The sequence below is a fragment of the Lactuca virosa genome, chromosome 7, assembly GCF_052849685.1.
Source record: "Lactuca virosa cultivar CGN04683 chromosome 7, Lactuca_virosa_CGN04683_v6, whole genome shotgun sequence".
In the NCBI taxonomy this organism is placed as follows: Eukaryota; Viridiplantae; Streptophyta; class Magnoliopsida; order Asterales; family Asteraceae; genus Lactuca; species Lactuca virosa.
The window spans coordinates 133902393-133974481 of NC_136432.1; positions in this window are offsets into that span (position 1 = coordinate 133902393).

Genomic DNA, 72089 nt, shown 5'->3' on the forward strand with positions numbered 1-72089 from the left:
GATTTGGGAAGATCATAAATGTCTAGACTAGACATCTTTTTGGGAGATATTCAAGATAGTTGATTTAAAGTCCTTAATATGACACCCAATATGAAATATTAAGGCTAGGACCCAACAAACTATTTTATAACTTAGAACAGGGATGCCGTAATCCAAGCTATAAAATATTTGAAGGTAGGTGAATGACGATTCACCAATTTCCACCATGAAAAACGAAATAATTTATTAGGTTTTAATTGGATTTGAAAGTCCTAGATCTTTGAGATTCATTGAACTGTTCAAAGGCATGTTTCAATCTCGAGTGTGCCCTTCAGGTTTTGTGACTGGGATGCCGAGGATCACAAAACAAGGTGTGAATAACCATGCAAATATACTTGGTACCATTAACATTTACCCCTTAATCAGTGTGCCGGTTAACCACACACGCTCCACCGATACTATGATAAATATTAAGTTACCCTTTGCCTACCTTGTTAAGTCCAGGTTAGTGTGCCGGTTAACCACACACGCTCCACTAACGACCTAAGCAAAGTGCAAAGTGTAATTTCATGGGTTAGCACCAAATTCACATTTTCCTAAGTAACTAAGATTGGGTATTAATAAGAGTTTAGTTACTTAGTATTTATCATTAATACTTTTAATGAAAGGAGAATTATAGTCCTTGTCCTACCCGTTCGGCTAACGACCCTCCACCAGTCAAGGAAGCGGTGGGTGAGAGTGGACACCTATTAAACTGCCATTTTATAGGCAGTAACCTTATACCCCCCTTATAGACCGGCTTCGTGAATGAGGCCTACTAACGGTAAGACTGACTTTACTCTTATACATATATATAAATATTATTAACTTATAATATTATAAAGTATAAGGGTTGAATTTTAACTTTTAAAATTCTAAGGGCTAACTTGGAATTAAAGTATTCATAAGTGAAAACTTTTCAAATTCCAAAACTTGAGGGCAAGTTTTGAAACTATTCAAAACTAATTAATTCCATTACTTATGAGTTTAAAGTAGTTTTAATTAAAAAAAAAACTTTTCAAGTTCCATAACTTGAGGACAAGTTATGGAAGACTTTAAACTAATTAATAAAAAAAATAATTTTTTTTATTGTAACTTATGGAACTAATTAAGGTTACACTTTTTTTTTTTAATTTAATGAAGAGACTCTTGAACCTCCATAACTTGAGGACAAGTTATGGAGTCATAAAACCATTTAATCAGAACTAGACTCTTCATTTTGTAACCTTTGCCAACTTTTATGAGTTTTATGATTCTTACATGTGACTTTTCATATAACTTGAGGACAAGTTACAAAAACACACTTTGGAATCAACTCTTAGATTAAAATGGATTGAAAACAACTATTTCACACAACTTTTCTATTAATCTAAAAACCTCATAAGAATAAGATAATTCAAATCATCAATCTTCAAGAAATTAGCATGAACATACAAACTAATACAAATCTTGAAATTATGACAATTATCTTAGAAATTGGATTAGCATGAACATTACCACATCAAAAACAAGTTTATAAGTCCAAAAACATCTTAGGGTAATGTTCCTAGTCCAATTCCAGCCAAAACAATCGAATATATGCATCCAACTCGATTTTTCAGCTACTTTTGCAAGTATAACAAGAAAACAAGCCTAGGCTCTGATACCACTGTTGGGTTATGAGCATTCTAACACTCCTAACTGTACATGCAACCCTAAATACCTTGGATCTATGTTTTCTCTATTATACATACAATTATGAACATCCAAGGTATTATCCTAATCTAGCATACAAAATAATAAATATAACAAGATAGAATACATACCTCTTTGATGTAGAATGTCTTCATGAAGCTTGAGTGCCTAGTGCCCCAAGTGTGACACCTCAAATGGTTCACACAACACCAAATACACTTGGAATAACTTGAGAGAAACTTGAACACTCCTTGAAATCGTCTAGCCCTCACACTCACACATTAGTGCACGATTTCTTGAGCCATGGAATTCTTTTATATGGTGGCTATTAGGGTTACACCATGTAACTCATAACTTTACCCATTCCTTATGCTCCATGGATTTTAACCTCCATGGAGTATCCATGGGTCACCCCATGGACTTAGTCCAACATAAGGAATCTTGGATCACAAGCCCACATATATAAGAATGAGTGATTTACACAATCAACCCATATATTTAATTAGTCTCATTTTGATCACTTAATTAATTCCAAATTAATTCTTGATCAATACTAATTAAATAACCTTATTAATATATTAGAACTTATAATATATTAACCAACCTTAAGTGTTATTTCTCTCATTATAGTCTATCCAAATGCATGATGCCATGCAACCCAAATGGACCATGCCGGGTCGGGTCAAGTCTTACCAATTATAGTTATGGACTTAGACATTAATCCAACAGGTTCTTATAAAGTAGGTATGTAGGAAATTATTTTCTTGCTTTCTATCTGTCAATCATATTTTGCTTCCTCTGCGTGATTGGAAGAGATCCGAACTGGAATGCAACATATGCAACTCTATTTCTACGCATCTCCTTATCTATGAAATTCTTTCTATCTGTTAGCCATATGCTGTCCCATCTGCGTGATCGGAAGATCCGACCCGGGACACAACATATGCACCCCTATTATCTCTATAACCCTCTATCTCTGTTAGTCATATGTTGTCCCCTCTGTGTGATTGAAAGGGATCCGACCTAGGACACAACATATGCACCTATCTCTAAATCTGTCTTCCTCCTTAATAATTGTTTACTCACCTAAAGTAAGGAGTTCTTTGGAAGTTCTTGATAACCAGGGTATATCGGGAAGTGGGGAACACGTTCTAGTGCGACTAAAATTGAACCATTTAGAGGTTGTCTGTAGATCTCGCTGCTTAATTCAAGTGGACAATAATACCCGTGGTCGTCGTCAGCTAAATGGTATATTTGGAAAAGTTTGTCAATATTCTTCGTGTTTAAGTGGACCACAATACCGACAATTGACCAGATCTATTCATTAAAGTGAAGGTACTGATAAACAAGTTAAGACTGTCTCAACTTTGATCCCAAATTTTTTGTTTTTGTTAAATTTGTTCATAGTTTTCCTCTATGCACAAATTTAAGGGGAGAATTAAAAAATTGCAAAAATCAAACAAAAATCAGAAAATTTAAAAATCAAACAAAAATCAGAAAATTAAAAATCCAAAAATAGTATTATTTATGTTTTGTTTCTTGTTCAAGAAAATCAAAAATCCAAAAATATTTTTGTTTCTGTTTTATTCTTTTTTCAGAAAATATAAAAAAAATCCAAAAATATTGTGTGCTAAGTTTTGTTTTAGTTTTGTTTTGTCTTAAAAAGTGAATTCAGGTGTAGATGAGACTCATGGAGATAGTATCGAGATTTTCTGAGCCAAAGCTTCATCCATGATCATCGAAGAATTCTCATTCGAAGGAGCAAGAAATGAAGACTATTCTTTCAACTTTCAATCTTTCAACCCCAGAAGCAAGGTGAAGCTGCACTTGAAGATTATGTGACAGATTGCATTGAAGCCTCCTCAATCAATTTACTGCTATCTATGAACCTGCTGAAGTGATCCAGAAGATCATTTCTATCTGATATTCTCTCTGAAGATTCTCAAGCTGAAAGCGCTGTCTTTCAAGAATCAATACATCATGCCTCCTCACCCAATGTGTGTTCAGAGCCAAATTCTGAAGAAAAGCGCAACTGCTCAAGATCAAGTCATTCATTGAAGATTCATCAAGTTCATCTTGAAGTTGTGAAGAATTTGAAAATTAACGCTGAAGCCAAGCTCCAAATGAAGATTGACAAGAAAAGCCAGCTACTTTTTAAGGGGAGCTTGTTGGGTCAATTAGAAAAGAAAGCTATAAACCAATGGGGAGATTGTTGGGTCAAAATTTGGTTTATACTTTTCTTTTCTAGGAAAATGTATTTTTATGTCTAGGACCGTAAACAACTTGGTGTTTATGGCTGTATATGTGTTTACGGTTGTGTTTACGGCCGTGAACAGGTTTATGGCTGTGAACCTATTCACGGCCCATGTCTCATATATATAGGGTGAGGAGTGCATGTATGAGCAGGGGATGAGTGTACGGCTAGAAAATGAGAGCATATTGTAGAGAGAGAAAGTTAGAGAGAAGAAGAGTGTGTGTGAGAGAATCTTATGTGTTGGAGCATCAATATTATTGAATACATCATACATTCATCTTCTTCTTCTTCTCCTTCTTCTCTATTTTGATCTAGCATCATCCAATTGATTGGAATTCTGCACCATCAATTGGATCTGATTGATACACAAGCAGATTTGGGACTTACAAATGGGAACCCTTGGAATTCCAAATCGGCGACCACGTGATGTTAAAGGTCTCATCCTGGAAAGTAATGATGCGCTTTGGGATGCATGGAAAATTAAGACGAGGTACATTGGGCCAATCGAGATCCTCACCAGGATCAGTCCAGTGGTCTATAAACTTCGGTTACCACAAGAAATCAGCGACATACATCCCACATTCCACGCGTCCGACCTTAAGAAGCATCTGCCCGATGAAACTCTTGTAATCCCACTCGACGAAACCAAGGTAAACGAGAGTCTACACCCATAAAGGAACATGTAGGAAACCTAGACAAGGAAATCAAGAAGATGAAACAAATCCGAGTACCCGTGTTGTAAAACTCGCCGAGTTGGGCGATTTCTCCTCCGAGTACTCGCTACTCGGCCCCTTACCGAGGCGAGTTACAGAATCCCGAGTACTCCCCGATCGAACTCTTACTAAACTCAGCAGTGTTGTAAGAATCGTTCAACTCGGTGATTAATATATATAATATACTTAATTATTTATTATTTAACACACATACATGTGATTACTACTACATATATATGGTATACTTTCAGTAATTATTCACGAAGTGAGACCATTATGTGTTTTTCAGTTTTTGTGTATTCACATGTATCTAATTTTGTTATATATTTCAATAAAATTATGATTTTGACATATATAATTTCCTTAAAATTATTTCTTCATGAATTACCAAATCCGAGTACTCCCCGACTACTCCCGAGTACTCCTGAGTACTCGCTACTCGGTAGTCGGCCGAACAGGTACCGAGTAACGAGTTCTACAACCTTGTCGAGTACCAATAGTGAAATCCACTGGAACGCCAAGTGAGGACTTGAACTCACTTGGTAATGTGGGAATCAAATGAAAATGGAATACCCACAACCTTTCCCTAGAATTACAAGAAACCATCAAGATAAAAAATTCAGGACGAAATTCCCTATAACGGGGGGATAATGTGACAATTGGAGAATTTCGGATCAACAAAAGTATAGCTATGTGTAATGTAAAAACCCTAGTACAACTTTGTTGTAATAAAACATTCGAATAATCAATATTAATTTGCATAAAGAATGTTTTAAGTTGAATCAAGGAGTTCGAAGCCTTAAATATGCACTAGAAGTGTTTAGGCTGGACCGAGATGCCCTAAAACCTAGAAGCCTTGAAACCGAGAACTTCCCTTCCCTCGGACCGAAACCTCACACCTAGGGTTCTCGGTTGGAACCGAGAACCTAGTTCTCGGCCTCATTGGACCAAGATCTCGGTGACACAAATGAGACCGAAAACCCTAGCCTCGGTTCTAGGATCTCGGTTGGGTGAGAGACTCGAGATTTTGACCTTGTGACTTGACCTCCCAACTTTACACCCTTTTATCCATCATATCCCCATGCAAAGCACACAATTAACCCCAAGAAACTTTACACTCTTTTATCCAACATATCTCCACACCATACATGCCATTATTCCCCATACAACCATGCATCCACTTTACCACCTTTTATCCAACACATGCTATTACCCCTCAAACAACCAAGACATCCCCCCTTAAATTTCGTCCAACCTCTTCCCCCCTCTCATTTCACCATCTTCATCTTCTTCATTCTCTCAAATTCTCTCAAGAACACTCCATTTTTCTTAAGGTTAATTCTCCACAAATTGGTTCTTCAAATTTTGGTAAGCTTTCCTCCATAGATCTAGTGTTTTTACACACATTAATACTAGTTTTGTTGCATTTACACACATTTATATGTGTTATTATCCATAGGGTAATACCATCTTCAAGTGTTATTCAACCATCTTCAAGTGTTCTAAGCTTGAGGATCTTCATCTTCATCCCTTTAACCAACCACAAACACACTCAAGGTGAGTTCATACCCCTGATTTTCGTTTTGATTCAAGTTTTAGGGGGTGAATACAAGTAAACAAATCATATTTGGATGATCTAAAGGTTTTACAAAGTAAAAATACAAATTATGTCACTAAAACATATCGAAGCTTAAAAATCAGCTTATTACAGAAAAGTTGTGGTCTGTTCACCGACTGTTTTGCCCTGAATAAACTTCGTTTATTTCAAAACTGTTCAGTATGCAAATAGTTCAATTATATACCTTTTTAAGGAATACTCGCATGCATTCATACGATTTTTCTACAGTTTATGGTGATTTTTACAAAACTGTCTATCATTTCAGAACATTTTCGAACCAGTCTATTAAAATGAATGTTTTCACTCTGGTTAGGAACCACTTAAGGTCAGGGAAAAATATTATGGACAAATTAGACTCTTTTTCTCAGCTCTTAGAGTTTACGGATCCAAATTTAGACTTATGATGATTTTTCTATAATTTTTTTAAAAACATGGACAAAAGAGTCAAAAATTAGAATTTGTGTTTATCATACTAAATCTTTTATACTTGTGTTTAGATGTAAGTTTATATGTTATAATCTTTTAAAAACATCTAGACATTATAACTTACATGTGTTTATATATTGATTATATAAATGGACTTGACAAAAACATTCATAATAAACTATAATTGGTATAGTTTGGGAGTCAAAAAACCACACTTTCATTTCAGAAGAACCATATAACTATTCAAAGGTATAATTTTTTCATTTTAGAAACGAAGTCATAGTTCACGTAAATCTCTTGATGCTCTTGTGAGACATCCACTTCACCGTACCTACCTAGTGTACACTTTAAGTCCTACATTATAACCAGAGTCTCATGGAGGGAGAGCGAGATAGTTGTGTATAGATTTATACGAGATTGACAACCCCACACCTCAGTTGTTCGCTACAGCTAGACCGGCAAGTCTAGGGTGACAAATGTCTACCAATTCCGACGCCTGAAGAACGTCGTTCAGGCATATCAGTCATATTAAGCATGGTTATAATAAATCACATAGGGATTAACAATACTCCTCGGTTTACGGGAAGCTTACAATTAATCAGTTTTATAAAAAGATAAAACTACATACTATCTTTCAGTACAACATTACCTACATTTCTGGTCTTAGGGTTTAAGACTACAGTTCATATATAAGAAAATATTGGATTTTCTGGAAACATACATTATCATTTTACAAGGAAAAGATAAAAAGAAAATACATACATTTTTAGTCTTGGGTATAAGACTTACAACTCGTTTTTTTTAAAGAAAATATCAGATTTTCTGGAAGTATACAAAACCATTTTACGCAAAACAGTTACAAACACTTTTCATACAAAATGCTTATGAACTAACCAACTTAATTATTGACACTTTTCAAAATCACTTGTATTCTCAGGAAATCGGTAAACATGTATTCAAACCATTTTGAGGGTCGGCGTCGCTGTTTCATGCTTTCTACTTTTCAGTTATTTGTATTCAATTGTCGAGCAAACAAAGTTTTGTAAACAATGTAATACTTGAAATCTCAATTTATGAATGTTTGTGTTTCTATGTTTCATATATATTCAACTGTTATGATACTGTACAATGACGTCATCCGCCCCCAGACGTTTCCGCCGTTCCGGTTCGGGGGTGTGACATTGCATTTCTACAAAGCATCAAGCAATAAATGAAGTCTATAAATAGAGTTCATGTTTTCATTACAATGTGTGGATTTGAGAGTGAAATATTTTTGCAAAACAAGCTTCATATTCATATTTTTTTCATGTAATCTCGCTAAAACATTTGTAAAAATGTTTGAAACCCAATTTCTTTGTATATGATAGTTTCATTTTCTGTCTTATTTTTACACATTTCATATTTCATAGAATCCGGGATCCGACAGGATGGGATCTTGGAATCATTTATCTCAAGTCAGATGACGTATGTGAAACTTGTTTACTTATTAAGATGACAACGACGCCATTCACATGTCACTGTGAAAGAGGCAATAATTTATTGTACCTAATCCACACTAATGTTAATGGACCATTCAAATCCGCCACAAGACATGGTGAGTGATACTTCGTGACTTTCACTAACGTTTTTAGCAGAAACCTCTAAAGTGCTCAAAGAATTTCAAAACGAAGTATAGAACCAACTGGGCAGAAAGATCAAGATGCCCCAATCCGGTAGGACTGGAGAATATTTAAGTATTGAATTCTACGACCAGCTTAAGAATTGTGGAATAGTTTAATAATTATCTTTTCCTAGAACACTACAGTTGAATAGTATGGCTAAGAGAAGAAATCGAACACTATTATATATGGTTTGATCTATGATGAGTCATGCTACACTTCCTTTATCTTTTTGGGGGTATGTCTTAGAGATAGCTACCCACATCTTAAACCCCGTACCAACTAAGAAGGTTGCTAAAACACCCTATGAGATGTGAAGTGGGATACGTCCCTCTCTAGCACATATAAAACTTTGGGAATGTGAGGATTTTTTTCGTTGCGAGGAGAACAATAAGCTGGAGCCCATGTCATAGAAGTGTTACTTCATTGGTTATCAACAAAAGTATTTTGCATACTTGTTTTACAAGCCTTCAAAAAACAAATTGTTTGTTTTACAAGCCTTCACAAGGTTTTGGTACATATAAAGAACGCCGAAATCCGAGTTATAACGAAGAAGTTATGACCTGTCGAAGTTTCGCGACAAAACTGGCACGACACCGGGAATCATAAAAAGTGAGTTTATGCTAGAGTACTTTTTAGCCTTAGGATTCTAAATTAAAGTTGTAGAGTACGTCTCCAACTTCGCGTGGATATAAAGAAAGTTAAAAACGGAGCTCATATGCAAAAGTTATGGCCTTCCGACGTGAGCACTAATTCTGACGATGTGAGGAGTCAAAACGCCACATTTCGAACCTAGAAGACGCATGGCAAGTCTACGGAGTGATAAGTAAAAAGCTCATGACGTGAGAAAGGATTTCTGACGATGTGAGGAGTCAAAATGCCACATTTCGAAGCTAGGAACACATGGCGGGTCTACGAAGTGAGCAGGATTGAGCTCACGACGTGAGCATGCTTGGCTCACGACGTGAGAGACCAAAAATCACCCTATAAATAGCATGCGAGGCTTTCTGGAAATGGTTGCTAATTCTCTCACTCTTTCACTCTCTATACCCTCTCTAGCCCTCTTAAAACACCCCGAAGCCTCGGGAACACCCCCAATATCCGAAGAAATCCCGGAGCCCCGAAGTCTCCAAGAAAAAGAGTTTTCCGAGTCGAAACTCTGCTCGTGTGAAACCCGGTTTTTTGAAGAAACATCCCGGTTTCATCGAAAAAGATTGTTTTAAGGGATGAAGTGTTGTCCAACCACCGTCTTATCAAGTGAGTGTGTAGTCACTTGCATCTTACACATAGATATGAAGTATTTTATATAAAATACATGTTATGTGAATATATATTGTTTGTTTATTTGAACTGGATGTTGAATGAATGATTTATACAGGTTTTAAATGATATAAACTGTATATGTATTTTATATCTACAAAAATGTTGGGTAAAACATGGGTAGATGAAATAGTTGGTATGTGATGAAAGATGAGTTGGATAAATGAGATGATCAATGATATAGATCATGAGATGAGGGTGAGTGGTAAAATATGAGAGAAGCACTTACCCAAACGTTGGCCCCCTTCATTCAATAGAGTATGAATGACAACCATGGGCTATTCTAGACGGTCCGTGGAACACTAGCAGGCTCGCAACCTGCAGGTGTTGTGAACTATATGTTCATCAGATGTACTCTAAAAACCCATTGACATGTATTGCAGGTGGATTCCCGTGAATAATATTGTCGATAAATGAGAGCCATGGACTTAGCACATGTTGTATAAACCCTGGCAGCTATGGACTTAGTGCCTATTGTATAAACCCTGCTAGCTATGGATTTAGTGCCTGTTGTATAAACCCTGGCAACGATGTGACTTCGTTCCTATTTGACATAAATTGCTGAGGAACCCCCGAAGCAGTGTTGTCACCCCGATGAAAATCCTTAGGATAGATCTCTTATGATAAGTGTTTTAGGGACGTAAAGTGAGGATAACGGGAACGGGTAATCAGGGTTATTGTTCGTCGATGAAATTAATAAATTTATTGTTGGTTGATGAAATTAATAAATTTATTATTTGTGGGTTGAAAACCCTATATGCTCACCAGGCTCCCAAGCCTAACCCACTCAGTTTTCTATATTACAAGTAGAGAAACAAGGGCATAGTTGGACGATGATGAGAGATTTTGGATTATAGTCCAAGTAGATGTAAATAACTGTTGTAAGGCTTATAATATATTGTTTATGCTTTTGGTCTGTATCGGAACATGACATCCCGAGGTTTTGTTATATAATGAAAATATATTTCCTTAAGAAATACTTTGACGAATTTTTATTATATTTTGTTTTGGAAACAAATTCCGCAACATCTTTTGGAAGATTACTCTGATTTTATTTTAAAAGTATAAACTAAATCGGTCTTTTTGGTCGAGAAATTTGGGGATGTCACATACTGTAACACCAGTCAAATTTAGGTCAAAAATAAATTGATCAATAATCTTAATTGGGATGAACAAAGTGGTAGAGATTGTAACAAGGTTTCCAAAAATATAAAGAACACTGAAGTCCGAGTTATAACGAAGAAGTTATGACCAATCGAAAATCCGTGACAAAACCGGCAAAACATTGTTCAATGTAAAAAGTGAATTTTCGATATAAGGCTTTTTAGCCTTACCAATCTAAATAAAATTTGTAGAATATGTTAAACCGAGAACGTTCATAAAAAGAACGTAAAAATCTGACTTCGTATGAGGAAGTTATGATTTTTCTAAGTTTCGGTTTAGCAATAGACAGTTAAAAATTCGAAATATAAATCGATCGATATTTAGCCGACACAACTTAAACGAGAATCGAAGGTCTCATCAAAAGTAGTACAACGGTAAAAAGACAGACGAAAACGGACGTCGGATGAAGAAGTTATGAATTTTTAACGGATTTCATGTCCCGGTCTGTTAAAAATAGTAATATTAAAAATAAATTCAAAATTAGCTGACGAAGTCTAAATGAAAGTCGTAGAGTATAATTTTACCTACGCGTACATATCATGAACGCCAAAAACAGAGCCCGTATGCGAAAGTTATGAATTTCACAAGTTTTTGGCACGAAAATCAAGAAATGTTGAAAACCGGGAATTTTCGCATGGACCCTCTTCGGCCAAGTCACCCTCGCATGCGAGGCTTCCCCGTGTCCTCCACGTGTGACCTTCTGATTGGACCGCAGATGCGCGTGTCACCTGCTGATTGGTCCGAAGTCGTCATAGGCGCCTCCTGATTGGACCGAGGATCGGTTCACTCCTGATCCGACACCACAGAGGAGGCTTCCGAGACCGCCTCCAGCTTCGTTTCTCCTTCTGACACGTGGTTGCTGAGTCCTCCTCCCCTTTACATGCGAAGCTGCCGCGTGTCCTGCTGACTCACCTTCGCCTCGCCACCTGTCCGATGACACATCTCCTCGGCCGAACCCTCGCACCCCTATATAAAGGGTGCGAGACTTCTCGGATTTGAGAGGTTTTTCACCCCAAAATTCACCCTTTTTCACCTTTTCACCCCCTAAACTTTCTCACAACCCCCCAAGGCCCCGGTATCATGTCTAAAACCCGAAGCAAGCCCCGGAGCCCTGGGAATTCTCGAGAAGATAACCTCTTTCCAGTCGAAGTGTTGCCCGCATAATGCCGGTTTTTACTAAAAAACTCGCGGTTTCTTCTAGAAAGATCATTTAGAGAAACGAAACGATGCCCGAATCACCACTTATCAAAGTGAGTTCATACCCCTATAATTTACCTTTTTAATGGTTTTTAAATGCTTTTTAGGGGGGGAATACAAGTTGAACACAATATAAATTGTGTTAATAATTATATGTGATAATAATCACACAAAGGGTTTCCTTAGGCTTTTAAGGATTACCAAATACTTCCAAAATGACTTAAAGCCATGTTAAATCTTTAAAGTCATGTAAAATCCGTTAAATTCTTTGAAAAAGAATTTATTAACTATTTCAAATTATAAATGCCAAAATCATGTTTATATATGTATAAATATATAAATAAGATTTGAAGGGCTTAGGACTAATGAATTATCTTATTTCCTTTTCCTTGTTTGGATGTGGAATTAAGGTTGTGTTATTTGTCTGAAGGTCGTTTCCTTCTTAATTATATATATATATATATATATATATATATATATATATATATATATATATATATATATATATATATATATATATATATTATACATATATGAATATAAAAGGTTACTTCATCCGGTATCATTACTTTTGTATTATTCTGAGCAAAGGTGTTCATCCATGAGAAATCATGCTAATCAGATAGAACATATAAATTATAATAGGTATAATTTTTTATGATTAAAAACTAAATATACAAGTATGATTCACGATTGTATACTTTCCAAGGAAATTACCAACAATTCATTTATCTATACCGGGATATGTATAATACATTTAATATATGGATAACATATTAAAGAAGTAATAATACATCATATCGGGTTTGCATTAACAAAGGTACAATACAAAGTACCAGGGTTAGCAATCACGGTGTAATAATACATCATACCGAGTTTGCATTAACAAGGGTACGATACAAAGTACCAGGGTTAGCAATCACGGGGTAATAATACATCATATCGAGTTTGCATTAACAAGGGTACGATACAGAGTACCAGGGTTAGCAATCACGGGGTAATAATACATCGTAAATCTCGTTGAAACAATAAATTTGTGAGACTCTTCATGGTGTACTTATCGTAGTACGACCTTAAGTCCTGACTTATTAACCAGAATCTCCCGTAGGGAGGTCGTGAATTTGTGTATAGATCTATATGAGACTGACAATCCTGCACCTTTACTGTTCGCTACAGTTTGGCCGGCAGGCCTAGGGTGTCAAATATCATATCGTTTCCGACTCCTGAAGAACGTCGCAGCAGGCACATCAGTCATATCAGTATGGTTAATAGAACTCACATGGATAAAACAACGAGTAAATTACTTAGTAATATACTTCTCTTAAAACAGTAAGAAAAGATAATACATCCTGACCAAATATACCTTCTGTTAGTTTTTACTTACAGTAAAAGCTACGTATCATGAAATCAAGTATGGCAAATATACTTGTAATTCTGGTTTTGAAACATTTAAAACCACAAAGCAGTATTATGGATAATATAATATTTTACAGGATTAATACTAATGTTTTTACTGTAGAACAGATATAACTAAGAATACTTTTACAAATGAAATGGTTTATGGGATTAAACCACTTTTACAAATGAAACGGTTTATGGAATTAAAATACTTTTACAAAGGAAATGGTTTATGGGATTAAACCACTTTTACAAAGGAAACGGTTTATGGGATTAAACCACTTTTACAAATGAAACGATTTATGGGATTAAACCACTTTTACAAATGGGAACTTAGTCATTCACTTTCTGTAAACTAGTATAACATAAAGGACCTTTAGTGTTTAATTCTATAATTCCTTAGTTTTTACATCAGAGTTATACATAAGTAATATCCCATTGACAGTGAAATGTGTGACTTCCGCCTTACTTCCTGTTCCTTGTTTGGTTGTGGGCTTAGGGCAGATACACCCATTTAACTGTCCATTCGATATTGGGTTATATATAATTAGTATAAACTAAGTAATTACGGAGGGAAACTATTGAGGTTATCAATCTATCACCTCAGGAAATATAGGATTTTCTAGAGGAACCAGTGAACTTTTCCAAAGAACTTAGAGTATACTTAACAGAACTAAAATACTTATGAACTGACCAGCTTAAATGTTGATCTACTCTTTCCAAATAACTTGTATTCTCAGGAATCCAGTAGACAGGTACACTCCCGAAGCTTTTGAGAAGACTACCTAGTACCGTATCGCGACTCTTGTCTTCTACTGTACCTACTTTGGTGTTTGAATATGTAATGTTTAAACACTTATGTAAAACTTATACTTATTAATGCAATGGTTGTTTGTACTTTGATTACTATATTGCATGTGTTGTGATACTTACCTGAAGTCCTCCGCTCCCGAACGTTTCCGCCGTTCTCGTTTGGGGGTGTGACAGATTGGTATCAGAGCAGTGTTTATAGTGAACTTAGTATATCAGTCATAAAAGATATACAACTATAAACCTATTGGGATAAAAACACTCTGACCAAGAGTTATACTATAAAAATATAACAATATTTTATAAAAGTATAATTACATGCAGAATATATATACTAGAATGAGTATCACAAGAAGAAGAAATCAAAAGTATTTGGATGTTGGACATTACAGTTAAACCTAGACAGTAACGTAATCATATCTGGGATCAATATAGCCTGATCGACTATATTCATTTGAGATATGACCAACATGTGTTTGGAGAGTGATTGTAGTGTTGCAACAGGTCTAAAACTTACCTAAGTACCAGAAGAATTCTAGAACCCAACATAAAGATTAAAAATACTATGGGAGTATTTTAGGATGCCATAACAAGAAAACTGAAAACTTATCAACTTCTTATATCTAGAAGTCCAAGAATCAAACTTATAATTAAAATACCATGTAGGTATTTTAGATACCATAAATAACCTTGGGGAAATGTTAAAAAGATCTTTTCTGATAAGTCTATAATTACTAAGTGGATACGTTAAGGTTATATATAGCCGAGATTTTATAGACTTAGAATATGTGATTTTCACTCTACTTCCTTTTCCTTGTTTGGATGTGGTTTTATAGTAGGATTACTTATTCGAAGGTCTATTTGATCTGGATTAAATATAATCAGTACACACCATATGATTATAGAAGGACCAGAAAGGATCACCTTCGTAAAAATTTAAATTTTCTCATAGATTCTTTAGACATTCCCATTCTCGTGTAAACCCCTTAGATAAATGTAGTTACTCCAGCAATCAATAGAAGAGTCAAGGAGGATCCAACATAATTTCATTAGGAGAAATCCAAGAAAGAAACAGATGAGAAGTAAATAAACTATAGAAATCATTTAGTGCCCTTACCCTATTAAGGACACCAATGAGAGATGCGCATGAACTTCCGAGATTCAAAATCTTCATTACAAAGTAATGAGGATCAGTGTCAGAATCGGAAGTAAGACATCTCAGGAATTCAATATACCTACGGAGGAAAAGGACACCCTATAGATACCAGGAGGAAACAAATCATTACCACCCAGAATAGAACAGAAAACAAATGAAAACCACGTATGATTCATGTGACGTGTTTGAGCACCTTTCCATCTAAGTAACAACTAGTAAATCGATTCAACCTAGTGAGTTAGTGATTACATTACTCACATTAGGTTTTGAGCTTATCTTCTTTTCCTGTCACGACTAATAACAATAAATCAGATCACAAAATCTCAATTGATAGTGATTACTTCTCAAATTCATAAGTCTATTTTATGTAGACACTGTTATGAATTGTCTTCGAATATTTTCGAAAGTTGCAAAACGATATCCACCAATCGAAGGTAACTTAGTTCGGATTATACTCGGTTCATAACCATTCTAGAAACTTCTTTTTGTTCCTTACCAGGACTGCATCATAGGGATGCAGGTCGAATCATTGAGAACAATATAACAAAACGAAAGATTTATACATAGATACAAATGGTTAGAATACATCTAGATACAACGATAGTCGCTCACGAGCTCATTTTCTGATCATGAAACAGAATCATGCCTCCGAAGAAACATAACCAACCCACCGGCAGAACACCAATCCTTCAAATAGATGAGGCTACGTTTCAAGCTGCGGTCACAACAACTGTAGCAGCTGTCATGGCACACCTTAATGCTAACAATGCAAATGTTAGTAGTAATGCTATCGGTAACCCCGATAGTGGTGATGACCAAGTACAGCAACGAGTACCTATTTGTAAGGACATGTCGAACCTTAAGCCTAATATCCTTAAACGAAAGTTCGAAAACAAGAAAGGGAGTTGTTCAACTCAAGAATCTAACAAAGGGAAACGGACTGGAGCAGTCAATACCCCCATCATCCCTGTTATTCCAGTACCGACCACGCCGTACTTAGGAAACCTCCCACACTGCAGCAAGTGCAACTACCATCATCATGGAGTTTTCCGATAGCTGCATTGAAATAGATGCAACATGAAAGGGCATACCACCCGCATCTGTAGAACTTCGGTGGAGTTCATCACTTCAACTACCAATGTCGAAACCATTCCCATATGACACCTTTGTGGTGAAATAGGACATTACAAGAGGGACTGTCCAACAGAGAAGAACGACGGGGGAGCAGGAGAGGTTTGACCCCAATGCATGGGAAGGCATCAAAGAACCCTGTTATATTTTGGTACGCTTCTAAACCCCGAAAATTATCTATAATTATGATTACTCTCTCGTTCAAATTAAATCACAGTATTCATATAAAATTTGAAACCCTAACAGGTAAGCTATGATGATTTAGTGTATACATAAGGGTCATTTATAATTAAGATTTGTAGACTTAGAGTGAGTAATCCCGCCTCATTTCCTGTTCCTTGTTTGGTTGTGGATTTAGGGCAGGGTTGCTCAGTCAAAGGTCTTACCAATCTTAATTATACATGACTTGTATACACCAAGTGATTATAGAGAGACCTAGTAAGGATCGTTTCATGAAAGTTCATAATTTCAAATTATCAGAACCCTCGTATTGGTAGTACCCGCCAATTTCGAATCAAAAAGGGGTTCGTAGCGATAATAACAGAATAAAACCAGAAGCACTGAAAACTTAGGTACATAGGATATCATCCTAGTAATCATTCCTCCCAGAACGAGTTAATATCTTTTTCATCGAGAAAATTTTGACATCCTCATTCGACATGGTTTGGCCTGGCCCTTACCATGTGAAAATTCTTATGCTGTATAAGGGAACTTTTTCCTTAATCAGCTGTAAGATGAAATTCTTCCAATCCATAACGCAAAACCCTTAGGTTGTCTCTCATTTCAAAACTTCAGAAGTACCCATGCGAAGGGTACCACGCCATTCTAGCCTACTCAGTAGACAGGAAACTTCAAACGAAAAGCACCGAAGTAGTTTTCGAACTCAGTAACCACCGAAGTACCCCAATAGATCTCGTAGGAAAATCATTGTACCGCAGGTCAAGTTCAAGAATAGAGACTAAGAACTCATTAGGTTAATCTATCGCTGCTAAGTGTATACACGAGAGTGGTATATAATTTAGACTTAACAAGATTAAGTATGTGTAATTTCGCCCTATCTCCTGTTCCTTGTTTGGTTGTGGACCTGGAGCAGAGTCACCCATCCGAACGTTTTGTGAAATCTAAATTATATACGACTTGTATACACGAGGTGATGGTGAATGAGCCAAGTCTGAGCCTTATCATAAACTTCGGAGCAACAGCCTTCATCATATATTCTATCAGGAGGAATTCAACGTGAGACCACAACAGTGGGTCGAGCTACTAAATGACTACGAATTCGAAATTCGTTATCATCCCGACAAAGCCAATATAGTAGCTGACACCCTAAGTCAGAAAGAGTACTCAGGTCACAGAGCCAATCATTGACTATGATAACCCATTCAAATCTGTCCACACAAAGTAAGGAGGTTCAACAGGAAGCCTTGAAACCTGAAAATGTGGCAGGTGAAACCTTGGTAAGAATGGATAAGAACGTATGTGATCGACCATGGTAAAGCATGGGATACCCATTTACCAATTAGTCGAGTCCTTTATCATGCTAGCAATTAAGTTTCTCCATTCGAAACCTTCTGTGGTCACAAGTACAGATCCTATCTATACTAGACTAAAGTTGGTGACACCCAACTAGCTAGAGGTCAAATCTCCACACGACACCTTCGTTGGTCCAGAATTCATCCGAGAAACTACCAAAAAGGAAATACGAATTAGGAAGCGACATAAAGCTTCCAGAGTTAATCAAGAGAAGCTATGGCTTCGACAAAAGAAAACCCTTGGAATTCCAGGATTGATGACCTTGTCATATGAAGGTGTCACCCCGGAAGGACAAGATACGCTTGAGAAAGCGTGGAATACTAAATTCAAGGTACATAGGACCATTCGATATTCTTACCAGAATCGGTCTTGTTGCTTATAAACTTAGACTACCACAAAAACTTAATAACATTCATCCCACCTTTCACATATCTAATCTAAAGAGGTGTCTATCCGATGAAACACTTGTTATTTCACTCGATGAAATCAAGTTAAATAAAAGTCTACACTTTGTAGAAGAATCAATAGAAACCATGGATAGGGAAATCAAAAGAATCAAGCAAAGTCTTATCCCGTTAGTGAAGGTTCGCTAGATTACAAGCCGGGGACCTGAATTCACTTGGGGAAAGGGAAGATTAGACCTAGTCCATGAGTATCACTTTAGACTTAATTTCGGGACGAAATTCCCTCTAACGGGGGGATAATGCGACACCAGTCAAATTTAGGTCAAAAATAAATTGATCAATAATCGTAATTGGGATGAACAAAGTGGTAGAGATTGTAACAAGGTTTCCAAAAATATAAAGAACACTGAAATCCGAGTTACAACGAAGAAGTTATGACCAATCAAAAGTCCGCGACAAAATCTGCAAAACACTGTTCAGTGTAAAAAGTGAATTTTCGATAAAAGGCTTTTTAGCCTTAACAATCTAAATGAAAGTTGTAGAATATGTTAAACCAAGAACGTTCATAAAGAGAACATAAAAATCGGACTTCGTATGAGGAAGTTATGATTTTTCTAAGTTTCGGTTTAGTAGTAGACAGCTAAAAATTCGAAATATAAATCGATCGATATTTAGCCAACACAACTTAAACGAGAATCGAAGGTCTAGTCAAAATTAGTACAACGGTAAAAAGACAGACGAAAACGGACGTCGGATGAAGAAGTTATGAATTTTTAACGGATTTCATGTCCCGGTCTGTTTAAAATAGTAATATTAAAAATAAATTCAAAATTAGCCGACGAAGTCTAAACGAAAGTCGTAGAGTATAATTTTACCTACGCGTGCATATAAATAACGCCAAAAACAGAGCCCGTATGCGAAAGTTATGAATTTCACAAGTTTTTGGCACGAAAATCAAGAAATGTTGAAAACCGGGAATTTTCGCATGGACCCTCTTCAGCCACGTCACCCTCGCATGCGAGGCTTCCCCGTGTCCTCCACGTGTGACCTTCTGATTGGACCGCAGATGCGCGTGTCACCTGCTGATTGGTCCGAAGTCGTCATAGGCGCCTCCTGATTGGACCGAGGATCGGTTCACTCCTGATCCGACACCACCGAGGAAGCTTCCGAGACCGCCTCCAGCTTCGCCTCTCCTTCTGACACGTAGTTGCTGAGTCCTCCTCCCCTTCACATGCGAAGCTGCCGTGTGTCCTGCTGACTCACTTTCGCCTCGCCACCTGTCCGATGACACATCTCCTCGGCCGAACCTTCGCACCCCTATATAAAGGGTGCGACACTTCTCGGATTTGAGAGGTTTTTCACCCCAAAATTCACCCTTTTTCACCTTTTCACCCCCTAAACTTTCTCACGACCCCCAAGGCCCCGATATCGTGTCTAAAACCCGAAGCAAGCCCCGGAGCCCCAGGAATTCTCGAGAAGATAACCTCTTTCCAGTCGAAGTGTTGCCCGCATAAAGCCGATTTTTACTCAAAAACTCGCGGTTTCTTCGAGAAAGATCATCTATAGAAACGAAACGCTGCCCGAATCACCACTTATCAAAGTGAGTTCATACCCCTATAATTTACCTTTTTAATGGTTTTTAAATGCTTTTTAGGGGGGGAATACAAGTTGAACACAATATAAATTGTGTTAATAATTGTATGTGATAATAATCACACAAAGGGTTTCCTTATGCTTTTAAGGATTACCAAATACTTCCAAAATGACTTAAAGCCATGTTAAATCTTTAAAGTCATGTAAAGTCCGTTAAATTCTTTGAAAAAGGTTTTATTAACTATTTCAAATTATAAATGCCAAAATCATGTTTATATATGTATACATATATAAATAAGATTTGAAGGGCTTAGGACTAATGAATTATCTTATTTCCTTTTCCTTGTTTGGATGTGGAATTAAGGTTGTGTTATTTGTCCGAAGGTCGTTTCCTTCTTAATTATATATATATTATACATATATGAATATAAAAGGTTACTTCATTCGGCATCATTACCTTTGTATCATGCTGAGAAAAGGTGTTCATCCATGAGAAAATCATGCTAATCAGATAGAACATATAAATTATAATAGGTATAATTTATGATTCAAAACTAAATATACAAGTATGATTCACGATTGTATACTTTCCAAGGAAATTACCAACAATTCATTTATCTATACCAGGATATGTATAATACTTTTAATATATGGATAACATATTAAAGAAGTAATAATACATCATACCGGGTTTGCATTAACAAAGGTACAATACAGAGTACCAGGGTTAGCAATCACAGTGTAATAATACATCATACCGAGTTTGCATTAAAAAGGGCACGATACAGAGTACCAGGGTTAGCAATCATGGGGTAATAATACATCATACCGAGTTTCCATTAACAAGGGTACGATACAGAGTACCAGGGTTAGCAATCACGGGGTAGTAATACATCGTAAATCTCGTTGAAACAATAAATTTGTGAGACTCTTCATGGTGTACTTATCTGAGTACGACCTTAAGTCCTGACTTATTAACCAGAATCTCCTGTAGGGAGGGCGTGAATTTGTGTGTAGATCTATATGGGACTGACAATCCCACACCTTTATTGTTCGCTACAGTTTGGCCAGCAGGCCTAGGGTGTCAAATATCATATCGTTTCCGACGCCTGCAGAACGTCGCAGCAGGCACATCAGTCATATCAGTATGGTTAATAGAGCTCACATGGATAAAACAACGAGTAAATTACTTAGTAATATACTTCTCTTAAAATAGTAAGAAAAGATAATTACATCCTGACCAAATATACCTTCTGTTAGTTTTTACTTACAGTAAAAGCTACGTATCATGAAATCAAGTATGGCAAATATACTTGTAATTCTTGTTTTGGAACATTTAAAACCACAAAGCAGTATTATGGATAATATAATATTTTCCAGGATTAATACTAATGTTTTTACTGTAGAAGGGATATAACTAATAATACCTTTACAAATGAAACGGTTTATAGGATTAAACCACTTTTACAAATGAAACGGTTTATGGAATTAAACTACTTTTACAAAGGAAACGGTGTATGGGATTAAACCACTTTTACAAAGGAAACGATTTATGGGATTAAACCACTTTTACAAATGAAACGGTTTATGGGATTAAACCACTTTTACAAGTGGGAACTTAGTCATTCACTTTCTGTAAACTAGTATAATATAAAGGACCTTTAGTGGTTAATTCTATAATTCCTTAGTTTTTACATCAGAGTTATACATAAGTAATATCCGATTGATAGTGAAATGTGTGACTTCCGCCTTACTTCCTGTTCCTTGTTTGATTGTGGGCTTAGGGCAGATACACCCATTTAACTGTCCATTCGATATTGGGTTATATATAATTAGTATAAACTAAGTAATTACAGAGGGAAACTATTGAGGTTATCAATCTATCACCTCAGGAAATATAGGATTTTTTGGTGGAACTAGTGAACTTTTCCAAATAGCTTAGAGTATACTTGACAGAACTAAAATACTTATGAATCACCAACTTAAATGCTGATCTACTCTTTCCAAATAACTTGTATTCTCAGGAATCCAGTAGACAGGTACACTCCCGAAGCTTTTGAGAAGACTACCTAGTACCGTACCGCGACTCTTTTCTTCTACTATACCTACTTTGGTGTTTGAATATGTAATGTTTAAGCACTTATGTAAAACTTATACTTATTAATGCAATGGTTGTTTGTACTTTGAATACTATATTGCATGTGTTGTGATACTTACCTGAAGTCCTCCGCCCCCGAACGTTTCCGCCGTTCTGGTTTGGGGGTGTGACACATATTAGGATGTATATATGGAAAAACCTCCATGATTATGAAATTTAGAAAATATATGTGAAAACTGATTTCCTTAATGGATAAGTCGCAAAGGATGTATATAAGGAAAAACCTAGGGGTTTCTTAGATCCATATATGGACTAAAATAAGCGTATCACAGCAAGAATCGTTTCCTCCATCAAAAGGTCAAAGAGTTTGTTACTTCTATAAGTGAAGATGAGTCATGTGTCTATACCAAAGGTAGTGGGAGTATAGTAGCCTTTCTAGTGTTGTATGTTGATGACATACTTATTATAGGAAACGAAGTCCTGACATTGCAAGGTGTTAATATGTGGGTTGGGAGTTGTTTCACTATGAAGGATCTAGGAGAGGCTGCATACATACTTGGTATAAGGATCTATAGAGATATATCAAAATGTCTAATATGACTGAGCCAGAGTACATACTTGGATAAGATCTTGAATAGATTCAAGATGCAAGATTCCAAGAAAGGTTTTCTACCTATGCAACATGGCACAAAATTGAGCAAAACTCAATGTCCTAGTTATAGTGATGAACATGAAAGAATGAGCCGAATACTATATGCTTCGGCTATAGGATTGATCATGTATTCCTGACATGTACTCCACCTGACGTATCGTATGCTCTGAGCATGGTGAGTCGTTTCAGACTGATAAAGGACATGTTCTTGGTATATGGGGATAAAGGCAAGTTAAGAGTTAAAGGTTATACATATGCAAGTTTCCAGACTGATAAAGATAACTCATGTTCGCAGTCAGGATGGGTGTTCTTTCTAAATGGAGGAGTGGTCACTTGGAAGAGTTTAAAGAAGAAGACAGTGGAAGACTCTACTTGCGAGTCAGAGTATATAGAAACTAGTGAAGCCACAAAAGAAGCTACATAGTTGAAGAATTTCACTACTGATCTTGGTTTCTTTCCAAGAATCAAGGATCCTTTGGAATTCTTCTATGACGACGAGCGTGGATCGCATTTACTAAAGAACCCAATGACCATGGTAACTCAAGAGATATACTCAAAAAATTACCACTACATGAGAAAGCGAGTTAAGGATGGAGACATTTTCTTGAACAGAGTATCATTAGAGGATAATCCACTCGATCCATTCCCAAAGCCATTATCAACGATCAAGCATGATAATCACAATATATCGATAGGCATTAGATTTGCTGATGATATGGTGTAATTATTTAGTTGTTAGTTTGATAAATTTCTGAAACATTTAGTAGTATGAATTTTAATTGATTTGACGTTTATTTTATGGAGACTTAATAAAGTGCTAGTGAGGCTATCATTTTTGTTAATTTGTTACTATGTTTCACTTTTGCATGTTTAGAACCTACTTCCCAAATATTAATTTACTCAAATCTCCACAATCGATATACTCTTAAAAGTAAGTAATGAATCAAGATTGTCAATAGTATTGGTGGATTGACCATAGTGATTCGGCGTAACATAGTGATTGCATTGGCACTCATGAGTACTTAATAGAGATTAAGTATTGGAATAACCCACACTTAGAGATTACTTCATGGATACAATCACACTTATTTATAAGATGTTAATATATTCTATTCTTCAAACCGAGATACATGTGGGTTTTACTCTATGATTCTGTTGTTTATTGGTGTACTCCAACACTTCGTAACTGGTAGCAATAAAAAGTATGTCCATATATGATATGATAAAATAGACAAAAACTATGTAGTCAAAGTTTATTCGTTCCTGCTACCTTAATAAGAGAAACGATATATATGGTCCCCTCGATGATTTGGTGCTGACATCATAAATACATGGCTGGGTCCTGACTGAAATTGATGTGTTCAATTTAGTAGTCAGATACAGTCATCAAAAGTCTATATCGGGAAACATAATCTTGAATTCTGAGCTTGACCATTACCCATGTCTTGGATTCATGCATATAGCATGAGAACGAAGGAATAGTTGATCATTATGAAAGACCCGAACTTTCATACTAACGACATTATTATCACTCCAAGTTACTCCAAAACATGCTAAATGCATATCATAAAACATTATTTTACATTGGTAGTTTAATTACATAGAGTGGATACAAACCGACTATTAAGATTTTTACAAAGTTTTATATATATTACATACTTTCCTAGGAATACAATACAAAAGCTATAATATTATCTATTTTATATCTTCTACCACTACATGACTATACTGGATGCTTATCATCTGCAATCGTTTAAACATTGAGAGGGATAAGCGGGTGATGCTTAGTGAGTTCAATAACAGTTACAATATAACATTATGCCATATACATATCAATATGACAGACACAAAGAGGGACAAGGAACAAGAAAGGCAAAAGAGTATCATATGATAGGCTTTCCATATCAACGAATAATCAGATTCAAAGATTTGTAATCAATGAGACATAACAATTTCAATACTTGATATACATCAATAAGCCTTCATCCCAAGTGGCGCAGAATATCATTTTGCTAGAATACATAGATTTTCAGCCCTATCTTAGCATTCTGCTAATGCCAAAGTGATGCTTATGTCATACACTTCATGGCCAAATGTTACATACCAGTACCCAAGTGATGCTTAGTTCATACACTTCGTTGTCAAAGGTATAGCTCATTATCATAATAACATGGGAAAGCACATTGAACATATAACACATAACATACAATTGTCCCCATATTGAACTCACAGTGAAATAACCGAGGATTAAAGGATTAATTTGGGCAGCACTTCGACTTTAAATATGACTTTCTGTGAGGAAACCGAGGATTTTAATTGAAAACCGGGCCTTACTCAGGCATAGTTTCGACTTGTAAATATGATTTTCTCAGGAACTTCGGAGCGTCGGGACTTGCTTCGGGTGTCGGGGATGATATCGGGGCTTCGAGGGGTTAAAAGTAGGTAGAGAAGAAGTAGAGAGTGAGAGAGAATAGATTTTGTAAAAAAAAACCCGGAGGTCTTGCTCACTATTTATAGGGGCTGAAACTTGAATTACGTTGGGCGTAATCTTCACATACGCGGGGCGTACTGCCCTGATAACCTCTTCGCTGGGCGTACACTCTATTACGCGGGGCGTAATGAATTGCGGCTCAATACGCTGGGCGTAAACCATGTACGCTGCATGTAGTGTGATGCATGGCATCAGACGTGTTGAGTCCGTATGATACGTGTCGTATGCGAGAGTTTGGGTGATGTGGCCAATCTTGGACCGTGAACACGAGTACGCTGGGCGTACTCCGAATTTCCAAACTTCAAAAATTCGTAACTTTCGTGTACGAGCCCCGTTTTTGACGTTCTTTATATCCACGCGTAGGTGAGATTATAGTCTACAACTTTCGTTTAGACTACGTCGGCTAATTTTGATTTTATTTTTAAAGTTATATTTTTAACGGGCCGGGACAGGAAAAGTCCGTTAAAAATTCATAACATCGTCATACGAAGTCAGATTTGGACGTTCTTTTTATGAAAATTCTCGGTTTATCGAATACTACGACTTTCATTTAGATCATAAGGGCTAAAAAGTAGTTTATCGTAAACTCACTTTTTACGTTATACGGCGTCGTGCCGGTTTTGTCGCGAAACTTCAATAAGTCATAACTTCTTTGTTATAACTCGAATTTCGATGAGGTTTTTGCCTAAATGTTTCTAAGGAGATTCTTTACAACTTTCAATAATATAATTTTACTTATTTTAAATTTTATATTTTCGTTAAATTTCAATATTTGACATTAGATTGGAATCTCATAAGACTTCCAATATTTTCCGAGTGATTCTAAACATAGTTTACTTCATTTCTAGTAAAAACTATCTGTTAGAACTCAACGCTCAAAATCACATAATATTTCATAATATTATTTATTTTTAAAAGTTACAAAACACGATAACTGAACGTGTATGTTACAACTTACACTAGTACAAAAAAGACCAACGGTCACACTTTCCGAAAAACGGCCTGTGGCACTTTTTATAAAAAGTGTGGCCAAAGGTCGCTAAAAAAAATTAGAGATTGTTTTTGGATACATTTAAATTAGTTTGTGTGTCCATTATATAGATAATCAAAACTTTAACCACACTTAATTATACCAAATGTGACAAATATTAGTCACACTCAAACACTGAGGCCATAGGTCACAATCAGCCACAGCTTTCGATTATGATTGTCATACTTTTTTTTATGAGAGACAATAGATAAACATATTGTGACATGAATCAGTTGTATGTGTGTCTATAACCTGGTGCCTTTTTAGTCACATAACAAACAAAGTAGCTAAAAGGTGATACATATGGTCACACTAAATATTTGTGTGTCTATAGGGCGGTTCTCTACTAGTTGTACTTAGTTAACGCAAGAAAAGAAAACAAGTTAGTATTGGTTATTTATGGTCATGTACCTTTTATTATGTGTGCAAAATATGATGAATTGGCTTTGAGAAGAAACAAATATTGTGTGTGTAGGTAGCATTTAGTTATGATTACAACTATTATATGTGTCTATATGTAAATATAGTTATAAAAGAACAATAATGTCTTATCGGTATAATTAGGGGTCGTTCATTGAATATGTTACTATAATTATGTAATGTTCATTCTGGTTGTACTATTATATTTGTAAGTTTAAAGAATAGTCTTTATAAAATGAAAATTTGTTGCTGTAAAACTGAAATTGTTTCCTGGTTAAGTTATTATACAAAAAATGACAATTTTAGACTTTTGGAAGACTCATAAATTTGACCATTTTTATCTTTGATATCATTTGGCAGAATAAAAAAATGAACAAAAAGTTCAATCATGGCATTTTACAAAAGTACGTTGCTTTTTTGCAATTAAAGGGTTGTATAAATTAATGAAAAAAATTGAATGACAGTTTTGTAAAGTTAGAAACAATTTCTGAAAAAACCAAAAAAAACTAAAAATAATAAAAACAAAAACAAATAACAATATAGTTGTATTGAATAAAAGCTATAAGAAAGGACCAAATTGCCCTTTTTGTCATCTATTCTTTTAATTGCACCAGATAATACACCATTAAAAATGAAAAGAATACAACTTTGTCTAACATTGCATAACGAAAGTACATTGCTATAACATGCAGTTTATGTTATAACATGTTGCAATATATTATCACTGTGAGCAACTAATGGTAGAAACAAAAGACTTCATGTATATTTCACATCATTAAAATCAAAAAGTTACAAGGAAAACAAAACAAGATTTAAAGAATCTCATAATAACAACATAGTTTCATTTGTTTTGTTCACAAAATAAAGGGCTATTTAGTAGAATCTAAAAGATTTAGATTCGAACCATTAAAAGGATTAAACCATTAAAAGGCTTGCATAATTTAGTGTTGTTTGCTAAGATTACTGAATGAATTTGCTTAATAATAAAAATTAACATTTTACCCTTATAACAAAACAACTTCAAATCAACATGTTCTAAAATCTAATACTATATAACCATATTTTTTCTAAATCGCAAAGATTCATCAAATTACATGAAATCCTAATTACAAAATGATTGAATTAACATTCATGTTTTTAAATAAATGTTGAACACTTGGAATATTTTGGGTTGGCATGATTTCCTCCTTCCCGCATTAATAGGTGCTCTTATAAGCTTCTCATCATTTTCATCCACTTTGAGTAACATTTTAGTTGCATTTTTCCTGCTATAAAATTTCAAAGGTTAAATTAAGCACCGCCCACCTCAATGTAATAAACCAAAATGGAACTAAAAATGCACAAGGTACTAGCACTTTTTGAATGATTGGGAAAGAATAACTTTAATTAAAGTATATTCTCAATAGCAAAATGGTAGAAACAATGTTATGACAGTATATAAGGAAACATATTCAATAACTTTCTATAATCCATAAAAAAGAGTAAATAGTCGAGAATCATTTGCCATTTATTAACATCAAGTTAAATCCATTAAACATATCAAGTGATTCGTGAACAAACAAAGATTCACAATAATGATCAGATCCATGTTATTGAAAAATCAACAACAGAGCTAAATAAGCTTGCACTTCTTATGTTGATTATGAAAGTTTAACCATAAGAAAAAGCTTACTTTGTTAAAAACGAATTCAATTCCATATTACTTATTAACAAAGAATCCTGAAAAGTCAAAAGAATAAGGTAGAAATTATTGTGGATATAGAAAGAAAACAAAATATGTTAGTAAGAAAATAAAGATGAGTGTGTTTTTGGTACGTTGATATGGTGGGGGAGGACTACGGCGATGTAGAGGGTGAGACCCCTAATATACCACCAAATCATTCTTCAATTCAACAATCAACTCTCTTCCCACCAAATCATTTACCCCTTTTTCATGATCAACGACCCTAGAATACCTTTTTTCTAGGGTTCCTTTTTCGTTGTAATGTGAGTGAAGAAGAATAATAACCCTTTGCTAAATTAAACCCTAATAACAAGACAATTTGTATATGAATACACATAGACATGTGCATCATCTCTAGAATAATTTAAACAACAATTCTACATACCAGTTGTAGATACACAAGAAGATAGACAGGTCGAGAAAGAGACCATATATGCGTCGATGGTGGAGGGTATAGTAGCTGGAGGGAAGCATCGATCGATAGATGTTATCGTCGAATTGGAGTGTTGATTGTAGTAGAAACAGTCACTGATGACAGAAGGTATGCCACAAGCAGTGCATGGGAGAGAAAATTGGATTGTAACACACAGGAGTAAAGTAGATTGAAGCAAAATGGAGTGAAAAATACGATACCATTAAGGCTCTGTGTTAGATTTAGGAGGTATTGTGGGTGGGTGTAATTAAGTATCTTTGAACATAGACGGGTGAGATAAGGGAAAACTTAGTCAAAATTTTGGGTAAGCGGGAAGTGACGCAAAAAGAGGAAAAAATATGTGAAAATTTAAATTTAAACTTTTAGTTTATTAAATTCTTTTAACTTTATAAATTAGTTAAATCAAAATAATCATTTATTGGTATATATTATAATTTGTATGACAAAATATTTATAATTTTTAGTGACATTATTAATATAGATATTTTGATTTATTAAAATATTTTTTACTTATAATAGTAACCAGCATATTATTTTAATGATATAAACGACTTAGTGCTCAAGGTTAAGAGCTTAAGGCTTACTAATCATTTCTTAGGGATTAGGCTTAGGGTTCGTATTGTATGACTTGTGACTTATGGATTACGGATAGTAATGTATGGCCTATGGCTTAAGGTTTCTGACGCATGGCTGAGGGTGTATGGTTTAAGACTTGAGACTCTATGGCTTAGGGCTTATGATTTAGGGTTTATAGCTTGTTCCTTGTGGCTTATAGATTAATGATTATTTATCATGAATATGACATATCACTTAGAAATTAAGGATTTTGAATTAGAGCTTAAGAATCGCGACTTTTGGTGAATGTCTTTTGGCATTTTGCTTAAGGCTAAGGCAATAAGACTTATGGCTTTTGGTGCAGTGCCAACAAGTTAAAGCTTATGGCATAGACCTTATGTCTCATGGATTGTGGTTTAGGGCTTATGGCTTAAGGATTAAAGCTTTAGGTTCATGACTTGTTATATGACACATGGCTTATGTCTTAAGGCTTTAGTCTTATATTTTAGGGCATAATGGTTTAGGCCTTGGGCTTTTGGCATATGGTTTAGAACATAAGGTTAATGACATATGATGTTTGCCTTAGGTCTTATGAATTATGGCTTTTGGTGTATAGGTTAGGTCTTACGGTTTAGGGTTTATGTTTTAGAGTTTAGTAGTTAGGGGTTATGGTTTATGGTTTATGGTTTTAGGCTCATGGCTTAGGGCTTATGGCTTATGGATTATAGTGTATGTCTTAGGGCTTATGGATTATGGTGTATAACTCATAGATTAAGGCTTAAGACTTAGGGGTTTGGGTGTTTGACTAATTGCTTAACGTTTAAAGATTAAAGTTTAGCACTTATTGCTTAGGGATTAGGCTTAAGGTTTGTACCTTATAGCTTGTGACTTATGGATTATGGATTATAATGTAAGACATATGGCTTAGGGTGTATAGTATAAGGCTTAAGACATATGGTTTAAGGCTTTGGGATTAGGGCTTATATCTCATTCCTTATGGAATATGCATTAATGAATATGAATTATGACATATGTCATACGACTTAGGACATAAGGCTTTTTAATTAGAGCTTAAGAACATATGCTTCCAGTCAATGGCTCATGGATTAGGGATTAAGGCTTTGGACTTCAGGTTTTATGATTTATGACTTATGGCTTAGAGATTATGGTTTATAACTTATGACTTCGGGCTTAGGGTTCAACACTTAGGGCTTATGGTTTATGGCTTAATTCTTAAGGTTTATGGCTTATGACATATGAGCTTAACACTAAAATACCATGCTCTATAGCTTTTGGCTTAAGGATTAACACTTAATGCTTAGTGCTTAGGACATATGTCATATGCCTTAATTCTTAAGGCTTATGGCTTATGACATATGAGCTTAATGCTCAAATATCATGGTCCATATTGACGCCTACCCCACCCATACCTCCACACCCAACACCCATCCACCCATATATCCACCTCTGCCACACCCTTACCCATACCACCCACCACCTCTCATCCACATACCCAACCCACCCCACATCTAAATCCACACCAAACTCCCACGTCCACCCACCCTCACCCCATATAACCTACAACACCTACCCTATACTCAACCAACCCCTACTTTCACACCAACACTCAAATTCTCACCCCAACTCCAACTCCACCCCCACACTTACCTTACTCCCACCATCACCCCATACATAAAGCCATACCCCCGTACACATCTCTGTACGCCCATTCCCACAAAACCATGTTGACGCCTATCTCACGCAACCCACCCATAGGTCTGACAATTCTTGAGACGACCCACGGCATGACACGAAACCGACACGAAGATAAATGAGTTTGGTTTGAATTTTTCTAAACCGCCAACCCGTCGACCCGCAACTTGTCAACCCCTTTATTATACGAGTCATATTCAGGCTTGCCAAAAAATTCAGGGGTTGACCTGTGACCCATTTATATTATCAATTGGATTTTTTTTATATTTATTAATTTTCATTTGGGTGTTTAATTATTAGTAACCTTTTTATATGTTATATCTGTTTTCATTATTGTATATATACTATGTTAGATGGCTTTTAGTTCGATTACGTGTGCAAATTGTTTTTCGCAGCTTTTCATATAACATATATATTACCAAATTTCCAAAGAAAATCATTTACTATGGTCTAATTCCTAGTTTATCATCAGTATTCAAAAAATTCAAAATTTTAAAAAAGAAATGAAATCTAAATTTTAAAAATAACTCATTCGGAGAACGATTTTTTTGGATATAAAAAGTAAGGAAATTAATTATTAAATAAACTTTATTTATTTTTTTTTGATATAAAAAGCAAAGGAAAATTTCAAATTATTTTGAATTTTTAAAAATTTTGAATTTTTTTTCATACTTTTACCCTCCCCCTTTCAGTATACCCTAATAAAACCATTCCCGCATCTATCAATTTCGTCTCTGCACCTAGCCGCCTATCTCGATCTCCCACCTCCGTTTCTTCTTTCTTACATCTCTATCAATATCGTCTCCTTCATTAGGTGAAACGCTATCTCTCAATCTATTCTATGTGCCTCCCTCTCAACTTGTGGCTTTTTTTAGTTCTCCATACGAAGAATTTTGATCAATGATCCCATAGTCCTCTGCACTATCATCACATAATCAAGATATAGAGAGATTACCCTACGGCGGCTATTGGACGTCCATGCCGATTTCCTTCCTTTGAAAACATATTATTTTCTTGTTTGTTTATATGTTTTTCTAGTTTAATTTCCATAAATGATTACCATATAATGACAGTGACAATGAAGTGCTACATTCAGATTCTGATATTAGCGAATCTGAAGGTGATAATAGAGGTTACAGTATAAACAAACTACATTGCGAGGATGATTGTCTTTGAAGCGAATGTAAAAGGTAATATATGTTAAATAATTTGTGTCTACTGGGGAAATTTAACTTTTTGTTTCGTTATTAATAATTACATAAAATGTAGTCAGCTTCAATGTGGGGGATAGAAAATGGTGAAAAGCTCTATGGACATGGCTAAAGTTGAAAATGCTTCTATTCATGAGGCTCAAAAATTGGTTTGTTGTTCCAGAATTCTCTTTTTATCTATACGGAATGGAATTATGTTCTTAAATTTAGTTTAAACATATTATCTTGTTACTAAATATGTAAGAAATGTAACAAAATGAAACCAGTTGGATATGAAAACTTTTATGTTGACATTGTTTAGATCGGCTTCAGGTGGGTGAAGTTGTTTCCAGTATTCATAGTTTTCTACTGTTTATTTTTGTATATCTTTTAGCATCAAATTACTTTAATTTTTATGACGTATCTTGCAGCCTTTATACAGTTTCAGATTTGGGTTAAAATCCTGCACTGGTCATATTAGATAACACTATTATACGTTGCAAGTCTTTACTTTTTCTAGCTTTACATTGATGTTGCTTCTGTTGAAGCAATTGGATTAATATGAAGACTCTGCAATTGGATTTAGTGTGGATTGTTAATAATAATAAAATATTATTATTGACAATCTTGCATTTGTATTACTTACATATTATGGATTTACGATTTCATGACTTATAATTTGTGAAGAACTAATAGTTATTTATTTATGCAAATGGGTTTGTCATTTGTGAATGATAAATGATTTTTATTTTATGTTTTATCATCTTATATATACAGGGAAAAATGTAAGGGAATGATGAATCAATGAGCTTGCAAAGGTTCAATCACACAAAAGGAAAAAAGATAAAGGAAAAAAAAGAGGATGTTATAATCTTCAACATGTGTCTTTGTCTCTTTACTACTTATTTTATAAAGTGCCCATTGTGAAATCTGATTCAAATGTTTGTTTATTCTGTTAACTTTCTTGTGCATTACACTTTTTTCCTTCATAAACTACTCTGTTAAGTTTTTTATTTATTCAATTTTGTTTCAATGTTGTTGGTATAGGTACCAAATATGAAATCACCTCAAGACAATGAACTTCAAAAATCAAAGAAGCGCAAAACAACTTTGATATAGAGCAATAGCCTTCACAAGAAGACAAGAAACAATACCAACAACACATCGTTGCTCGTGGTACTGTTCACTTATCATTAGAAAGACAATTCATTCATGGAGTTTCTCTACAAGATTATTGCTATAAAGTTTTCATTGATGAAGTGGTAATAAAACATGCATTTCTACCCCATAAAACTGGAGAATTCACATTAGTTGGGGATGCATATAAAAGTTTTGTTCCATGGCCAAAATACCTTGTGCAAACCGTGTCAAAGGTTTGTTTAATTATGTTCACTACTTTGTGCATTACACTTTATTTTCTTCATAAAGTAGTATACTAAGTTTATGATGAACTCATTTCTTTTGGTTTCAATGTTGTTGTTATAGGTACCAGAAATTATATCACATCAAAACTCAACGAAAAGGAAACCAACTTACATATCATCTGATGCCCTTCTCAAGAAGACAAGGAGCAATACAAACAAGATGAATGCCTAGTTATGTTTAGGTTTTGGTTTATGATGTGTTTAATTTTTTTACCATTATTTAGATTCTTGAAATTAGGAAAATTTTCTTTTCTTTGATATTTTAATTAGGAATGTAATGTATGGATTTGGATTTCAATTATTAATAATATCAAATTATGAATTTTGCTTTTGTTCCATATTGTTGGATTTCGTTACTTTAATTTAAATTATTTTGATGTGTCTACAATATAGAAAAAGTAACAATAAATATTAAATTAAAGTGGTTGTAATATAAATTTTGCCATGTTTTATAGGTTTTCAATGTCTCTGAAAATATACAATGGTTACTTTACATTATTTTTTAACGTGTGGCTAAGTGGTTAACAATAGCCATAATATACAAGAATTATGAGACTACAATTGATTTAAAATGATGTTTATTCTAAAGTTTTTGTGACTAAGTTAAACAATAACAACATGGAAAACAATTTATGTGGCAAATAAATATCATAATTGATTGTTGTTGAGACTAAATACTAGCAAATCGCCACTTACATCATTAATTATATGTGTCCATTTACCGAACATGGACATGTTCACCGTAATTATATGTGTCTAAAATATACCCAATAGTCTTAATACGATACCGAATAGTCCTTAATTTTAACAAAATGTGTGTCTTTATAATACTTATGATTGTATTTCACTTAATTGTGTGTCTCTATACGATAGGTTATAGTCACAAAAATTGATTGTTTTTTGTGACTAATAATTAGCAATTTGCCACTTATGGAAGTAATTAAATGTGACCATTTAGCAAACATGGTCACACTCACCGTAATTACATGTTTACAAAAGATACACAATAGTCTTAATAAAATTTAAACTGTGTGACAATATAAAAGAAAACAACTACACTATAACATCATGAATGTCGCAAGTTGGTGATATACAGTCACCACGTTTACTAAATAAATGTGACTACTGACGGTTTACCGTTACAATATTGGATATTTAAGGTACAAAATTCCGTACACATTTGCCACACTTTTATAATACGGCCACATGTTTTCATATCATACGGACACTACATTTTAAAGTAACCATAAGACCCATACGATGGCGTCACCTTCCGTCACACTTTTAGTGAAAAATAAAATGTCACTATACGTATATGGTCACACTTTTTTGGTGTGATTGTAAGTCATTTTTCTTGTAGTGTTATCTGAGGGATGAAGTTGATTAGATCAGAGTCCAACAGATGCATTCGATAACATTCTCTATATTGATTATCAGAGAAGTATCAGACTATATATAGTCGACGACTTGTCCAAGTGGGAGACTGTTGGAAAGTGTGTTCAAGGTCATTAACTATTGATAATATTTTCTAATAATAGTAGTGTCGTTTTGGGTTGCCCTCCAGACTTAAATTAAGTAGAATCAATAAATGAGAAATTGGTTGATTAATTATTATGGTTTAGTAATTAATTAGAAACTAATTGGTAAACAATTTGAGAATTAATTAATAATTTAATTACGAGAAGGGTTAAATATCAGTTAATCAATAGATCATTAATCATGAATATTCTAGAACCCAAGAAGGGAATGAGGTGGACAAAAATTCTCTTGGATAAGAGGTATTTTCGAAATTCGTAGCCCATCCCACATGGACTGGAGGATAAAACACTGGAAGATATCCAAGGCTATAAATAAGGCCTTAGGGATTCATACTTACTTGTTCTTTCAAGGCTCGGAGTTTTGCCTCTTCTTGCTCCCTCCTAATGGACAAACATTCCTATAGTTTATCTCTCCTAGTTGATTTTGATTGTTCTCTTTTGAGTTCATTGGGTGTGAACCAAGAGAGGGATTCCGGTTTGGGTCCTTTACATCTAAACAAGGTAGCATATACGAGTGCTCAAGCGCGAAGGTCTTTAACTGCAAAAGAGGTATGTGATTCTTCCTTTGTATTTATGTTTTCTAGGATTACTGTAATTAGTATAAAGTCATAGATCCATAGGTTGCATGTAAACTTGGGTATATCATAGTTTTATTTTTCTGCTACCTAGTTTAAAGCGTATTTGAGTCATAGAAACCCTAACACTATTTACATCATGTTTAACATTAGTTATTGGATTCCTTTTGTGTTTTACTGTTATGATTATGGGCTAAGCGCTATACTTTAACTTGGAGATGATGAACCTTTGAAGTTTTGGTTTATATTATATGATTTGGATGTTATAGTTGTGTAATTTATTTTGTTAGTTCAGTCATAGATCTGTATGTGTTCAACTTTAGAACGTTATTACTTATTGTTGAGTTTATGTGGTTAGAGGACCAATATAATTATATTTTCTTCAATCATAATTACTTTCTAACCATTAAATATGTTATGACTAGTAATTGATCAAATCCTAGGGTTAAGTAGCTAAAGTTAGTAACTTTAATATGTATGAACTATAAAGATGACCAATCTGTGTATTTAGTTTATTTTCATGACCATTAAGATCACTGCGAACTGAATCTAGTTTAATACAAATTAAATACTAGTATACGAGTAGATAATCCATGAACTTTGTTTTAACTACATCTAATTGAAAGTACTTTGTCATCATAGTTTCAAATTTATTTTCTTCATTTTGGTTGTTTGTTCGAGTTTCAAATCAGTTCTTCATTTACTTTTTGTTTTTAGTTTAACTAATTTTCATAAATTTTAACTGAATCATACCTATTTCTCTCGAGTTTGAAACTGGGTGTTTCATTGACTACATTATTGCACGATTAGCTCCACTTGCATGAGGAGTGTACTAGTCTAGTTTTGGTAAACAATGACAGAAATTTAAAACCTAAATAAAAGTAACACATCATATATATATATATATATATATATATATATATATATATATATATATATATATATATATATATATATATATATATATATATATATATATATATATATATAACAAATATCATAAGTTTATTATACTTTATAAAAATTAGATGAATATCAATAAAAAATATGTTGTTAAAATGTTAAACCATTTCAATAATTAATACTCATTTTATAATATTAAAATAATCGTTTAAATATTAGTTGTTCCTTTTTGTTGTTTTTCATAACAGACATTAAATTGAACAAATTATAATTAAATAACAAAAGTTTTAATAACTAACTAAATATATAATTTGTTTTAAATTAACTACTTAACAGTTATAAGTATTGATTTAAAAAAGTAAAAAATTCTCGAGTTCGACCAATTTTTCCGAGTCGACCAAGTCGAACCGATTTTCTCTGAGTTTTACCCGAATTTTAGTTTTTTTTTTTTTTACTGATTTTCAAAAATCGCTTTGGCACATATCCAATTTAGAGTACACAGCTGAGTAGGTCGAGTTTTATAAAATTGATTAACTTTATTAACAAATTTTAATTTGAATCTCATAAATATTTGTTTGTATAAGATCACTTCATTAACTTGTTTTTGTAAGATCAATTGTCAATTATTTGTCTAAGAGATACTTAGGTCCCGTTTGATAGTTGTTGACTGGGAAAGTGCTGACTGAAAAATGTCTGTCTGGGTAAAAAATCCTGATTAACAAACCATGTCGTTTGAGATTACATTTGATTGAATATGCTAACTGATGAAAAATGACCATTTTACCCTGCCGCTCTATACAATGATGGATGAAGTTGTTGAATAGTTATAAAAATATACAAATTTTTATAAAAAATGTAAATTACACACAAATCATCTAAATATCCAAATAAAAATTATAAAAGGAATCATTGTTTTTATAAAGTTATACATAGATTCATTGTTTTTCAACAATTCAAGCAATTCATTCATTAACTAGATTTACATTCATCACTCAATTGAAGCAAGTGATGGCTGAAATTGAAGAATCAGGGGATTTTAGACCAAATACTAGCTGCATAAATTATCCAAAGGAACCCTAAAACTAATGCTTGAAATAGGCTATATAATATGATTAAACTTTAATAAATAATTCTAGAAATTTAGGTAATATAAAAAAATGGTTAAGTATTTGTATTCTAGGAATGTTGATTTATATTTTATATTTAATTTTCAATATAAATTTCATAAAAAGAAACCCCTAAAACTAAAAGCCCAACCCATAAAAAAAGAGTTGTTGGATGTTAATTCTCACGTTACAATAACCCTAAATAATCAGTCTCACCCTAATTAATCTTCGTCGTCACCTTCACCCTCACCATCCTCTATCTCCTCCATATATGCCTCTGGTTTTCTGGATGGAAGATGTAGTCATCATGCAACCACCCAAGCTTCAAATGCAACTCTCTAAATGGAAGATGAAGTAGCCGGAGAAGGCAGAACACCTCCGTTACAGTTCATGTGTGTCTCTTTTGCATGGCCATCATCCTCTAATTCTGCTCTATTATCTCTCGTTCGAGAAGGCTGAACAACGAATCACAAGTTTTGTTGGTTGCAGGTGAAGAAAATCGGTGTTGAAAGAGAGAAGAAACGGGGATGGAGGCGCTGGAAATTGGAACGTAGGGCAAGACTATTTTTGGAAACATCACTCCCTTTCTCAGTCAGACGATATCCCTCATCTTTTCCACTCAGATATGGCTTACCGAGTCAGACAACCAAAATCTGTTTAACAAACAACTTTAGCTAACCGAATTAGACAAAAACGTTTGATCCGACTAAATCAGACATATATCAAACACAACCTTAATGTGTGTGATCGCTTCATGTTGAAGCATGTTTGTTTTAGAAGCTAATAGATGGTTGGTATCAAATGTTTTATTTTATGATTAGAATTTGTGAATACCACATTATGTATTTAGACTTAGTACTCTATTTTTATTTGTCATGTGCTAAGTAAAGAATAATTATTGAAAATTAAGTACATATAAATGGTTATAGATTTCAAATAGCATTAAACATTTATTCTTGTCATCGTTAATTTTTAACATTTCATCATATATTTTAGGTGATCGTAGTTATCTTACTGAAAATTTAGTGAAACAATAATTTGACTTTAGTAGTTGTGATATACAAATTTTCTAATGTTTCAATTTTTATTTTAAATTTTACGTAGAACGGGGTATTACAGTTTATAAAAGAGCATATATTTAAGCGAATTAGGTGATAGGAGCGGCCACAAAGGGCTTTTAGAGTCTCAAATTATTCGATTACTAGTAAAATATTTGTTAATACAAAAGTAAAAAATGAAATAAAAAAATACATAGATAAATATTTGTTAATACAAAAGTAAAAAATGAAATAAAAAAATACATAGATAAAAAAAAGATGTCAATGGTAATAAAAGTAGCCACACCGACCATTCAAAGCTCTCTCAAACAACTTGAAATTCACCACGTAAGTAATGGCTTTGCAAAATTTGAAATGCAACTTGTCATGCAATGTAGATTTCATATGACCCAGAAAATAATAATAAAAAGTTATCATATACTTAACATAACCTACAATTAAAAAAACTACTACATACTTAGTCGAAACTACAGAACAAATACTATGCAAACTAAATATTTGTTAATATAGCAATTTGTTAATATAGTTAAATAATTTGAAAATATTTCTACAAATGACATGAACCAAAACAAAAATATTTATTACAAATTTTGACATAAAAAACCAAAGAACATTCACCAAATTTAATATGGTGTATGCAATGCATTCGTTCTAATGATCACTTTAATAATTTGTTGAAGGTGTGTGTAATTTAATAATACAACAATTTTATTAAAAAATAGATCTTTTGCAAATCATTAAAATGACAAAAAAAAAAGTAAAAATAATAAATAATAAAAAAATAACAGTTATACTTTGGCTATCTAAAAATATCTCTGATTACACCGTTGGATGTTTATGCAATGGACATAAAACATAGATCTAAATGAGACAATATATTACTAACTATAACACTTATAGAGAGATCAAGAGTAATGGGTTTTTCTAGGTTACATTAACATCATAAAATGGAATCATCATAAAAATTATGGACACATACAATCTAGAGATCTATGTCTTTACACATTATAACAACATACTATTGAAACTATCACAAATTGTAGGTATAATTGAAAATCATGAATATGATTACATACGTTTAGTGCTACAATCGTATGTATCACTCTTGAATCCTCAGTTGCTCTTCAGAAAGCTAGCACTAAAATTATGGTTGTCTGTAATGGCTTACACCCAAACCTAAAATCTAAGAAACGATTTCTAAAGAGAGGGGAGAGGATAAGATTTTCCGCTCTTGCTTGTCTAGGAGTGTTAGCTCGAAAATCTTAGGTATATGGTCCTATTTATAGCTGCAAGATATCTGAGATAAACCCTAATATGAATAATAAAATATACAAATTTAATCAGATATCCATATCAGCTAAAGGAGGCTTCCAGAACCCTTCTAGAGGATCCTCAGAATCGTCCAAGACTAGGAGGGTTCTAGAGTCCTTTTCTCAACTATTAAACAATTGTAATCCAACCCATATAAATTTAATTAATTCTAATTAAACCAAAATTAATTTTCAATTAATTCTTAATTAGTTCTAATCAATTTCTATTTAATTAATTAATCATATAATAAATTAATAAATCATTTCCTTTCTTTTCTAATATCGTTCCTAGCTATTTCTGGATATTAAGGTAACCCAAAAAGGAATTTACTTTTATTCATAAGAATATATCAAATTAGTCAAGACCCAAGACACCATAATCCAACAGTCTCCCACTTGGATAAGTAGTCAACTACAATTGAAATTATAGACTTTGAATAACCAACAAAGTGTGATTTCCAATGTCACTTCCGAACTCTGAATCATATCAAATGTGGCCCTAAGATAACTGACCAACTATTAATTCGTGCTACAAGATATCGTATGGATATGAGACATGGATATAAAACAATCTTATAGTCCAATATTTTGTTTCTCGATTTCCGATTAATGATGACCTTATTAGACTATGAATTGAATACACCAATTTAGTCCAGGTTGGGCCCAACAATACAATGTCAACATCAAATCACCTAGGGGCCCAAAGATATGGTCTTAGAATTACTCGTGATTGAAGCTATGAAGCAATATCTAAGCGTGAGTTTAACCAATACTTAAAATCCCTATTTAAGCACTTATGGATAATAACAACAATCTCCATGCCATTTAAAATCACCATAGAGGATCTACTATTATCCATGACAATCTTAAATCATTACTTACTCGCCAAAAGATGACTGATTGTGACATTTTGAATAAATTAATACTCTTGAAGTAAACATGCAAAATGAAACACAAGAATAAATAATTGAAGAAGGTAGTATACATACTCATAAATAAATCCATATCATTCAATCACCAACAACAATTATAATATATCTTGTTACGTTGTTTCAACCTACCAACTAACTAATAAAACTAATATAATCTCTTAACCCATTTCTCCTAGCTTGGTCGATGTGCTTGAAATTGCTCAATCCCTTCGTAAAATGATCAACAAGATTATGCTCTGATGATACTCGATTCACCAAGAGGTGTCCATCTTCAAATCTATATAGGATGTAATGACACTTTCTTTCAATGCGCTTGGACGTCCCATGATCATGCAGTTCTTTTGTTAAAGCAACCGCACCTTCATCATCGCATAAAATTTTCATGGGTTCTTCGATAGTCGGAACACTCCAGGATCGCCGATGAAATTCTTCAACAAAGTTTCTTCCTTTGCCGCCTCGGCTGCGATGTACTCCGATTCACAAGTTGAATCAGCCACTGTTTTCTGCTAGGAACTCTTCCAAGTTACGGCTCCACCATTCAAAAGGAATACCCAACCATATTGTGAGAAATAGTTGTCTATATTTGTTTGAAAGTTGGACTCACTGTAACCACTCACTCTTAACTCATCTTTGCCACCGAGAACTAAGAACATTTCTTTGGTTCTCCGTAAATACTTTAGAATGTTCATAACTTTTGTCTAATGGGCTCTTCCTGGATTATCCTCAAAGTGATTTACCATATGTGGTGTTGCCCTCCCTCCTTGAGGTTGAGGGTTCAAGTACCGTCGTGGACATAGGTGGATTTAAGGAGTAGTTTAGGAGTAGGTTATCTTTTCCGTTTCAAAAAAAATTGTATAAGACACATCAGGACGAGCACAAGTCATATCATATATGATCGTTCCTATATCCAAAACATATGTGACTTGACTCATGTCATCTATTTCTTTATCACTACAGGGGCATTGAGTCTTACTCAATTCTCCAGACTGAAACGTATTAATAGTTTAACCAAGTATGTACTCTGGCTAAGTCCAATTAGATGTTTCTTTCTATCCATGTAAATCCTTATTCCAAGAATGTATGTCGCATCTCCTAGATCCTTCATAGCAAAACACTTTCCAAGCCAAGACGTTACTCCTTTCAAAGTTGGAATATGATTTCTTATAAGGAGTATCTCATCAACATGTAAGACTAGGAAGGTTACAACACTCCCAATTGCTTTGACATGCATTCAAGACTCATCTTTACTTCTAGAAAAACCAAACACTTTAACCTTCTCATGGATGAAAAGATTCAAACTACGAGATGCATGTTTCAGTCCATAAATGGGTTTCTCGAGCTTGCACACCTTATTAGGATATTTAGCATGTTCAAAACTTTCTGGCTGAGACATGTAACCATCCTCAGTCAACTTTCGATTTAGGAAAGTGATTTTAACAACCAATTTTCATACCTCATAATCATAGAAGGGTGCTATGGTAAGCATTATCCTAATTGAATTGATCTTAGCTATTGGTGAGAAGGTTTCATCATAGTTAACCCCCTGGGTCCGAGTAAAGCCCTTTGTAACCAACCTACCTTTGAACATATGTACATTCCTATCCATTTCGGTCTTATTTTTGAAGATCTATTTGAAACCCACAGTCTTTCAACTAGGTACATGATCAACCAAGTTCCAAACTTGGTTATCATACATGGAATGAATCTCGTTGTCCATTCATCTTTCCATTTTATAGCCTCAGAGCTTGCCATTGCTTCCTCGTAGTTAGTTGTGTCATAGCCCGGCCAGAGAAACGCTAGGTTGTACGACGTTAGGATGTTGGATCACATAAATTGAACAAACATTGAACATTACAAAACAATATATAATATAAATACCACTTCCATTATGGATAAGGATGTTACCTCAGAATATGTTTCTGAAATACTAAAACTTTCTAATACAAAAGGTGCCTTGACGTTTTGATATAACTATAATGATAATAAGTATTAGTAGCTTCGTCGATCAACCACTACTTCCGGGAGTGCAATCTTCCATAACTCGGTTTCCTAGGAATACAAGTGGTTTTAAAAGGTCAACATAATGTTGGGGAGTTCATATATTTTTATACTTTGAAAATACTCTTGATACATAACCTTGTTAAGTTGTAAAAGTATTTTGATTTCTTGATTTGAAAACAGTATTGTTACTATTCATGCGTACTAGGGTATCCATAAATTTCATTCATCCTATATACTATTAGAGTATCCATATATTAGGAGTATATTTAAGGAAATGAGTGCTTTTAAGAGCAGTCTAACCGATAGTGAACTCAATGTAAGTTAGTTGGATACAGTCAACCCTCATCTCTATAACTGCGTCCGTATGACGTAACTAGAGTTTCGATGTTTCATTGTATAATTATAATTAATATATAATTATTTTAAATAGATATTTTTAGCAAAGCCAAATTGATAGAGTGGCGATATATACATGATTTGAGTTGAGTGACGACATAATATACTACTATTATCCGTTTGGATCGAGCGTAGTGGCAGCATAATATGCTACTATTATCCGTTTGAATCAAGCATAGTGACGATATAATATACTAGTATTAGCCATGCATAGTGACGACCTAATATACTACTATTATCCGTTTCAATATTTGGCAGAGTAACAATTAGATATAATGCTATTCATTTGGCTTGCACTAGGTACTATGTTACCTTAGAGAAATGGCCTAACATTGTAACACCGTGTTTCTGATTGTTCCGTGATTTAGGATCGTGGACTGTAATTCGGTTATGTGTAGGCTTTGGGGCTTTAATGAAGTAAGGTTTGGGCCTTATTGGAAGATCATATTGTTGGCAATGGGGCCAAGGCCTGGGAATTTTGTATTTGGACCCGAGGTTGGGTTGGGGGAGATTATGTTTAGGGCCGCTTGCAAGGGTTAAGGGTATAAGTTCGGCATGTGGTGAGCCTAAGTAATAAGTTAGAATTGTATATCTCTTCATGACCTTTCCGTGGATATAAAGAACTTGGGAATCGGAGTTGAAACGAAGAAGTTATGATCATTTGAAGTTGAAGTGAAGTTGGAGGAAAACTGAGTGTCACGACGTCAGCAATAGGTGGTCAAGACGTGACAAACCAAAGAAGGATCGCATATCAGAACCCTTCTCACGAAGTAATCCAGGGATGCTCACGACGTGAGAGCTGCTGCAGCCCAATCCCACAAACTTTTAGGGGTTCCCACGTATTTAAGCCCCCTTAACTCGGTTTTAGGGTTCATTTTATCATCCTCCACCTCCCTCTAACTCATAAAAATACTAACCCTAATCCCTCTTGGTGGTTTTGGATCCATTTTTGTATTTTAGTGGCTAGAAGAAGAAGAAAAAGAAGAAGAAGATGATCTACAGTGTTGGTCCAGCAAGGAGGCTTCATCATCATCATCATCATCATCTTGTGCACATTATAGACCTTTGTAAGTGTCCAAGATTCAACCTTTATGAGTTTAACTTACTAGATCTAGGTTCTTGTCCCTTCTCTTTAATGATTGGGGAAGTTTACATGGAAGAGATCCATAAAGTTGGCCAATTTATGGCCTCTAAGGGTCCCTTAAGCATCATATCTTATGGATCTGGAGTTTAGTTGTGATTTATGAAACTTGCATAAGTTTGGGACCATTTCTTTCCATTTGATCTAAGTTGGGTTTAGGACATGCATGGGGCATGCATGTCCATCAAGTAATCATTTTTATTGAACTTTGGGGTCCCCCTTAAGCCTCTGTAAGAGTTGGTTTTGAAGGCTGAATGGATTAAGAATAATTGAACTTGGTTTATGAGTTATGACGTTCTCACGACGTTCTCACGAAGAAACCAAGTTGCTGAGTAGTTTGAATGGGGAGCGAGTCACTAGAAGCAGATCAGTTGGGTTCTCACAACGTGACCAAGGTCTGGTCACGACGTGAGTTTTGATATTTCAATTATTGACCGTTGACTTTAGACCATTTTGGAACTTTTGGGCCTATGTTGGGCCTTATGGTTCTCCAGGTGGGCCTAGGCCATTAGTAGACTTACTTTTGGTTGAGGTTTTACTGTTTTGTGTTGTAAACCAACAAACCTGGTATGATTGAGTTGAGGTCAAGGACCAACAAACCATGTATGCATGCTTGGACTGTATATGCATTTGTTTGTGTTGTGGGGTATTTTGGGAAGCTCACTAAGCTTTGCCTTACAATTTGGATTTCAATGTATCAGGTACTTCTGATGAGTTGGGAAAAGCGAATGCGTGATTGTACACATCCTCCTGTAGTTTATGTTGATAAATACTCTGATCCGATATTTCGACTTGTTATGATTTGTAAACAATGTTTTGGTAACTTGTGGATTTATGGAATTGTGTTTTTAAAATGAAAAATTTTACTCTAATTTTTGGGACGTTACAAGCATAATGATTATGTACAATACTATTCTTTAGATTTGGCCAGCTCTAGGTACTATGTTACCCTATAGAAATGGCCAGAGTAACGACTAGGTACTATGTTACCCTAGTGTTTTGATTAGCATATCGATTAGGTATAATATTATTATAGAGTTTGGGCAGAGTATCTACCAGGTATAATAACATCCTACAGTTTTGAGCAGCATAACAACTAAGCATTATATTATTCATAAAATTTTGGTAGGGTAACTACGACTCATAATATCATCCTAGCGTTTTATGCATTTTACAAACTACTGATATATTACAAATAATAACATTTTGTAAAATTGTTAATGTAGCAGTACAACATGTATTCCCCCCCCCCCTCGTAAAACTTTTAAAAACGGCTAAAAGTGGGGTTGTGAACTCACCCTTGCAGCGTGCTTTACTAGACCCTAGGACCATGAATGGTGGCGTCGAAGCTCGAGATTCACCCGCTCGAGGGAGGAGGGATTAAATAATGAATACAATAATAAAAATTATCTAAAAGAAATATGGAGGAAGAGAGAAAATCAGTCGAGAACTGATTTGTAGGAGTTGTGGGAAATGAGAAGGGGCTGGCACCTCTTTAGAGGCGGAGATATGGACAACCGTGTCATGCCCTTTAGATTTCACATCACGCCGTTTTAGTGTGGTAACAGTACTCTCCTGACACGTTTCCAAAGTACTCTCCTGACACGTTCCCAAAAACTAGTGGTGCCGAAAACGTTGATTTTTGTAAATTGCATAACTTCTTCATACCTGCTCCGTTTTCGACGTTCTTTATATCCATGCGTAGCTATCAACGTGCACTACAAATTTCCAATAGGTTATATTGGCTAATTTGAACTTATTTTTATCCCTGTTTTTTATATGTTTAAATGATTTTGCTAAAATCATAACTTCCTTGTATGGACTCCGTTTTTGGCGTTCTTTGCCTCAGAAATCCTATCTCGAGGAGTACTATGATTATCCTCTTGGTGAATTTATTTAAAGGTCAACCGTTCTCTTCGTACCTTTTGACATCACATATTCCTTGTGCACGGTTGATTTCTATATCTTATAAAAATCATATCTAATTCATACGGAGTCAGATTTTTACAAAATTTATTTTTCCAGGATTGGGGAGACATGTACTTTTGGAATATGCTATTATTTCTTCAAAATAACATAAATTTTTGGGCACTTATTTTTATGGATTTCGATCGAGTTGACTGATTTTACTTAGCTAATTTTGATACAAAATCTTGTATTTTTTTTATCATAGATTGATATATATATTACATATTAAATCGATTATACTTTATGTTTGTCACTTTTAGCGATTAATGACTGGTGACAATTTTTGCATTTGTTACAAGTTCGTTCATCAAAATTTACTAGTGTTCTATCACTAATAAACATATCGTCATCCTAAGTTATGTAAAATCCATAAAAATTGGGTGACGTGCTAACTCTATTGGATCAACGAAGAGGTAACAAATTGTCAATTGGCATAATAAACATTTCACTCCCAGGTTGAGCACTAGTGTCATCTAAAGTGTCACACCCCCAAAACCGGAACGGCGGAAACGTTCGGGGGCGGAGGACGTCATGTTTAGTATCACCAGACATGCATCATAATAATCGAAGTAATAAACAACCATTGTATTAATATTAAAATGTTTACAAAGTATGTGCTTCACATAAGATAGATTACACAAGTAAATGACAAAATAAGACATCAAGCTACTATGCTCCATCTTCCGAATCCCAGCAGGTGTACATGTCTACTAGTTACCTGAGAGTACAAGTTATTCTGAAAGAGTAGATCAACATTTAAGCTTGTGAGTTCATAAGTATTTAAGTGATGTATTAGTAACTTGAAAGCTCTTTTAGAAAAGTTTGCTTATTCCTCAGAAGATCTTATACCTTCTGATGTGATTAAAGATAAGTATAAATGACTCTACAATCCTTTCTATGAGTACTAAATGAATTTAAATTATATAGAACACAGATAAAAAAAACAATCGATTGTGTGAATCTGCCCTAAGCCCACAACCAAACAAGGAACAGGGAATGAGGCGGAAGTCACACATCCCATTGTTTGTTAGATCTTCATTGTATATAACTCTGGTGCATTCATTTGGTACTCACGGAGTTAACTGTAATAGTTCCTTTAGTAAAAATATAGTAACCACAATAGTTCCTTCTATAATCACTTAGTTTACACTAGTTATATATGATCTAATATCGAACAGATAGTTAACTGTATGAATCTGCCCTAAGCCCACAACCAAACAAGGAACAGGAAGTAAGGCGGAAAGCACACATCTAACTATCTGTCAGATATTACATATATATAACCCTGATGTATAAACTAAGGTATTATAAAATTAACCACTTAAGGTCCTTTAAGTTGTATTGGTTTAATAAAATGGATTAAACCTTTTAAGTTTCTAGTTTAGTTTACTCAATGTTCTATCTGAAAGTATGTTTTAGTACTAGAAAACGGTGTATTGAATTTATATACTATGACCTGACCTATACTTGGTACTCCTTATGATTACTTCGTGTATACGAAATATATATATATACTCAAGATCGAATAGATAGTAAACTGGGTTCATCTGCTCTAAACCCACAACCAAACAAGGAACATGGAATGAATCGGAAAGCACACATTCTACTATCTGCTGGACTCAATTAATATATATCCTAAATGTATCTACCGAGAAATTATAAAGTTAGCATTATAAGTCACCTTCTAACTGAATGTTTATGTTACACATTTTACTTATGTTTAATGTTTTTCCTGTATCATACATCGTGTTTGCTAACCCTGGCATGTCGTATTTGTACCTTTGTTATTGAAACCCGGTATGACGTTGTACCTCGTGTTTGCTAACCCTGGTACGTTGTATTTGTACTGTTGTTTGTGCAAACCCGGAATGATATGTTATTACTTCGTATTTGTAAACCTGAGTTCTACATATGTTTATGTGTTTCCTGTATCATACTTCGTGTTTGCTAACCCTGGTACATGGTATTCGTACCTTTGTTATTGAAATGCGGTATGACGTAAGTGCCATTCTTCAAGTTTTCTAACCCGGGTACATTATATTTGTACCTTTGTTATTGAAACCTGGTATGACGTTGTACCTCGTGTTTGCTAACCCATGTACGTGGTATTCGTACATTGGTTTATGCAAATACGGTATTCTTGTGTAATTTCATGATTTGTTCTTCTGTTATAGTTATAGTATGTTCCTTCTGTTATAGTTATAGTATGAACTCTCTGTACTAGTTATAATATGAACTCTCTATACTAGTTATAGTATGAACTCTCTATACTAGTTATAGTATGTTCTAGTATCTAGTATGAACTGAACCTCTAAACCATACTTATTATAGTTTACTAGTATGTTTACTTGAACTGTTACTGACTTGAATAAAAGTCTCATTTATCTACTAAGTTATGATTGTACTTTTAAAAACGGAGTTTTATAAACTATAAAGTAACATAACTTATAAAGAGTTTTTGAAATATTTTGATTACTCCTGAAACATAAGCAATCCTTTAAAATGATGTTTATAACAAAACATTTACACATTTATCATTGTGTTCAACTTGTATTCCGCCCCCTTAAAAGCATTTAAAACAGTTTAAAAGATTGATTATAGGGGTATGAACTCACCTTATGTGGGTGATTCAATTGCAGCTACTCGTAAGGATGAGACGTTCCATGAATGAAGTCTCGAGACACAAACAGATTCGTATATGACATATAATGGCATATATTGGCATGAATATAGGGTTTAGAAGCAACTACATGCAAGGAAACACCTTCTGGGACTAGGAAACACTTGGATTAAGTGTTAGAATCACATGTGATTCATCTAAGGGGAGTGTATGGCCACAAAACGGAGTGTGCGGCCATGGGTGTACGACCATGGAGTGTACGGCCACACCAAGTATTGAAGCTAGACTCTCACTTTGAATGATAGGGAAGCTCGTGGGACTATTGCTCATCAAGTATTGAAGCTAGACTCTCACTTTGGAGGCCCTTTAAGGGTGTTTTGAGGTGTGTACGGCCACACCAAGAGTGTACGGCCGTACACTCTCCAAAATGGATGTATTTTTGGGTCTTTAATCAAAGGGGTTCAAGGTTTCAAGAGTTCTAATGGGTAAGTAGCACCTAGCAGGAGTTTAAAGCCCTAAATCATGGCCTTAACAAAGGTGTACGGCCATAGTTAGAGTGTACGACCATACACTCTTGATGTTCTTGAGTTCTGGACGCTTTTAAGGTGTTAAACAAGTGTTCCTAACATGTATTAAGCATAGGAAAATAGTACTTACACTATGGAGGGTCAAAAGGGTGTTCACAATCACTAAGAACAAGTGTGTGTTCTTGGTGTTGTTGGTGAAAGATGAAGATCTTGAGGATCTATTCAAAAAGATGATTTTCATGGATGAAATCAAATGATGATACATGATTAAGAAGGATATCAACACAAGGATGTAAGAATCACTTACGTTTTTGAAGATCTAGGATGAAGAACTCGATGATACTTGAGAGAAAATCCGATTTCTTGAGTGAGGAGTGTGGGATATGACTAGAAATGAAGAAATACTTTATATATGTGGGTGGGTATACGGTCATGATGGATGTACGGACGTACACCCATGTGTACGGCCGTACACTACCTTGGATGGAGTGTTCGGCTCGATTTTAATGCGAATAACTTTAGCAACTCAATCCTATACCCAATGCTTGAATGTACTGAGCTTAGAACCCTTAAACAGACTCTAAACAATGCTAATTGATAGCAGAAACGAGTCTGACTCACGGTTGAATTGAATGGCTGGACTTACGAGGCAAAAAATTTTGGGTTGTCACATTATCCCCCTGTTAGATGGAATTTCGTCCCGAAGTTAGCTTTCTTAGCAGTACTACTGCGGTTGTGCTCCTCTGATTGGTAGAATACCCACTCGTAGATCTGGCAACTTTTCCCTAATGTTCATGATGAGATTCATACTTGGTCCATCTATCATTACCTCATGTATACAAGTTGTATATAATTAAGATTAGTTAGACGGTCGGATGTGTGACTCTGCCCCAAGTCCACAACCAGACAAGGAACAAGAGATAGGGTGGAAACACACTTATTAGTGATAGGTAGGCTGTATTCGTCCTTAGCCTCTGTGCTTGAACTTGATCTGCTGAACGAGTGGTATTTCGGGAAAGTATGCTGAACGTGCGACGGCAAGGCTTCAGAGGGCAAAGTACTATTCGCATGAGTACTTCGGGGTTTAGAATACGAGGTAGACGATTCCGAGGTCTGGATCGAACTGTCATTACGAATGACGACGGTTTCATGAATTTGATGGTCAAGGCGTTGGAAACATATGAACTTAGTATGGTGAGAACCACACCAATTCATTAAGAATGATAGCAACAGACTCTTTACTGAACAAAAGTTTGGCCGATTTGAAAGAAACGTGTGTAATATGATGATGTACACCTAGTGTGCTCGACAATGTATTTTGTGTAAACGTTCTAGTGATTTCTGTTTTCTCCTTGATGTTAACACTTCTACGTATCGTATCGCGATGAGCAAGTACATACATTGAAAGTGCTTTGATAACTAGTGTCAGTACTTTAGGTTTCGATCCTCTTTGTTACTTCTATGATCGCCTGGCATGCACAAGTTATGTATAATTAAGATGAATAAGCCGGTCGAATGAGTAACTCTGCCCTAAATCGACAACCAGACAAGGAACAAGAATTAAGGCGGAATTACTCACTCTAAGTCTGCAAAATCTTAGTTATGCACAACTCTAATGTTTATACTAAGCCATCATAGCTTCCCTGAACGGATCTTTAGTTCTCTTGTGAATACTGTGACTTGAACAAGTTATTATAATTACTTTTAAATGTTTTTCCCCAAGTTTTAATCTTATATACATATAAATTAAAATTTTAAAGTAATTTTATTTAGAAGACGTACCAAAATTTCAAAAGAGGGGTCCTTCGTTACTCCTTTATGTGAAGTTGTTAGATTCCTCCTTCTCCTCCGCCACCTCTCTCTGTTGGACAGTCTTTCTTAGCATGTCCCATTTCACCACATGCATGGCATACCTGACCTATACTAGCATCGGTGGTTGAAGTGATATGCTTAGTCGGAGTTCTGCAGAAGCGAACTCCTTCGTCATTCCTCTCCGTTGGACATTCTTTCCTGAAGTGTCCAAATTCGCTGCACGTGAAACATACTTGTTTTACTTGGGGGATTGGCTGTGCCGGCGCCCTGCAGAAACGGGCAGTGTGCCCCTTTCTGTTACAATTTCTACATTGTAACTCTCGGCAGGCTCCATTGTGGTGGTAGTTGCATTTGTTGCACTTTGGGAGCTTTCCAGCATATCACTTGACGGGGGTTGTAGTGGTAGATGAAGTACCAGATGTTGTGACTTTTGTTGTGACCGCAGGTGTAGTCAGAGGCTGTCGTCTCTTGTTAGAACCTTGAACCGACTTTTTCCCCTTTTTCTTTCATTTCTTGTTCTTAGGTTTATGGTCTGGGGTGTCCTTATCAACAGAAACTCGCTGGTTCCCGTGATTGTTACTGCGATTAGCATAACCGACACCGTTTCCGCTTCTGCTGGCGTTATTAACATTGAAATATGCCATGACGGCTGTCACTGTAGCTGTGACCGCAACCTGAAAAGTAGCGGAATCTATCTGCAGAATTGGTGACTCGCCTGTTGGTTGGTTTCCTTCTTGTGAAGACATGATTAATTTCACGCTTTACTGGACTATTCTCAATGTTCCTGTCAACATTTCTGAGATATGTCCATGATTGTAAGTAGAAGTGGGTTTTGTACGAATGATATTTGAACTAAGTTATCTTTGTTTGCTAGTGTATCCGGTTGTGACTTTCATAGGGTTCTGGAAAATAATTCATAATGAAAGTCTATATATAAAATAAACTTCATGAATCAGAAGTGGTTATCCTCGAATGAATTTCCGTAAACTGAATATCTGTTACTGGCTGTAAGAAATGTAATAATCTTAACACATAGTGTGAATAGTGTATTCACTAACTCACTAAGTCAATTAAGGTTATTATTTATTAGTGTGACACATAGAATGTTTTAGACTCTCTGGCTGATCCTTCTCAGAAAACTTCTTATGAACCTGCTCTTGTTTCTCCTTGACTCTTCTGCTGACTGCTTATGAACAAGTGGTTACATCTATCTGGGTTCGTCGTGTGAGAATGGGATGTCTAAAGAACTTATGAGTTTAAGTGTAACATTATGGGGTGATCCTTTCCAGGTCCTCCTATAATTGCGCAATGTATACAGGTTGTATATAATTAAGATTAAATAGACCTTCGAATAAGTGATCTTACTCCAAAACCACAACCAAACAAGGAACATGAAGTGGAGCATAGATCACAAATTCTAAGTCTATAAAATCTCAATTATATAAAACTTTGGAAGTATACACTCCGGAATCATAGACCTACCAGAAGGGTCTTTTCAGTTCTCACATAAGTTGTTTATAGTACCTAAAATACTCCTATAGTATTTTAATGTATTGAACTTAATATGTTTATATTTGTTGTTGTCTTATAGTATCATAAAATACTCCCATAGTATTTTAACTTTATGTTCTGATCTAGAAATCCCTTGAATAAAGTTAGGTAAGTTTTAAGGCTGTTGCAACACCACATCAATCCCAAACACATGTCGGTCACATCTCAAATGAATGTAGTTGATCAGGCTATATTGATTCCAGATGTGATTACATAACTGTCCAGGTTTGGCCGCAATGTTCAAGCTTTAAATACTTTTGTTCTGTTCTTCTTGTGATACTTGTTCTAGTATGTATGTATACTTTTATAAGGTATTGCTATACCTTTAAAATATATTATTATCCAGATCACTTCGGCCCCATTGTATTTATAGTTGTATATCTTTTACAGGTTGATATACTTAGTTCACTATAAACAATGCTCTGATACCAATCTGTCTGTCACACCCCGAAAACTGATGGCGGAAACGTTCCGGGGCGGAGGACGTCATGTATAGCATCACAACCAATGTATAATAGCAACCATAACAAAACAACCATCACAGTGTATACATATATGAAAATGTTTACATTAGTTTGAAAACTTGTTTGAATTACATCAGAGAGTATATATAAAATATAAACATAAGACTCTTATTGCTCCAGCTTCTCAAAAATCCAGCAGGTACCTGTCTACTGATTTCTTGAGAATACAAGCAGTTTGAAAATATCAGCATAAAGCTGGTGAGTTCATAAGCGGTAGTTTGCAATTAAAACTTGTTGATGAGCTCGTAAAAGGTATTTTGTATAGCGTCAAGAAAATCCGATATTTTCTTTAAGTGAAAATGTAGCGTTATCCGTTCCATATAAACCATGAATGTTCGTTACTGAAAACTGTAGTGATATGTGAAAATACTACTTCATGTGACTAGCTAAGGCTAATCATGAAGTATAACTATATTGTATATGAAATTCTTGCATAATCGATTTGGGTTGAAAACCCTGGCTTCAGCCTTTATATGTAGTGTGTTAGTTCTATTTAGTATAAATAAAACTGTTGAAGAGTGACAGGTTGTAAACTAAAGGTGATTTATACATAATGTGAGTCGTATAACCATGCTTGATATGACTAGAGACCTTTCCAACGTTCTTCAGGCGTCGAGTTAAATGACATTTGTCACCTTGGGCATGCCTGGCCAACAGTAGCTAGCAGTTCGGGTGTGGGATTGTCAGTCCCGAATAGATCTATTCACAAATCTCACGCTCTCCCTCCAGGAGACTCTGTTTATATTATGATAGGATTTATCCTTGTACACCTAAGGGTACAGTATTGAAGTACCGCCTCACAGTATCGTACAATCTAGTTTGCGTGTAGTGTAGTAGCGTTCTACCGTAGTGAAAATCCGAATGTATACCGTTTGTAGTGATAATTACAGTTATGAAAACATGATACAGTAGTGATGCAAACTGTAAACTATTTCTGTCTTAGTGCATATGTTTAGTAGTGAAAGTTTCTGTACTTGTTATGTTTAGAAAAATCCCAAACTATACCGATTATAGTTTGCAAGTATAACGTAGTGAATAGCGTACCCGGAAAACTATGCAAATTTTAGTGAAAACGTCCCTTATGCTCAACACAGTACAAAAGGGCTAAAGTATGAGAATTGCATGAGTTTTGAAAAACATTTATGTTTAGCTTGTATTCCCCCCTGAAAACTTTGAAAATACGGAAAATGTAGGGGTATGAACTCACCTTGAGCGAGTGTTTTGATTGAAGGATCGATACGGAAAGTTGGGTGTTCAAGTGAAGCCTTGAACACGATTCAATCCTAATTAACACGCCAAGACACATAAACGAGTCAAATGAAGGTATTTCACCACTATAAGTGATGGAAAACCACTCTAGAGACTTGGATCTACTAGCACTAAGTGTTTGGACCTTATAGGGTTGCATGAGGGGAGTGTATGGCCACCTTAAAGGTGTGTACGGCCATGGGTGTGCGGTCAGCATGTGTGTGCGGTTGCACACTGGAGTATGCGGCCGTACAGAGGGCGTGTGCGGTCGTACAAGGTAGTGTGCGAACCTACATAGAGGTGTGCGGCCGTACACTCTTCATTCATGCTCAAAATGTCGATTTTAAGGTGTTTCCAAGCCAATACTAAGTCCAACTAGTAAATGGAGGCCAAACTCTCACTTTGGAGAGTCTTTAAGGTGTGTACGGCCACCTTATGAAGGTGTGCGGCCGTACACCTTCATATGATGAAGAACATGATGAAACTTTGATGATTAAAGGCTTAGATCAATGGGTCCTTCATGTATGATAAGCTAGGTGATGGAAAACTCATGTTTTTGAGGCCTTGAGAGTGTTCTTGGATGAAGTTTTTAGAGAGAGAAAGTAGAGAGAGAAACTATAGTGAGGCCAAATGAAAGGAATAGGTGAAGGGGTCACCCTATATAAATAGGGATGATTGTGCGGCTGGAGGATGGGTGTGCGGCCGTACACACCTCCCAAGAGGGTGTATGGCCCGGTTTTCTCCTTATGGGACGTGCTGACTCATTCCTAAACTCAACCTTGGTCAAATGCAAGCTTAGAACACTTAAATGAACCCTTGAATGGCACCAGAAATCGACAAAACAAGTTGAATATTGATTGAATCGACTAAGTCTACAGGATTGAAGTTCCGGGTTGTTACATGATCCCCCCGTTTGAGGGAATTTCGTCCCGAAATTCAAGAATAAAGGACAATCATGAACTTGGAAAGAGATGGGGGTACTTCTGCTTCATTGAATCCTCACGCTCCCAAGTGAATTTAGGACCCCGCTTCCAGTGGACCTTCACTATCGGGATGCGACTCTGTTTCGTATGTTTGACTTCCCGATCCATGATTTCGACAGGTTTTTCCCCGAAGTGTAGACCCTCGTCCAATTTGATCTAGTCGAGAGGGATCACAAGTGTCTCATCGGACAGACACTTCTTTAGGTTCGACACATGGAAGACAGGATGGATGTTGCTGAGCTCTCGTGGTACCTGGAGTTTATATGCTACGGGACCGATCCTAGCAAGGATCTCAAATGGTCCAATGTACCTTGGGTTTAGCTTTCCACGTTTTCCGAAACGTATTATGCCTTTCTGGGGCGAGACCTTCAGAAGGACGCGGTCACCAACCTGGAATTCCAAGGGTTTTTGTCGCTTATCGGCATAGCTCTTTTGTCTATCTCGTGAGGCTTTCGGTCGTTCTCGGATTTGCACAATCTTTTCAGTCGTCTCTCGGATAATCTCAGGACCAGTGAGAGTGCTGTCGGGGACTTGACCCTTGACTAGCTGTGTGTCACCCACTTCAGCCCAACACAGAGGGGATCTGCACTTGCGGCCATAGAGGGCTTCAAACGGCGCAGCGTTGATGCTGGTATGGTAGCTGTTGTTGTAGGAAAATTCGACCAAAGGAAGATGAGTGTTCCATGACACGCCGAAGTCGATGACGCAGGCTCTCAACATATCTTCCAATGTCTGAATTGTTCTCTCACTCTGTCCATCAGTCTGCGGATGATAAGCCGTGCGCATATCCAATTTAGTTCCAAGAGCCTTCTGTAGTGATTGCCAGAATCTCGAGGTAAACCTGCTATCTCGGTAAGAGATAATGGATACAGATACCCCATGAAGGCTAACTATCTCTTGAATGTAGATCCATGTAAGTCTCTCCATCTTGAAGTTTTCTTTGATTGGCAGGAAGTGGGCGGACTTCGTCAACCGATCGAAAATTACCCAGATGGCGTCGTGCCCACTCGGTGACCTAGGTAACTTAGTGATAAAATCCATTATTATCCTTTCCCACTTCCACTCAGGTATTTCTGGCTGCTGGAGTAAACCTGAGGGCTTCTGATATTCGACCTTCACCTTGGCGCAAGTCACACACTTACCCACGAAGGTTGCAATCTCCCCTTTCATGTTTGGCCACCAATAGAGTTGTTTGAGATCCAGATACATCTTATCTGAACCTGGGTGAATGGAGTATTTCGTCTTGTGAGCCTCATTCATGACAACCTCTCTGTACCCGCCGAACTTTGGGGTCCAGATCCGGTTCATGAAATAGTAAACTCCGTCACCCTTGACCTCTAAGTTCTTATCCATTCCCCTCAAGGCTTCATCCATGATGTTTTCTGGTTTTAAGGCTTCCAGCTGAGCCTCTCTGATCTGTGCGGACAGATGGGAATGGATGGTCATTGTTAGTGCCTTCACCTTACGCCCTGAATACTCCTTTCGGCTGAGGGCATCTGCTACCACATTGGCCTTGTCGGGATGGTAACAAATTTCGCACTCGTAGTCACTGAGTAGCTCCACCCATCATCGTTGTCTCATGTTTAACTCCTTCTGATCAAGGATATGCTGCAACCTCTTATGGTCGGTGAAGATAGTGCACTTGGTTTCGTAGAGATAATGTCTCCAGATTTTTAACGCAAAGACCACTGCTCCCAACTCTAAATCGTGAGTTGTGGAATTGACTTCGTGTGTTTTCAACTGCCTCGAGGCATAGGCGATGACCTTTACTCGCTGCATGAGCACACAGCCTAGGCCCTGATTGGATGCATCACAATAGACCACGAAGTCTTCCGTCCCTTCGGGCAGGTACAAGATAGGTGTGCTGCATAGGGTCTGCTTCAATGTTTGAAACACAGTGTCTTTCTTGGCTCCCCAACTAAAGGTTACCCCTTTTTGCGTCAAGGTAGTTAAAGGCTTAGCGATTCTGGAGAAATTTTGAATAAACCTGCGATAATAGCCTGCGAGACCCAAGAATTGCCGAATTTCTGTGGGTGTCTTTGGCGCAGACCAATTCTCTATCGCTTTGATTTTGGAAGGGTCCACGTGTATACCTTCCTTGCTAACCACGTGTCCAAGGAAATTCACCTTCCGGATCCATAACTCACACTTTGAAAATTTTGGATATAGCTTCTCCGCCCTTAATGTTTCCAACACCTGCCTCAAGTGCTGTTTATGATCGTCCTCACTTCGTGAATAGACAAGTATATCGTCGATGAACACGATCACGAACTTGTCTAGGAAAGGGCGGCACGCTCGATTCATCAGGTCCATGAATACTGCCGATACATTGGTCAGACCAAAGGGCATTACTACAAATTCGTAGTGTCCATAGCGAGTTCGGAATGCTGTCTTGGGCACATCATTCTCGTGAACTCGCAACTGATGGTACCCTGATCTTAGATCTATCTTTGAGAAATAACTGGCTCCCTGAAGTTGGTCGAAGAGATCGTCGATTCTGGGTAGGGGATAACGGTTCTTGATGGTCAGCTTGTTCAGTTCTCGGTAGTCAATGCACATCCGAAAGGATCCATCTTTCTTTTTCACGAATAAGATCAGAGCTCCCGAAGGTGAGGAACTCGGCCTTATAAATCCTTTGCTGATCAGCTCATTGAGCTGGCTGGATAATTCTTGCATCTCCGCTGGCGCTAAACGGTAAGGAGACATAGCTACAGGAGTAGCTCCGGGGATTAAGTCGATACGAAACTCGACTTGACGTTCGGGAGGAATTCCTGGGAGGTGTTCGGGGAAGACATCATGAAAGTTGTAGACTTCGGGGATGCTCCCGAGGTCCTTACCCTTTTGTGTCTCATCAACAACATGAGCTAGAAACGCATGGCATTCCTTCTGCAGGTACTTCTGAGCTTTGATGCACGAGATGATACGAAGGTTCGAACTGAGTTTATCACCATAAATCATGAGGGCTTCGCCAGAGGGAAGGTTGAGACGGATAGCCTTCTCGAAACAAAGGATATCAGCACGATTGGGGCTCAACCAATCCATACCGATAATGACATCGAAACTCTTAATAGGTACAGGCATAAGATCGATAGGAAAGGAATGATTCCCTAAGGTAAGGGTACAACCTATGAATATGTCGTTCGCGCTCTCTTTGTCTCCGTTATCCATTTCGACGGTGAATGTTTCGGTTAAAGGTTGGGATTTACATTTGATTAGATGTTTGAATGCATGACTAACAAAACTCCTCTCCGCACCAGAATCGAAAAGAATGCATGCATGAGAGTTGTCAAGGAGGAACGTACCCGTAACAATGGTAGGATCAGCGACCGCTTCCTCCTGGCCCATTGCCAAAACTCTCCCTGTATTGCCACCAATTGTTGCCTTGGGGCAGTTTCGAAGTGCCCAACCTCTCCACATCTATAACAAGCTTGACCAGCACCTGCTCCCGCAGCCTGGTTGGTTGGTTGGGTTGGCACCTTGCAGTATCGAGCTGTGTGTCCCTTCTTTCCACAGCTATTGCAACTCAACTCACGGCAGGGTCCGTGATGATGGAAGTTACAGTTGTTGCACAGGGGTAGTTTTCCAGCATATCCACCGGTAGGAGATTGGGTGGTTGGGACAGTAGCCGGAGTAGTAGCAGGAGCAGTAACAACATGAACCGCTACTATTTGTTGTTTCTTGGAGGGCTCCTGCGAAGACTGACCCTTGCGTTTGTTCCGTGATTTCTTCTTCTTCTCACCACTCTCCTTTTGTGGCTCGGAGACAGCTGCCACCTCATCCAGATCGATTCCATGATCGATCAGAGTCTGAGCAAGATCCTTGTCGCTCTCAAATGTAGCCGGTCTAGCAGCCAAGACATTCCCCTTGGTTGGTTGCGTCAATCCCCAAATGTACCTCTCGATTTTCTTACTTTCCGGGATGACCATTCCCGGACAGAGGAGAGCCAGATCACAGAATCTCGCGGTGTAGGCAGCGATGTCGGAACCCTTCATCTTTAAGTTCCAGAGTTCATGCTCCAACTTTTGCACTTCGCCCCTTGGGTAGTATTCCGCAAGCATGAGTTCCTTCAGTCTTTCCCAACCCATGGCATTAGCCACTGGCAGGGTTAGGGTTTTGACTTGACCATTCCACCAGGTCAAGGCTCTGCCGGTGAAGGTGCAGGCGGCGAACTTCACCTTGTTTGCTTCGGAACAGGCGCAAATTTCGAAGATGGATTCGATCTTCTCGAACCATCGAGTCAGAGCGATGACACCTCCATTTCCGTCGAAAGACTTGGGCTTTGCAGTCATGAAGTCCTTGTAGGAACACTACTTTTGATGTCCCTGACTTCCATCTTGTCTCTGTGGGTCGGTTCCACCTCCAGCCCCACCAGCATTCACTTGTGCCATTGCTGCAGTCACGGCGGCTGTAACTGTTGCCTGAAACATAACGGGGTCGAACTGAGGGGGTGGTGGTGGTGGCGGAGTGTTGTCGTTTCTTCTGATGGGTCTTGGTCGGGGAGACATCTTTTTCTAGAAACAATCAGGAAGAAGAGGATGGTAAGTCCTCAAGATATATGAAACAAGATATATCTATCCCAATAATAAAAGAGTTTTACCAAGCAATAACCACAAAAAGGTTACAAATGCAAGCAAGTTATCGCTTTAAGGAAGAAGAGGTAGCAATACTTAGAGTGATTCTGTATACCGAGTTTGGCTCTAGCTAAAATACTCCTATAGTATTTTATGTGGGATGATTTTGGTAAGTTTTAGGCCTGCTGTAACACCACAGTCACTCCCAAGCACATGTTGGTCATGTCTCGACTGAATATAGTTGATCAGACTATATTCACCCTAGACATGATTAAATAACTGCCCAGGTTTAACCGCAGCGTCCCAACATCCAAATACTTTTAATCCGCTCTACTAGTGACACGAATTATGTTATGTATGCATGCTCGTATACTTTTTATAAAAATACTTATATTTTTTAGTGTAGAGCACTTAGGCCCCTTAGTGTTTATAGTTGAATACCACGTAAGGTTCGATATACTAGTTCACTATAAACAAGGGCTCTGATACCAATCTGTCACACCCCGAAAACCGATGGCGGAAACGTTCCGGGGCGGAGGACGTCATGTATAGCATCACAACCAATGTATAATAGCAACCATAGCAACCCAACCATCAAAGTGTATACATATATGAAAATGTTTACATCAGTTTGAAAACTTGTTTGAATTACATCAGAGAGTATATATAAAATATAAACATAAGACTCTTATTGCTCCAGCTTCTCAAAAATCCAGCAGGTACCTGTCTACTGATTTCCTGAGAATACAAGCAGTTTGAAAATATCAGCATAAAGCTGGTGAGTTCAGAAGCGGTAGTTTGTAATGAAAACTTGTTGATGAGCTCGTAAAAAGTATTTTGTATAGCGTCAAGAAAATCCGATATTTTCTTTAAGTGAAAATGTAGCGTTATCCGTTCCATATAAACCATGAATGTTCGTTACTGAAAACGGTAGTGATATGTGAAAATACTACTTCATGTGACTAGCTAAGGCTAATCATGAAGTATAAGTATATTCTATATGAAATCCTTGCATAATCGATTTTGGTTGAAAACCCTGGCTTCAGCCTTTATACGTAGTGTGTTAGTTCTATTTAGTATAAATAAAACTGTTGAAGAGTGACAGGTTGTAAACTAAAGGTGATTTATACATAATTTCAGTCGTATAACCATGCTTGATATGACTAGAGACCTTTCCAACGTTCTCCAGGCGTCGAGTTAAATGACATTTGTAACCCTGGGCATGCCTGCTCAACTATAGCTAGCAGTTCGGGTGTGGGATTGTCAGTCCCGAATTGATCTATTCATAAATCTCACGCTCTCCCTCCAGGAGACTCTGGTTATATTATGATAGGATTTATCCCTGTACACCTAAGGGTACAATATTGAAGTAGTGCCTTACAGTATCGTACAATCTAGTTTGCGTGTAATGTAGTAGCGTTCTACCGTAGTGAAAATCCGAATGTATACCGTTTGTAGTGATAATTACAGTTATGAAAACATGATACAGTAGTGATGCAAACTGTAAACTATTTCTGTCTTAGTGCATATGTTTAGTAGTGAAAGTTTCTGTACTTGTTATGTTTAGAAAAATCCCAAACTATACCGATTATAGTTTGCAAGTATAACGTAGTGAATAGCGTACCCGAAAAACTATGCAAATTTTAGTGAAAACGTCCCTTATGCTCAACATAGTAAAAAAGGGCTAAAGTATGAGAATTGCATGAGTTTTGAAAACATTTATGTTTAGCTTGTATTCCCCCCTGAAAACATTAAAAATACAGAAAATGTAGGGGTATGAACTCACCTTGAGCGAGTGGTTTGATTGAAGGATCGATACGGAAAGCTGGGTGTTCAAGTGAAGCCTTGAACACGATTCGATCGTAATTAACACGCCAAGACACATAAACGAGTCAAATGAAGGTATTTCACCACTATAAGTGATGGAAAACCACTCTAGAGACTTGGATCTACTAGCACTAAGTGTTCGGACCTTGTAGGGTTGCATGAGGGAAGTGTATGGCTACCTTAAAGGTGTGTACGGCCATGGGTGTGCGGTCGGCATGTGTGTGCGGTTGCACACAGGAGTGTGCAACCGTACAGAGGGTGTGTGCGGTCGTACAAGGGAGTGTGCGGCCGTACATAGAGGTGTGCGGCCGTACACTCTTCATTCATGCTCAAAATGTCGATTTTCAGGTGTTTCCAAGCCAATACTAAGTCCAACTAGTAAATGGAGGCCAAACTCTCACTTTGGAGAGTCTTTAAGGTGTGTACGGCCACCTTATGAAGGTGTGTGACCGTACACCTTCATATGATGAAGAACATGATGAAACTTTGATGATTAAAGGCTTAGATCAATGGGTCCTTCATGTATGATAAGCTAGGTGATGGAAAACTCACGTTTTTGAGGCCTAGAGAGTGTTCTTGGATGAAGTTTTTAGAGAGAGAAAGTAGAGAGAGAAAGTAGAGTGCAACCAAATGAAAGGAATGGGTGAAGGGGTCACCCTATATAAATAGGGATGAGTGTGCGGCTGGAGGATGGGTGTGCAGCCGTACACTCATGTGTGCGACCGTACACTCAAGTGTGCGGCCGTACACTCATGTGTGCGGCCGTACACGCCACCAAAGAGGGTGTATGGCCCTGTTTTCTCACTATGGGATGTGCTGACTCATTCCTAAACTCAACCTTGGTCAAATGCAAGCTTAGAACACTTAAATGAACCCTTGAATGGCACCGGAAATTGACAAAACAAGTTGAATATTGATTGAATCGACTAAGTATACAGGATTGAAGTTTCGGGTTGTTACAAGGATAAGCTTTGAAAGCGAAAATTCCATTCTTATAAATGAAAATAGAACCCTTTCCATTATCAAAATTGTAACAAAATCCTTGTCTAAACAAAGCATGAAATGAAATTATGTTTCTAGTCATATCACATGAATAATGACAATCAATTAAATCAACCCTAACACCACTACCAAACATTATCTAATAAACTATAATCCTTGTAACAAGAGAGGATCCTTTGTTTCCCATGATCAGGTTCAACTTCCCACGCTCGACTTCCTTAATTTTCTTTAGACCCCGCATAGAATAGCAAATGTGAAAACCACATCCCGTTTCAAGGATACAAGAATTAGAAATACATGTGTTATTGATTTCAAATGAGTACAAACTAGATCTGGAATAAGATATTATGGCTTTCCATTCTTGCACCTATTGATGGTATTTTGGATAACTTTTCATCTAATTCCACTTTTTTCCATAGTGAAAGCAAACGACATCTTTTGGATCACTGATAGGCGGGACTTTTAAGTTAGCTGTCCCATTTGACCCACTAGACTCTCAAATGTGGATTTTCCCTTTCCACTTGGGTTGGGCAACAACTTTCCTTTTCTTTCCCTTGCCTTGTTGAATTGCCAGGACAGGAGGACTTGCAACACTACAGGGATGAGGCTTATGCATTCCTGCTTTAGCTGTCTACAACAAGTTATGGAGTTACACCAATTTCGTTTCTGTGTTGTTCAAATGATAAGTCAAAACGAACTGATCATAACAAATTGGAAAGGAATTGGGAACCATATCAATGGCTAACTCCTTGTTGAAACTAACATTATGTTTCTCCAATTATTAGGGGTCAATATCATCAAACCTATCCAGGATTTCGGATCTTAAACGAGTGTCAGGATCCCGAAACATACATTAGGATCCTGACCATCACCATTATTCTTCTTTCCTAACGAAATTAACGAATATATTTCTTATTTATTCTTCACATGTGCAGAATTAGTCAAAAAAGACTCATCAACTTTGAAGAATCGTTTCAATCAGGCTTAAGACTTGGAAATACCAAGTCAAGCAAACGTGGAAATACTAGTTCAATTGGATCCCGAGAATATCAGACTATTAGTTATTCAACCTAGGCTATAAATACACTTGTAAAAATCACACTATGTACATAATTTAGATTATTTAGACTCACTAAAATACTTGTACTCGTACTCTCAATCTCATTTGTGTAACTTACTTTTCCATCAATAAAATGAAATAAAGTAGGTGACCATTGTCACGTCTCAAGGTTTTATGTCGAAGATCCTAATAAGGATCAAGGGCTTTCCTGGTAAATCACTCATGTCATGTTGATCTCAATTCCATATTCATATTAGTCATAACACCACAACCTCTCATACAATTTGGTTGTTATCTATTAGATCGATTTTTGACCAAAACAATTTGGCGCCAACCATGGGGCCATGGTGTTCATAATTCTCGAAAATCATGTCTACACACCATCTTTATCTTCTTCTTCTCTTCCTCCTATTTCTTCAAAAAATCTTCCACTACCTCCAAGCGGACCTCCTGGTCAGAAGAAAACTTCTGGTGCGTCTAAAAAAGTAACTCTCTGATCACTAGCCATGGGAATCCAGGATCCATGGGATCCAATGTGATTCTCCCGTTCCGATCTCCAAATATGAAATCTTATCCATGATGAAGATGTTGATTCAACAAGTAATCCTGTAACAACAGGACAACATGACATTGCTCAAGTAGGTGGAAAGGATTAGAACATAAATCCGTAAACCACAAGTAGCAACACCCACTACCTTGCTACCCAATATCCTAAATTTTTATAATACAAGATCCATAAGGAAATGTATAGAGACTGCAGTTCCAACATCCTCCGCTATCTCGACTTGGGGTGTAACCCCAACCAATCAAGCTCTTGTGATCCAAGATCTTGATGAAACCTTCATTACTCCTAAGAATAAAGACATCGGTAACTTCTTCAAAAATATTGCTCTTAATACTAATTCCATGAATCTTGATGTAGGGATAAGTCTAGTCATGTCTAAGGAACTTCAGCAACTAAGAAAGATGATCTCTAGCATGCCAGGATTGGTTCAACCTATAGCAAAAGTATCCCCCACCAGTAACAAGATCTCGAGGTTTATTTCCTCGACAGCCGACACTAAAGTCCCAAAACGCTTCCAAACTCCCAGTATGAGACCCTACGATGGAAACACAAATCCAGAGGAGCACATAGCACAATATAGAGAAAGAACGAAAATCATCCCTATTCCATCACACTTAAAAGAAGCCTGTTTATGCAGGGGTTTTGGTTCCACTCTTACATGACCAACCTTAAAATGGCTTATCAATGTTCCTCCTTAATCCATTACTTCTTTTGCTCATTTAGTTTATCTTTTGAATAATCAATTTTCCTGTGGTAGGATATTCGAAAGGATCGCTAGTGATCTTTATCGAGTAGTGCATTACTTCTTTTCCTCATTTAGTTTACATGTATTTCTGTTTTGGAGGCCTGGCTAAAGATGGTGGAGGATGTTCAAGATAACAAGGTTGATTCTTGGGACAAGACTAAGTGGGAGCAGACGCTAAGGAACTTGAGGGGTGAAGAAGAGGTTAATGAGAAAGTTGATGATGGTACAAAAGGAGGGAATGTTGAAGGTCGAGATGTTGATGGCCTAAAAAAAGGTGAAGATACTGCTCCTTGAAGTTTTTTAGGTTTGATGAGTTAAGTTTGTTTGAACAATATTTTTGTCTTTGGTTTTAAGACAATATTTGATGTGTAATAGTACCATGCTTCCATAAGCATTCAAAACCTTGGATAAACTATTACACATCAAATATAACCATAAACCAAAATATTGTTCAAACAAACATAACATCATCAAACCTAAAAAAATTTAAGGAGCAGTGTCCTCACCTTTTTCAGGCCTTCAACACCCTGACCTTCAACACTCTCTCCTTTTGTACCCTCATCAAAATTCTCATTAACCTCTTCTTCACCCTTAAAGTTCCTTAGCGTCTGCTCCCACTTAGTCTTGTCCTAAGAATCGACCTTGTTCTCTTGAAAATCCTCCACCATCTTCATCCTGGCCTCCAAAACAGAAATTGATGTAAACTTCTTTGCCTTATTCTCAATATCAACCAATTGTTCCTTCAAGTCACCTCTCTCCTCCATCACCCTTTCCAGTTTTTACTTCCAAGAAACATCCTTAGATGTAAACTCCTTCAACTTTGATTCAAATTATTTATTCTTCCTCTTTAACTCTTGATCAGACCGCTTCTTCAAAACCTCCAAATCCCTCTTCAATTCCTTTGTACCCTGCAACATTAAGGTAGTAGCCTGCACCTAAATAAAAATATAAATAAAACACTACCATAAGTCTAAATGAAAAAATAAGAGATAAAGAATTACAGATCGAAATAACATGATCACTTTGTGCTTAACCTCAAAAGGATTTATCCCCTCAAATGTTTATAGGCTAATCTCCAAGGCGACCTTCATTTTCTTGGATTCAGTACTTTTTGGATTAGTCTCCATCTTCTCTACACCTGAAGCGGAAGCCTTCTTAATTTTTACAACATGATCTGAAGACATGAAATCGTCAACATTGAAAGAAGACTAAGGAGGACACCTGATCGAGTTAATCTTGGACGTAAATAAAAGGAATTTTATCATCCAATTAGTACATCATCAAGTCAGAGAAGAAACTATGATATACCTGTAGACAGGCTGATCGATTCTAAATCCTTGACCGCCATGGAAGAACTAAAATCCTTAGAAGGACAATCTACCACTACTTAAAAACTTCTCTTTTTCGGCAGGAAGCCTCTCAAATTCTTGGAACTTTGCCTTGATGTCTTCTTGAGGAGGGAAAAGCTCTCTGAAATTTGGAATTGTTTAAGATAGAAGGTTAAAATTAGCATCTAAGGAAAATGTATGGAAAAAAGACCTAAATACTAAAACTGTACCCTAAGTCTATAACGCCCCAAAAATACATGGAATAAATTTCATTTTTAAAACATTAATCTATACAAAAGTTTGTTCCCAAAAGCATTCAAGGTGAAAATTATATTTAAACATCAGAGTAAAAAATCATAAACAACCACTGCGGAATAAACTATGGGGATGCTGTGCAGTTACGCCGGGTCCTTCCCTTTCGATGTGGAAGTACCTAAAACAATAAACATGAAACTATAAGCACAAAGCTTAGTGAGCTCCCCAAAATACAACATACCATACATGTCATTAGGCCTAGCCCGCACATTGGGCCCATCCCATAAGAATAGGACTATCCCTTCCTAACCAATGGGCCCAACCCATCATACAATTGGGATAAGCCCATCATGTAATGGGCCTAGCCCAACATATAATTGGCCCAACCTTTCACGCAATAGGCCCAACCCTACATGCATGCCCATGGGCGCAGCCCAACATACAATGCAAGAGTCACAAAGACAACTAGCATCCTACATAATATATTCCAGTGGGCCGACATTGGTGCCTTCGACCCACAAGTATAGTGAGGAGACTCACCTCAATGCGATGATAACTGAATAACACATGTGTTGATGCTACAAGGGCTCCTCACACTGAACACATCCAAAATCATTCTTAATCAATAACTAAGGTAATAACCCATTACCAAATGTCCAATTCTAATTCTATCATACTAAAGGTAAAAGTCTGTTTTTCCTTTCCCATACTTGACCCAACAAATCATGGACCACAACCCAAATGACCCAAAGCCCAAAAATGGTACATAAAGACTTTTTGGTGAGTTAGCATCGCATACCATCCCAGTATGCCCGTCGTACTGCTTGGTCATCGAAAATGAAATGGGTCGAAAACCGTTACGTGCAACGTACCAAAGAGGTATGACCAACGTACTCCAGCTGAAGCCAAAAATAACTTCTAAGCTATTAATTCCTTAAGATCACCCACCAAATTCTCAGATCTGGCTCAAAGGGACGTATTAACTCATAAAGTTCCTTAATTTATGACTTTGCATGGCTTAATGGAGTCCAAACGAAATCCCTAGATTCATAACATCACTAAAGGACCACTAACTTATGCATGGAAGAGATATACCCATCAAGATTCGATTTTTATGACTTAATGACCTCAAAATGACTAGAAATGAGGCTCAAAGGTTCTGGAGTAACTTCTACTCACAAGATCAAATCCATAGGACCAAAACATGCTCATTACCTAACCCAAAACTTGATCTACAGCAAAGAGGCATAAAGGTTAAATCCTTATACCTCTAGAAGCTTGCAAAGATGCTGAAATTCTTGGATCTCCAAGCTCTAGCCACAACAATCCACAAGGATGAACTTCTCATCTTCCACAAAGCACCAAGAACACTTTGAAGGTCTAAAAACATGCTCTCAAAGATTAGGGTTTCAAAATTAGGGTTGGAGAAGATGGAGGCTGGAAATGAAGCTCGCCTTGAGGGAGATATTGAGGTTTAATACGGTCGAAACCCTAAAATGTAGATTTAAGATTCACATGAGTATGCCCAACGTACCCTTATATACGCCCTACGTACTTAAAAGATACTCGCGCCTCTTCCATGCAGTATGCGCAATGTACATGCTATGTACGCCCAGTGTACAGGCCAGACACCCATTTCCTTCCTAACTTCCAATGGTCACAACTTATGCATTCCAACTCCGTTTTTTGCATTCTTTATATGATCGGAAAGTTAATGATAAGCCCTACAATCCCATCTAATCTCTTTGACTTAAAACTTACCGAACTAGAGTCCTTAATTCATAAAGAAGTCTGAAGCACCACTTTTACCATTATACCCTTTGACTGTAAAACACAAATTGAAAGCTTGGATCACATAACCTAGATAATCCACATCCAATTCGGTCTAAAACCCAAGCCCTTTGAAATCCAGGGCCCTAACTTGATCCATTAGATGACCAATGACCATAATTCCGAAAATAGGATGCTTCTTGAAATAGGATGTTACAACCCCCCCTGACTTAAACTCGATTTCATCCTCGAAATCTCTCCTTGCGACCTTCCAGGCACCTAGCCGGTCTGTTCAATTCTTCCTGAACCCTTCTTTGGGTTAAAGTCGACTCATACGTACGACGGCCTTTGGGTGCTTCAATCAAAACCAACCTTAGCAGGACTCACATACCCTGTCGATGAATGAATCCTTGACCTACTCACTTAACCAAAGAAGAATAACCATTGCTGCTCTGCCAAAATGCCAAAAATCCACAAACTTGTTTGACTTCCAACATACAAAATCCTTCTGAGACACATTCAAAATGACTCCACTTCGCAACCCAAACCGAACGAGACTCTTCTGATCCAGAATTAGCTTGCAGATACCATTGGTAAACAGAATCCCATGTCATTCATTAATGCTGAAAAACTTTTAATTTGATAACATGGGTGACTCCCATCTCGAGTCCCACCCCTAATTGCTTAGCCAATCTATAATTCACATCTCGATGACCAAATATTCATACATTCGTTCTATCCAAAATCTTCTAATTCCATGGTGAATATTTATTATACTGGGATGTAGAATCCCCAACCGTCTACTAAACCGATAGTCTCACACACAATCACACCATGAGGCTCTGCCCCGGAGTCTAACTGCTAAAGGCTACCACATTCGATGTACCACATGGGTCCCACCCATTGATCACAATGTCATCCTACTCTAAACTTGATTCAACGCCTTAATCAAGCCAATTTCAACTGGGTCTCACCCATACCATCATAACCAAATGGGCTCGCCCGCGTGTCTCTCCCAATCCGCAAAATCGAACATGCCTCACCCATAGGTCTCACCCACTCGAGGGCTATACAAACCTAAACATCGACTCAGATCCAACGATCCCCATCCCAAAAAAGGAGTGGTCAACCAACAATATTTTGTCCTACTCAATCCATGTGTGTGTTGTGATCCTCCAACAACCCAACAACCACTCATGTAGTGGTGTATCTCATTCTGGTGAAGGATACAACACTATCATAGACTTACAACACTTCTACTACAACCTATTAGCCTTTGTAATGCTACGGCTACCCCATAGTCTTACAACACTCCCAAACAACCATGGGCCCAACCCATGGTCTTGCCCTCCATGAACTATATCACCACCATCAATCATGAGTCAAAACCATATTTGACTATATCCCAATATGGTGTTCGGGTCATGCTTCGAACCCCAAATCCTTTATCGGACAAGAACATGCGGAGAGGCTCTAACACAACCCTTAGCTAGCATCCAATAACATATCCACCATGCACCACTACTAATGCGTCACCATCGGTGATAGGTCCTGAATTTCCCCTCTCTTGTGCAAACTTCAATCCAAACCACCACTTGCACCGACTCTCCACTTGACTAGGATATGGAACTCTTCTTTGTTCTGCACCTGAAACTATTCCCAAAAATCAAAACGCTTCTCCCCTACTTGGAATCGACTGCTCAGCGCCAACCTCGCTAAAGACAACGAATGATAAACCCTTTTTTACCGAAACGTACAGATCACCATACCGATAACCATTTGTCTAAAGATTTATGCATTCCAAATATCTTCAAAAAATACAATTTAAATTCCTTTGGCAATCCCAACGTCTGCATAAACCTGTGCAACTAAAATCATCACCCACTCACTACCGCTCTTACCCGAATAACGACAACGATCATATCAAACAGTCTATCAACAATCAACTATCATCTATCTTGAGTGATACAAGAACTTCTAAACTCTGACTTCGTTGTTTTAGAATGGACAACGAGATCCCATGAGATCGTTTACCTTAAATCTTCTGATGCGAGGATCACCCTCACCATCCTAAAAACATCAACCTAGAAACAACTCTCTTGTAATCGAATTCTATCCAACCCCTTACACCCACAATTACCTTGAATTCCAATAAACAAACGAACTTGAACTCAATCTCTCTCTCACCCCTTATGTTGAACCATCACGCTGATATGACTGTTGTTCCCCTAGCAGGACCCTTAGTTGTTCCTACCAAGGGCCCATACCAAAGATGGCTGACAACCTAAATCTATCCCAACAAGATGAGCACCACTCACAACTCTCGGCATGCACAATGGCATATGACGACCCTTGAAATAATAGTCAAGAAATCATAGGGAAAGTAACCAAAAAATAATGTCTTACTAATACAAATAAATAATAAGGCATGAGGAAAACAATAGAAACACACCCGCGATAGCATCTGATGGAACTCTGGTCTCATCTGCATGCGACTGCAATGCTCAGCTCCTCCCTGCTGGGGCCTCCGCCAAGCACTCGTGACCGTCATTGATCCTCAATGTAACTAGGGCAGGTGCCCTCACAACCCCACCCATCTACCTCGGACAGTGGACCTTCTTGTGGCGCACCTGATTGTAGTGAAAACACATCAGAATTGACCCTCGAGGACAATCCCTGCTAAAATGACCAGTCTGACAACACCTGAAGCAACCCATTCCCTTCTCACGACATATCTCCTCATGGGTTCTCCCATACTTGGCACGATGGCACCGACCCTGATTTTGACATCCCCAATTTCATGGCCAGAAAAGACCGATTTGTTTATGCTTTATTTGAAAATCAGAGTATCCTTTTGAAGAAATATGTTGTGGAATTTGTTTCCAAAAATATGATAAATATATTATCAAAGCATTTCCGAAGAAATGTGTTTTTAATTATATTAAAAACCTTGGGATGTCATTGTCAATACAGTACA